The 70,262-nt window shown below is 42.3% G+C and overlaps 5 protein-coding genes across 8 annotated transcripts in view; 2 read left to right on the forward strand and 3 right to left on the reverse strand.

The window, feature by feature from the left end:
• Positions 1-957: 957 nt before the first annotated feature.
• Positions 958-12,605, reverse strand: LOC110078551 (sulfotransferase 1C2). 3 transcript variants are annotated; one of them, XM_073004526.2, is made up of 8 exons: positions 11,975-12,605; positions 8,537-8,711; positions 8,262-8,390; positions 8,061-8,158; positions 7,410-7,536; positions 4,369-4,463; positions 3,021-3,201; positions 958-1,155 (listed from the first exon to the last, which is right to left on the reverse strand). In XM_073004526.2, exons 1-8 carry the CDS (start codon positions 12,023-12,025, stop codon positions 1,037-1,039), a joined length of 975 nt encoding a protein of 324 aa, XP_072860627.2. In that variant the 5' UTR covers positions 12,026-12,605; the 3' UTR covers positions 958-1,036. The 3 variants fall into 3 exon arrangements, with proteins under 3 accessions (XP_072860627.2, XP_020648504.3, XP_020648505.3); XM_020792845.3 differs by lacking the exon at positions 11,975-12,605 and adding an exon at positions 11,611-11,695; XM_020792846.3 differs by lacking the exon at positions 11,975-12,605 and adding an exon at positions 9,736-9,902.
• A 2,688-nt stretch (positions 12,606-15,293) lies between these two features.
• LOC110078523 (sulfotransferase 1C1) lies at positions 15,294-23,241 on the reverse strand. Of its 2 annotated transcripts, XM_020792807.3 has the most exons (7): positions 22,402-23,241; positions 22,137-22,259; positions 21,841-21,938; positions 19,664-19,790; positions 19,309-19,403; positions 17,198-17,378; positions 15,294-16,359 (listed from the first exon to the last, which is right to left on the reverse strand). In XM_020792807.3, the coding sequence occupies exons 1-7, from the start codon at positions 22,529-22,531 to the stop codon at positions 16,247-16,249; spliced, it is 867 nt and encodes a 288-aa protein (XP_020648466.3). In that variant the 5' UTR covers positions 22,532-23,241; the 3' UTR covers positions 15,294-16,246. The 2 variants fall into 2 exon arrangements, with proteins under 2 accessions (XP_020648466.3, XP_020648467.3); XM_020792808.3 differs by lacking the exon at positions 22,137-22,259.
• Positions 23,242-23,319: 78 nt separating this feature from the next.
• LOC110078522 (sulfotransferase 1B1) lies at positions 23,320-34,973 on the reverse strand. The gene is made up of 7 exons (XM_020792806.3): positions 34,073-34,973; positions 32,854-32,982; positions 32,578-32,675; positions 32,348-32,474; positions 31,801-31,895; positions 25,542-25,722; positions 23,320-23,705 (listed from the first exon to the last, which is right to left on the reverse strand). The coding sequence occupies exons 1-7, from the start codon at positions 34,251-34,253 to the stop codon at positions 23,593-23,595; spliced, it is 924 nt and encodes a 307-aa protein (XP_020648465.2). The 5' UTR covers positions 34,254-34,973; the 3' UTR covers positions 23,320-23,592.
• A 4,106-nt stretch (positions 34,974-39,079) lies between these two features.
• Positions 39,080-55,923, forward strand: LOC110078543 (phosphatidylinositol transfer protein beta isoform). Its single transcript, XM_020792832.3, has 12 exons — positions 39,080-39,256; positions 41,547-41,577; positions 43,058-43,203; positions 43,281-43,372; positions 46,071-46,078; positions 47,108-47,182; positions 47,870-47,953; positions 49,761-49,838; positions 50,509-50,619; positions 51,371-51,493; positions 52,994-53,075; positions 54,847-55,923. The coding sequence occupies exons 1-11, from the start codon at positions 39,237-39,239 to the stop codon at positions 53,039-53,041; spliced, it is 816 nt and encodes a 271-aa protein (XP_020648491.1). The 5' UTR covers positions 39,080-39,236; the 3' UTR covers positions 53,042-53,075; positions 54,847-55,923.
• A 12,065-nt stretch (positions 55,924-67,988) lies between these two features.
• LOC110078554 (interleukin-27 subunit alpha) overlaps positions 67,989-70,262 on the forward strand; it is an 11,420-nt gene continuing 9,146 nt past the window's right edge. The window contains exon 1 of the mRNA XM_073004530.2: positions 67,989-68,119. The gene's annotated coding sequence lies outside the window, so the exon portion shown is untranslated. The remainder of the gene's footprint in view (positions 68,120-70,262) is intronic.

Genomic DNA, 70,262 nt, shown 5'->3' on the forward strand with positions numbered 1-70,262 from the left:
TAGATTTCAATGCATTCCAATGGGGAACTGTGTTTCACAAGAGGAAAGACAGTCCATTTCCACATTTCCATGGACGGGCACCACTTGTACCCAGAATGGAAAACTGCAATAAATTGTTCTCTTTTTGCATGGGACAGTAAAAAGTAGAAGGCTTGGATAAGTTACTTTTATCTTATTGAGCAATTACACTGTCTTTTTACATTTGTTGTATGTTTAACATCTAAAAGGGAGAAGACACTGGACATATGTTCACAGATGGACAAAGAAAGACAGGAGGGGGAAAAAACCTGTGGTGTTTTGCTGTTGTGCTAGAGACAAGATTTCTCACAGGGAAACAAGAATTCTAAACAGGCTGTCTTAGTGTGTATATGAAATGTAAATGGAATGCTGGTAAAATTTCTTCACATTCCCAGCAGGATACATACGCCTACTAGATTTACAATAATTTGCGAGTGTAAAATGTCTTCCCCCTTCCCATTGCTTCCTGTGGTTTCTAGACAGTATCGAAACTGAAGAGAGAAAAAGAGAGAGAAATTAAGGAGCATGTTATCTCAGTTGGCTGTTTCTGTATGACAAAACCATGGCTTAAACTTGTTTGGAAATAAATGTTTATTTATGTAGTGTTAGTGTATGACATCTACCACAAAATCTAGATTCCTACCTCTTATTCACTTTAACTCCTTAAATCATGTTCAGCTGTGGAGAAACCAGGTGTCCTGGCCACTGAAGCAGAAACATAAGGGGAACACATACACTCAGAAAGTAAATATCATAACGTTTATAATACAGATGTATAAATTTGTGCTTTTTGGACTATGGAATGCATGCGAAATTCTGGGAGTTGTAGTCCAAAAATGCCAATCTACACACCACTGTCTTATAAATCCATATGAATATTGGTGTCTATAAATGTGTAGTACAAAAAGAAAAATTTAAAAACCAACACACAAAATCCAGTTTCACTCATTTATAACTTTTATTAAAGTCAAAAACCTGTGTACATGTTGGTGAAGGTCTTGGTGAGAATTTTGCAGCATTATGCTTCTAACTGGTAGCGGAAATTTAGGCCGCTTTTCTGAAGTTTTGGGGCATACATATCATCCAGCCGTTCACTTTGAGCCACTGTGAATTGTTTCTTCCAATTTCCGACAGTGCCTGCAAGAAGAGAGCTTTTAATTCCCTTATTTCTACTCCCTATTATTGCAGTCTTCAATTATTGCGTCTCCAGACAAAAAGCAAAAGAAAAGTTGTGGCACATAATGCATCACATATTTTCATATCTGGTTTCATGGATATTTATGTCTATATCTGTTTGCACGGACTCACACAGTAATTTCTTTGAAAACTTACTGCTTTCCTACTATTAATGTTATTTACTAAAAAAGAGCAGAATTATTTTGCAATAAAGAAAAGATGAAAAGAAATGACAGAAGTGAAAGCTGCTTTGCCTAGAAAAAAAGGGAAACAGAATAATTTAATTAAGAGCTAACTGAATGGCAACTGATTAATGCCGTATGTCCACGAAGCAGGAAACAATTATAGGGTCAGAAGCCAGACCATAGTAATATCAAAAGAGAGACAGTCTGAAATTCTTTGTCTGAATAGTTCACATAGGTATCTAGCTCATCAAAATTTAACCCTCAGTCACTGAAAACAACAACCACTACCACCTTTACTTCATACCTAAAAATGTATTTAAGATTTTTTTTTACCTCACCTTTCATCTAAAAAACAACCCAAGGCAGCTTACATCTTAAGGCAGCTTAAAAACACTATATTAAAAGCTAGAAACAATAAATTATTCAAGTATTAAAGGAGAATTAATGATGTATTTAAAATGTTAGGTAAATGCATTATGAAAAAAAGATACAGAAGCAACAAAATATAAGCCACTCTGTTTGGGCGTCCAGTGTGGTGTAGTGGATCGAATGATGGACTAGCACTCAAGAACAGAGTTCGAATCCCCCACTCAGCCATGGAAACTGACTGGGGGAGTAGAAAGCCTGCCGGAAGAGAAAGGACTCTTCGCCTGCTTGTGGAAGAAGAGCAAAGATGAGGGCAATCTGGCCTCCTGTGGGAGTGAGTTCCAGAATTGGGGTGCAGCAGCAGAAAAAGTGTGAGGGTGGTTGGACTGAGGGAAAGGCGTCCCCTGATGACCTGGCAAGCTCTTTGAGCAAGATGCTGTTTTTTCAAAGAGTTTGGACCCAAGCCATTTAAGACTTTATAGATTAAAAATAGCACTTTGAATTGTGCCCGGAAACAGCAGTGGAGCCCCTGTAACCAATTATGTGTGTGATGTAATCCCAGCCCCAGTTAGCAATCTGGCTGTAGCGTTTTGGACCCGCCCATCCTGGAAGGATCATGAAGTCCAAATTGACCTGACATTACCTCATACTTATTAACCTTGGGAAAATAGGATACCCGTAGGGTGCTGCGTCATGCAATGACAACAAGTTATGGAGGCAATAAAATTGGAGCGGGAGGTTGAGAGGAAAGAGTCTTTTGGATGCTGGCTGGGAGTCTGGGAGATCCGATGCAGCTATGGTTGCCACCTGACCCAAAACAAGCAGGCAGCCAGGATCCTGTGTGTTTAACCACAGGCTATATACTCATTAACCAACACAGGTATTTACAGACGAGACTTTTGCTTTCCTGTATAATCACCCATATATAAAAAAGAGAGAGATTAGCCAGATGTATTCGCGAGAGTTACTTTTTTTTGAATTGTATTTTGAGGTGTTCTTGGAATTGACTGGGGTTTTCCAGTCTCCACCTCTGAGGGAAAAATAATAACACCTTATCCACATATAGAGCAGAAGCAGGGAGTTGGTAGGTGAATGGCATGCCGGCTTTTTAAGAATCACGCAATATTTTCCAAAAGCAATCCTGGCCCCAGACTTTCTGGAGAATGCTGTGATTCCACCTCCCTTCTCGCCTTTTCAGAGCTGCACCTGATAGTCTTATGTAGCTTCCCTCCTACCAACTCTAAGCGGCACTCAGCCTCTGCTTTGCTACCCCACCTGCTCTCATGAAGGGTGACACGGTTTGGTCCATGATGAAGGAGGGCAGGGTGCTGTAATTAGCCATCGGGTTGGTTCTCATGCTCTCAAACGACGTGTGCTGCACTATTTTATTCACAATTGATTCTGGGAGCTCTTGGCCCAGGAATTGGGCTACCTTCTGGATTTCCCGAGCTGGGTCCTAGAAAAAGAGAGAAAGAGTCTCTGCTTTCAAGAAGAAAAAGAGGAAAATAAATAGGACCAGGAGGCCTTACCATTTATTTTGCTAACTTTCATCAGTAGTTCTCCTTTAGATTTTGATGCCACCTATATTTTGGTGCTCTGGAGCAAAGCACCCCAGATCTAATTCCCAAGGGGGACATAAATATGGGGAAATTCAAGATAAAAGCCTTCTTTACTAATTAGCAAGCATCCTATTCCATAATTTATGCCGACATAAAGTAGATGATGTCATCAGACGTGGTGATTTTTTGAAAATCAGACATTTCTTGCTTCTGAGTAAAGTATTTAGATTACTTCTATGGATCTAGAAAACCCTGGAAGAGTCACCATAAATCAAAATTTACTTGATGGCATGTAATTGTCGTTATAATACTTCTCAATATCAGGAAGCCATGGGCACTGCAGGACAGAAGGAGGAAGTCTAATTGCTGAAAGTCACCACCATCCTTGATCAGGATTACACAAGACCCATGGGAGTCCCAGGACAGATGTAGGAAATGTATAATTTCTGAAAAATCACCCCAATGACATAATCCACTTTACACAAGGATAATTTATGGGCAGGATTTTAGCTATTTCTCAAATCAAATTAAACTTTCTTAGTAGAGGATAATATAAAGTTAATCCTGAAAAATCAGTGACAGAAAGTAAGGAAAAGCTTACAGCCTCACCCAGAACTACTCAAAGAAGAAAGAGAATCATGCATTTACAGAATTGGAGAATAAGATGGGACTTCAGTGAGAGCCTAGTTCAGCTTCCTGCTGATGCATGAGATGTAGCGCTATGACACTCCAGCTAGGTGGCTATACTGCTTCTCCTTAAAATCCTTTAGCAAAAGAGAATCAACCACCCTTCAAAGCAGTCTCTTCCCCGTCACCCAGTTAATATGATAAAGAGCGTCTCATGTCAAAATCCTGTTTCTTGTAATTTCAATGCATTAGTTCAGGCCCTAACCAATAATGCAACACAAAACATCTGTCATCTATGTGACAGAATTTCAGCTACTTGAAGATGGATATCTTGTCACCTCCCACTTGGCCCCCAGATCCTAATTAAAATGAATGTCCAGCACTACCAGATTTTTACTTGGATCTTGTGTGACGTTATGTGTATACAAATGGCTTACCTCCTTTATGTCTTCATAGAAGAGATAGAGAATTGGGTGTCGGTCCTTCGCTTCCCACCAGCCGCAAACATGGTGAAGCCAGGAGCCCCAAGCAACTGCAAAGAGGCACATGTGAAAGAAATGAACTGCAGCTACCTGATTTGTTCTCATCTATAATAATTGTGCCATATAGTTTTCTGAATTTGGGTGGAAAACAGTGAATGAGCTTCTCAAATTGCTTGTCTTCCTCCACATGAGACTTGGTTGACCTCTATCTTATGTTGCAGCCTTCCTCAGTTTGTTGCCTTTCAAATGTGTGAAGTACAATATCATACCGCTTTCCAGGGATAGAACTTGTAGCCAAACTAGTGCTTTGAAGTAATTGGTTACAGGCAATCTGCAACTATTTCCTATAACTAGTTACTTTTGGAGTAACAATAATGTAATGAATGGTTTAAAACTTACTTTATAGATAGAATGATAAGAGACAGTTTGACAAATAATGTTTCCAGTTTGTCATTCTCTTATTAATCCTAAACAGTAGGGGAAGTATTACTGTATTTGGTTTTATATACAGTGGTGCCTCGCATAACGATGTTAATTGGTTCCATTAAAAACATCGTTATGTGAAAACATCGTTAAGCGAAACACCATTTCCCATAGGAATGCATTGAAAACCGGTTAATCCGTTCCAATAGGAGCCTATTCAATACATTTCAATAGTGAAAAAAAAATCAACAAAAATTCAAAAAGACTCAGAATGAAGCCAAATTACTTTAACGAAGGTTTTATTAGGTGCACTAACAATTCCAAGCATTTTAAACATTTTTTGAACATTTTAAAATATTTTTAAAATAGAGAAAACAGGGCTATTAAAAAAAAAACGTTAAGCGAAACAGGGGACCTAAAACTGTCATCGTTAAGTGAAGCAAGGTCCCAAACATCATTATGCGAAAATCCCCCATAGGAAACATCGTTAGGTGAGGCGGCAAAATTTCCAGCAAAGGCCATCGTTATGCAAATTCATCGTTGAGCAAGGCACTCGTTAAGCGAGGCACCACTGTATTTGTTGTTGTTTACTCAATAAGTCGTGTCCGACTCTTCATGACCCCATGGACCAGAGCACGACAGGCCTTCCTGTCTTCCACTGCTTCCCAGAGTTTGGTCAAATTCATGTTGGTCGCTTCGTTGACACTGTCCAACTATCTCATCCTCTGTCGTCCCCTTCTCCTCTTGCCCTCACACTTTCCCAACATCAGGGTCTTTTCCAGGGAGTCTTCTCTTCTCATGAGATGGCCAAAGTATTGGAGCCTCAGCTTCAGGATCTATCCTTCCAGTGAACCCTCTGGGTTGATTTCCTTCAAAATGGATAGGTTTGTTCTCTTTGCAGTCCAGGGGACTCTCAAGAGTCTCCTCCAGCACCACAATTCAAAAGCATCAATTCTTCGGCAGTCAGCTTTCTTTATGGTCAAGCTCTAACTTCTGTACTTCGCTACTGGAAAAACCATAGCTTTGACTATGCGGACCTTAGTCGGCAAAGTGAGGTCTCTGCTTTTTAAGATGCTGTCTAGGTTTCTTGCTGCTTTCCTCCCAAGAAGCAAGGGTCTTTTAATGTACCAATCTGCAGTGATCAAAGGGCCTAAGAAAGTAACATCTATCACTGCCTCCATATCTTTCCATTCTATTTGCCAGGAGGTGATGGGACCAGTGGTCACGATTTTAGGTTTTTGTTTTTTGGTGTTTTTTATGTTGAGCTTCAGACTTCACTCTCATTAGAGGTTCTTTAATTCCTCCTCGCTTTCTGCCATCAAAGTGGTATCATCTGCATATCTGAGGTTGGTGATATTTCTTCCAGCAATCTTGATTCCGGTTTGGGATTCCTCCAATCCAGACTTTCGCATGATTTATTCTGCATATAAGTTGAATAAACAGGGGGACAATATACAGCCTTGTCGTACTCCTTTCCCAATTTTGAACCAATCAGTGGTTCCATATCCAGTTGTATCTGTTGCTTCCTGTTCCACATATAGATTTCTCAGGAGATAGATAACATGGTCAGGCACTCCCATTTCTTTAAGAACTTGCCATAGTTTGCTGTGGTCCACAGTGTCAAAGGCTTTTGCATAGTCAATGAAGGAGATTTAGATCTTTTTCTGGAACTCTCTTTTTCTCTATAATCCAGCACATATTAGCAATTTGCTCTCTAGTTCCTCTGCCTCTTTGGAATCCAGCTTGTACTTCTGGGAGTTCTCGGTCCACATACTGCTGAAGCCTACCTTGGAGGATTTTTTAGCATAACCTTGCTAGCGTGTGAAATGAGTGCAATTGTACGGTAGTTGGAGCATTCTTTGGGTCTGCCCTTCTTTGGGATTGGGATGTAGACTGATCTTTTCCAATCCTCTGGCCACTGCTGAGTTTTCCAGACTCGGTGGCATATTGAGTATAGCACCTTAACAGCACCATCTTTTAAGATTGTAAATAGTTCAACTGGAATGCCATCACCTCCACTGGCCTTCTTGTTAGACAAGCTTTCTAAGGCCCACTTGACTTCACTCTCCAGGATGTCTGGCTCAAGGTCAGCAACCGCACTATCTGGGTTGTCCGAGACATGTGTTTTATGTGTTACATTTTTATAATTTCCAAGGTGCAGTATCAAAATTAGCTACTAGGGGGAAGCAGACTGTATTTTCCCTGTCTGATAGTAATTGCTGCAGGTCTGTGCTTTTGGATACAACTCCCATAGATATATGGGGAATTAGAGGAGCTAAAATACAAATCTGCACACATCTAGTAAAGAAAATGCAATGAATTGATCACACACAGTTCAATGAATTACTTGAGCAAGCGGAACAGTGGTAGCAATAACAACCTAACTGTCCAAAAGCAATGAATAATAAAAGTTCCTTTTAAAATATAACCTTTCTGAGCTCTGACTCAACAGTTCAGAAGGGTATCAAGCTGAATCCTTCTCTATAAGGATGATTAGACACAATACCCTTCTCCCCTAGATGTTTTGGTCTTTCTTTTCTCCTGTTTTTCCTATTGATTTAGCTTCTTCTCACCCTTCCCAGTAAGGAAATTCTCCAGAAATTGGTCCCAGGTCCCTGGCTCTGGCATCCCATGGTTCATGCGGTGGAAATGAAAGTAGGAGACTGCATTGTCCTTAGCGTTCCTGGCGACATAAATGATCTGTAGAAGAAGCAGAAGATCCAACTACTCTTAACAGCATTATATGATTTTTTAGGAGGCAGTGTTCTGTGCCTCCAAGGGAAAAGGTATGTTCCAAACTATCTGAAAATTATAGAGTCTAACTTGGCAACCTCATTATATTGAGCACTTCATTCCATACAGACATTTTCAGTGGCACTGTCTCATTTCATCATTTCCCAGGTTCCAAGCATGATTCAGGAGAATAAGCACCTACACAGGCAAGGTGCTGATCCTGTAACTCCCTTGAGCAGCGGGAAAGGTGTGATTGTGAAAACATGTTGAAAACAGAGCTGCAAGTGTAATTGGATTGTAACTAACAGCTTCCTTAACAGGCCTACTTGCAAAGGCATGCATAACAATAACGATAATGTTGCCTGGAAGGAGATGTTGCAAGAGCAGAAAAATTGAGATCATATCTCATCTTGTGAAAGAGACTCTAAGATTAAAATCTTGACTGGCATTAATCCCTTGCTCATGATCAACTTTGCCCTCCTTGTTCTGACCTTGCAGTTCTGTTCCCAGAATGAAGGTGGCACTAGCTGGGCTGGCAGATGAGTTTTCATTGTGCGTGGAGAAGGCATCGACTCTACCATTTCTAGCCCTGAAATGTCAGAGGGGCCACATTCAGTCTCATCCTGAGAAAAACAACAACACTTCCCCCAACCCTCTCCCATCATCTCCCCAAAACAGGACATGTTACATACATGTTGGAAAGGGTTTTGGAAGGAAGAGGTCTATGAAAGGCATTCTGTCATAGATGGGGCCCCGAGCACATTTTTCTGAGTCACCTTCCTGCTGGATCATGTCCACAATTTCCTGAATCCAGGTGGTTCCTAGTGGGATAGATTTAGAAAAGTGATAGATTCCACCCTCTGGGCACCGGCCCTCCACCTCCCAAGCTCCATTTGGCCTCCAAAGCTTCATCCAAATTCCCACCTTCCCACCATGAGCCCAATGCCCTTCAATGCTCCGCAACTACCTGCTTTGGGATAAGTGGAAATGAGAAGGTCATCAGGCTGGGCTTTGAAGCCCCAGAGAGACTCCCAGTTCTCTGCTGTGCCATCAATTAAATGGACTCCATCAACCTCTACCAAATCTGCACGCTTGATCGACTTGAGGCTGTGAAAGTCAAACTTCTCTTCGGTACTCATTGCCTGACAGAGAAGGAAAGGTATTATAGGGGACAGGACCTGTAAACAGAGCTCACATTTTCAAAGGAACTCATTGCACAACTGTTACTTTTTTGACAGCCAAGTTGATGTTCTCTGCTGCACTGTATGTTACTCAATATGTTGTCATTGTCAGTCAGGAAGTCAGAAGAATACAGAGAAGTGCTCTTTGACATTGTACATTGTACCTTGAAAAGACTAGTAAAAGTCCAGACCATAAAACCAAAGAATACTTTCCTTGCTAATAAGGAAGGATCGGATAATGGCCCAAAACTTTAAAAATTCACATTAGATGCTTCTGAAAATGTCTTAAAATACACATTAAAAGTAACTTTTAAATGTTATTCATTTCAACTATACAGTTTAACTGTCTGTTGTTACACTTATAACTGTAAAATTATTAGTTATGTATACAGCTACCCAAGGTAACCAGTTATAGATAATTACATGATTTTAATTACTCCCAAACACTGCCTCTAAGGCAATAACAGAGCACTCCAAGCCTCGATCAAGGTTCTATCCTCTTCTGGAATGTTACATTTACTGCACTTCCTTAGACTGACTCCCACAGATACTCAGTGTTCTGTGGCCACAGAACTTGGAAAAGTTGCATTTTTTGAACAGCAACTCATGGAATTCCTAAGCCAGCATGGTCAGGAGGGTTGAGGAATTTTGAGAGCTGCTGTCCACTCCCCCACAAAATTTCTGGATCTCTAATGGTCTTCTCTCCAATTTTCTTGTATTTCTGCTAAATGTCAGTTTCCTCTAAGCTTTTCCATAAATTTCTTCTGTGCATGGAAGTTGCCCAGATAAGGAATAAGGAATTTTGCTGCGAATAAATCAGTTTGCTGTTATCGTACAGCAAAAGATGGGAATCTGTAGCCCTCAGGATGATGGACTTCACTTCCATTAACTTTACTGCCTCCCCTTACATAGGCTGTTAGGACCCCTGCCCCATAACCTCCAGGACCATTAGCTAAAACCCAAGTAAACCAGGATACCTGCTTACCTGTGAGCTCCCCTGCCTTCTACAGCTGTGAAAGCTTTTTTCTTGCCTTTGTTTGTCTCGCTTTCCAAGGTTTCTAAATGACCGGGAAACTTGGCAGGGTGTGTAGGTTCATGCCAGAGCAGTGGGTGTGTATTTCTGGTTGAGTTTGCCTGCACGCTAGAGCTGGGCATTTTGCCTGCACTTTTCCTGAGTTTACTGTATGACTTTCCTGAAGGCACGGAAAAATGTCCGCTTACACATACAGTAATATAGTGTGTCATCAGCTGACATAGAATATCAGTTTTCAATTCTAGGTTTAGTGCTCTGGCAAGTGGGCGTAGCTTCATTTGGAGGCTTCTGGGACCCCTGGACATTTGCCCCCACATCTGGCCCTGGTGGCCATCTCTCATTCTCCGTAAGGAAGGACAAAGTGAGTAAGACATTTTGAAGCAGTCCCTAAGGTTCAGTCCGGCGGTGTCAAGTGCAGTGCGAAATATTCTAGAAATGAAGTGTCTTGTGGCACCCTATCGGCATCAGCTTTCATGGACTTTAGCCCTCTTTACCAGGGGCACAGAAGGAAGACATTAAAAGCAAGTAGTGGACAGGCAGAGGAAGTGTAATAGAAATTAAAACAATAACAGCAGAGTGATGATGTTTGTGGTGGTTCTTAGGAGCAGTGCAACAGTCAGGTGAGAAGTACATCCAAGCACAGATAATCATATTGTGTATGAGGGGAAACATGTATTTGGCAAACCCAAATATAAATTTGACCTCTAAATCAGGCTTGGGGAAAGTGCATCCTGGGGCAATATGCGGCCCCCACAGCCCCCTCCCTCCCTCCCTTGTACCATTTACAGAAATAGCCAAAAATGGGGAGATAATTAAAATAGGAAGGAAATGGGTGCCCACTTCTAATGTTTATTTTTGGAAGAGGGAGGTTCTGGACATACAAAAACACCCTGCTGCTCCTGGAGACCTCCAGGAACAGAAAAAAAGCATTTTTCCATTTTTTAAAAAATAACTTTTTGTATCTGTGTAGGTCATGGAGGCTTTTTGGGATGAGATGCTAATCTATGTGGTTGAAGATGCATCTCATGTGTTCTGCTTCAAACCTCATTATCTTGCCGTTGCTAATACAACTAGGTTTTTTATTATGCTTCTGCACAAGTGAGTTAACTTTTTTTTGAAAATTCATATTAAAAGGTATTTATAGATCTAAGAAAAGTTCCTAGTATGCATGTTTTAGATTAGACCAAATTAACTGCAGTGCCTAAAGAAATTGTTAAGTCTACTTTTCAGGAAGGAGAAGTTCCCTTTCTACTTCTGCATCAGTAAAAATCCTTGTCACTCTTTTAAAAAAGGGGGTCCGCCATGGGGGTGTCTCTTTGTACCGATATAAGGGAAACCAAACAGAAAAGGGTTAATTCCACTTCAGATTGAAGTGGGACTGAGCAGGGGGAAGGCAAACAAAAGTCTACATCCTGTCCAGAGAGAGAGAGAGAGAGGACTCTTCCAATTACAGTTATTTGACTGCAGACTGCAATTTTATATGGGGGGTGGGGTCAGAAAGCATTTTCAGATAATTGCTTTGTGAAAGAACAGCAATATAGAACAGAAAACAGAAAATGAGTGTCCTTAACAGGAAGGCACTATGGAGTGTCAGTTAGATGCAATACTAAAAAACACCCTTCACAGCTGGTTATTTTCATATTTTAGTACAAGCGTGGTGCTATCTTTTCCATCTGGGCCACTGACCCTAACCCTTCACCTTAAAGTCTCAGTCAACGGAGGAATGGAGCAGACAGAAAAGGCAAACGTAATCCATCCAAAGGAGACTTCCCACAGAAGCAAATTTGACAATCTTGTAATTCCATTTAAAAAAAGTGAGGCACTGACCCGTTCAACAGCTGTTCCGAAGACTTCTGCTGCAGGAGCTGGGTTCCAAAATCCAGGGAGTTAGTTTCTATGACTTCTGCTGGCTACAAGGTAGCCAACTGTGGTTGAGGAAGTTGTCCGATATGTTCGTTTTTTCCCCAAATTGAGATCAGATTTCTACATTTTGCTTTAACACTCTAAATGCTAGCCAGAATTTACAGAGCCAAATCTCACCCAGTCAGTTCCTCTCCAAACAATAAAAGTGGTAGTCTCCCTCCACAAAACCTCTCATTTTCTCTCGCCACACCACTCCCTCCCCACAACCACACACTCACACACTTTGCAGCTGGCTTGTTCCATTTGAGTTGGTCTTCTCATGTTTTACCTGCTTTTTGTTCAAGTCAGGAAGGTCTGTGCAGGCTATGCTAATGTCCATGACTGTCCAGCTAGTTCTGCCTCTTGATTCTTATGAATGAAAGAATGTTGGGAAGTTCTTTGGAGGCAGCGTTTTGTGATTTCTGCAAGGTTTTTGGAAAGGTACCATACTTCCCCAAATTCCTATGGAAAAGCTCCTAATGCGTGGCACTAGACCAGTGGTTCTTAACCTTGGGTTACTCAGGTGTTTTTGGACTGCAACTCCCAGAAGCCTTCACCATCAGCTGTGCTGGCTGGGGTTTCTGGGAGTTGCAGTTCAAAAACACCTGAGTAACCAAGGTTAAGAACCACTGCACTAGAGAATGCTACAGTTCTGTTGATTTGTACCTGATTGATGGAACGTACCCCAGGAATGCTTACCAGTGGTTTCACGTTATCCTGGAGAGAAGTGAGATGCTGCAGGTAGAATCCTTGGCCTCATGATGTTGAACGTCATTATAAAAGACTTGGACGAGGGTGCAGACTGGATGCTCACCAAATCTGCAGATGACATGAGATGGAAAGAAGTAGCTTTGACCTCGGAGAACAGAATCCAAACTCTAGATCTGCCATTCTCAACCTTCTTATTTTATTTATTTATTTATTTGCTACAACCCTTTTAGGAGCTTTTTGTAGGTTCCAGGGTCCCCGTCAAACAAGGGTACAACCAGGGATGGGTACTTGAGTTACAGGACTCGCTGTCAAGTCAAACTTAACTTGACCAGTCATTTAACTTGGACTTTACTTGTCCCCCCCCCCCCCCCCCATGACTCGGATTCAACTTATGGCTTGGAACCCACCCACCCCTCCCCTTTTCTTAGGGAAAAAAAGCTTGATTTCAATAGGGACTCAGGACTTGGTCCCAACTACTCAAACTTGGAACACAAACAGATGAATAGAAAAATAAAATAAAAACATTTTCAGTCTGTGGCCTCCTTCAGGGGGCCATTTGGAGAGGACCACAAATTCTCCATACACCACCTCATAAGGTTTGTTATCCTGATTTGGCCTATCCTTCACATTTTGTTTATGGTCATCGTTTTTTGTTTTTTTTTAAGGTTGAGAATGGCTGCCCTAGAGGATTGGAGAATGGGGGCAACATAAGTTTCAGTGAGGGAAATGTGATGTTTTACAGCTCAGTGCAGAACTGGGGACAGGGAGGTGGATTCCCCACTATGCCTCCTGTGTTGCCCTGAGCAAGCGGCACAGTCCCAGGGCGCCTCCAGAAGAACGGGAAGGGTAAACCACTTCTGAGTATTCGCTACCTGGAAAACCTTGGAAAGGGTCCCCATAAGTCAGAATTGACTTGATGGCACACGAGTATCTATTATTATGAAAAATCAGAGGCATGTCTAGTACAGTTGAGACACCTGGCTTAGTAGTATTTTGAATGAAAAGGGTCTAGGGGTCTTAGCATAGCAAGTTCCACTAGAGTAGATCCACTAGAGTAGGGATTTAGTGAGTCACCTCCCCTGTAAACTCCATTAATTCAAATGGGCCTAATCTAGTTACAACTTAACTTTAGCACAGACATTGCAACTAGAGTAAGCCCACTGGAATCAGTTGGACTTACAGAGAAGTTGACTTTATTGAACATTTTAAAGATAATCCCTGTTTAATTCTTTTTTAATGTTTGTATTTTCACTGTTTTTAGCTTTTAGATACAGTACTGTATTGTCTTTTAATTGTTGTAAGCCACCTTGGGTCCTTTTAAAGAGAAAGGTGGGGTAAAAATATTGGAGGCTCTGACTAGGTGCCAACAAGCTCCCAGTATCTGGGAAGGGCAGAAAGCTTTTCTGCTCCCTTCAACTGAGATGCTAGAATATAACCTTTAGAGACTGTCAGTATTGTGAAAGGCATGTGATCAACTATCCAGCAAGCTATGGCAAATGTGAGGTAATGGCCCCATCGCCTGACCTAGGAAGAAACTGTGAAACCAGTACAAACTCTTAGGCTTCATTTAAAAGAAAACTGTATTAACTAAGTTCAATGGCCTTTGTTGATAACTCCTCTACTAGGCTGGTGGAAGCCATTTTGCTGTGTGAGGTGGAGGAGCAAGCAGTAACCCCACCCTGCAATTCAAGGTGCACAATATCCAAAGCAAACCAAGTTATTTTGGCATGAGAAATAAAACCGTACCAGCAGTTCTCCCTATCTCCACCAATACAAACATAATCTATATAAGGGTGTGGTCAGATAGCAATAAAGGATAAACCATTCAGTGCCTGCAGGAATCACCCCCACCCAGCTCCAAGAAAGAGTAGCTCTACTGCTGGATCAAAAATGTCCAGATTGGGCACAGAGTAGGGCTGAGAGTAGGGCTGGTTGGTGACCTCCTGTACATCGCCCGATTGCTGGAAAATATCTCACACCAGACTGTGCCAAAATACAAACTGTATCTCTGTCTGGCTGCACCCTACGTTTCTGTCTGTTGGTCCCTTTATAACAACATGATACAGAAACAGGCCGAAAGAGTTGTACCAAATTTGGAGGGCAAGTTTTGGATTATATGCTTTTAAAATAACCTTTGTGGTATGCCTGAAAATCATTTGGGGGATCCTTGGAAGCACCCCAATTATTTTGTCTTAAAAGGTTGGCTGGATTTTCACCAAATTTGAAGGGTATTTTCAATGTGCTATGACTTAAAATACTGTATAAGTCATGTGGGATAAATGCAAATTGCTTTGTGTGCCCTGGGGGTTACCCTGACTACTTGTGAACACATTTACAGGAAATGCTCCTGGATTAGGACAGGTTGAGTACCATTTCTTTTTTTGGTGATCACATGACATGAAAGGAAATGCAAATCAGCTCAGAGTTATTCTACCCAGATCCATTGTTTTTTGCCTCCACTTCTTCCGGCTTCTACTCTTTCACATTGCATCAGTTCAGGCAGTGTGGTTGCTTGAACCTATGTCTTCATTTCAGAATTGATCAAGGTGCTACTCAGAAGAAAAATTCATTAGAGTCAATGGTGCTTACTCCCAGCTAAGCGCATTACTCTCCATCACTCATCCACAGCTTGGCAGATGGAGAACTACTTCTTGACAAGTAGTCATGTGTTGTCCATAATTTGTGGTTGACCTCCTGCTTTTGGACTGGGGGGGTGAAGGACGGGGATGGGTGATTATTGGTAGGACAAAGAACTATGGGTCGAGCTACCAGGCCAGTAGGATAAAGTGTGTCCATTGGGATTTTTTTTTAAAAAAAATAAAAATAAAAGGAGGCCCAACCTATAGCCTGGGAGGGGCAAATTTCCTCTTCACACAAAGATACACCCAACTCCTGGACAGGATTTTATGTATTTTATTAGAAAGAAGAAACATGAAAAAGCATCAGGAAAAAATGAAATAATGATAAAAACAAAGTTGTTCAACCAAAAACTTGCAAATTTTGGTTTGTTCTAAAGAAGGTAGACACTTAGGAACATAAGAAGATCTTAGCTCACCTAGCCCTATTATTTATTGCTCACCCAAGAACAAGGTCTACTTTCATATGAGCAGACCCTGGAGAGATGAAAATGGAGCAAGCACACCCTAATTGTAAGGATGCTCCATTTCCCCACCATCACCATCTACCTGTTTCAGGCTTCTTTATAGAAAGCAAAAGCCTAAGGTTACAGACGTCTCAAGTACCTGCCCTCAGGGCTAATCCTTTTTAAGCATCAGGCAAATGGATTACCTCTTTAATGGGGTTTAATCCATTAGTAACAATTGGTATGTTGCACCAGGCAGATCAAAATCACTCTGAACCAGAGATGTACTTATTATACTGTACATATAAGAGGCTGTTTTGAAACAGCTCTCAAACAAAAAACCAGAAGAACCAAGAAATCATTTCCCTTTGAAATACAGTCTGACCATTGTTGGGACAAAGTCAGTTCAGATGTTTATCCCTCTTTGGTCTTTCTCCCAGCATCTCATGATTTTCCCCCCACCACATATTTTAATTTCCTGTAGCCCACCTTCAGTTCTTTTATCTCTTTACATTATCTCTTCATGCCTTGTTCTTGTCTTTGTCTTATTCCTCAGGGTTAGTGTGGGAACCATAAAGAGCCAACCCACTCATTTCATTTGAGAGCCATTCATTCCCAGATGACTTGCGACAAGGGAGAGGAACAATAACCATAGATTACATTTCAAAAGGCCACAGGCAAAATGCATGGCTTCCTGACTTATTTAAAGCAAGCAAATGATCCAGGCATATTTTAATTAAAATCATAGTGAGGAGCACAAAAATGTGGTTACAGATGAGTGCGGAAAGTCAGCCCAGTGCCTCCCAGTTTGTAGGCAGAGATGTCATCCAGTTTTTCACTTTGAGCCACAGTGAAGTATTCCTTCCAGTCTCCTACGATGCCTGCAGATGGGGGAGAAAAACCCTCAGGAATTCATGTTCCTCTCCTCTATTCTTACTCAGAGGCTTTCAAACTTTCTCCCTTTGCACAATCTTTTATGACACCCTTTTTTTCTGCCACTTCCTTGACATCTAGTCCTAATCAGTTGACAAAAGGTTCTGGGAAACATTCTAGCCAAGCACTCAAAATGTGATGTGTTAGGTTCTAGCAAACCATGTTTTTATAATGCAGTGGCTCTGCCTCATCCACAGAATTTTATAAGGCATCCAGCTGTCAAAATCTTCCACTAATATCTGCCACTGCCTCTTCTATTTCCTCCATCCCCACCTAGGAACCTGTTAAGAGGAACAAAATGGAACAATACAGAACAGTTACCTATCATAGGAAATCTCCACCTGGAAGCACCTTGGGATCAAGCCCCACAAAGACCACAAAAATAGGATCGAACTAGACAATAACTTTTTTGACCAAAATGTTTTCCCCAAGTGGTGATGGCATGTGATTTTTCTCACCTGCATATCTTGCATTGAATATGCTTTGTTTTGTGATTGCTCACTGGAAGGTAAACACGGGCTTAGTTTGCAAATCTGATTGCTGAGACGCGAATCTGTATGGGAAGCCCATTGTGGGAGGAGAAATCAGCAGGTGAACCCTTCCAAGGCCAGAAAATAGACAAAACCTGCTACTGTCTGCAAATGAAGCCTCAACTAAAGGGACAAGTCTTGGGGTGGGGTGGGGTGGGGGGGTGGAACCTTGTATTCATTCCTGTTGCTGCCGAAGGTATCCCACAAATGCCCTCTCATATCCACTATGGTTGGAAATTACCTTTCCAATCCCTACCTTTTCTCATGAAGGCTGACACAGTGTGATCCATAACAGAGGATGGCAAAGTGGTGTAATTTGTCATTGGGTTTGATTTCATATTGTCAAATGTAGTGTGCTGTATGATCCGATTCAATATTGATTCAGGGAGTTCTAGGCCGAGGAAGTTGGCTATTTTCTGGATTTCACAGGCTGGGTTCTAGAGAGGAAAATATAAGTTAATTGGTTAATTCTTGCTTCTCACAACAGACAGGTTGTCCTAAGCAAGATTGGTGCATTTATTTCATAGGATAACAGTATGGGACCTGAATAACTGGCAAAATGCCTTCTTCTGATGGGACCTGCCTATCCTACACATACATCCTATGCTGGGTGGTTGATGATGTTGATCCTTTATTATTTTGAAGTTTACATCAATATTTTGTAGTTGTTTACTCATTACGTCATGTCTGACTCTTCGTAACCCCATGGAGAAGAGCACGCTAGGCCCTCCTGTCTTGCACTGCCTCCCGGAGTTGGGTCAAATTTATGTTGGTAGCTTCAATGACACTGTCCAACCATCTCGTCCTCTGTCATCCCCTTCTCCTCTTGCCTTCACACTTTCCCAACATCAGAGTCTTTTCAAGGGAGTCTTCTCTTCTCATGTGATGGCCAAAGTATTGCAGCCTCAGCTTCAGGATCTGTCCTTCCAGTGAACACTCGGGGTTGATTTCCTTCAGAATTGATAGGTTTATTCTCCTGGCTTTCTTGGATTTCCTTTTCTTTGGGATGGTTTTTGTTGCTGCCTTCTCTACAATGTTACGAGCCTCCATCCATAGTTCTTCAGGCACTCTGTCCACCAAATCGAGTTCCTTAAATCTGTTCTTCACTTCCACTCTGTATTCATAAGGTATTTGATTTCCATTATACCTGACTAGCCTAGTGGTTTTTCCTACTTTCTTCAGTTTAAGCTTGAGTTTTGCTATGAGAAGCTGATGATCGGAGCCACAATCCGCTCCAGGTCTTGTTTTTGCTGACTGTATAGAGCTTCTCCATCTTTGGCTGCAGAGAATATAATCAATCTGATTTTGCTTTTGCCCATCTGGTGATGTCCATGTGTATAGTCACCTCTTGTGTGGTTGGAAAAGAGTGTTTGTGATGACCAGCTTGTTCTCTTGACAAAATTCTATTAGCCTTTGGCCTGCTTCATTTTGAACTCCAAGGCCAAACTTACCTGTTGTTCCTTTTATCTCTTGACTCCCTACTTTAGCATTTCAATCCCCTATAATGCCAGGAACATCTTTCTTTGGTGTCAGTTCTAGAAGGCGTTGTAAGTCTTCATAGAATTGGTCAATTTCAGCTTCTTCAGCATGGGTGGTTGGTGCATAAACTTGGATTACTGTGATGTTGAAAGATCTGTCTTGGATTCGTATTGAAATCATTCTATCATTTTTCAGACTGTATCTCAGTACAGCTTTTCCCACTCTTTTGTTAACTATGAGGGCTACTCCATTTCTTATACAGGATTCATGCCCACAGTAGTAGATATGATAATCATCTGAATTGAATTTGCCCATTCCCGTCCATTTTAGTTCACTGATGCCCAGGATGTCACTGTTTCTTCTTGCCATCTCCTGTTTGACCACATCCACCTTACTAAGGTTCATAGATCTTCTATTCCAGGTTTCTATGCAGTATTTTTCTTTGCAGCATTGGACTTTCCTTTCACTTCCAGGCACGTCCACAGCTGAGCGTCCTTTCGGCTTTGGCCCAACCACTTCATTAGCTCTGGAGCTACTTGTACTTGTCCTCCGCTCTTCTTCACTAGCATGTTGGACGCCTTCCGACCTGAGGGGCTCATCTTCCAGCGTCATATCTTTTAGCTTTTTGTTTTTGTCCATGGAGTTTTCTTGGCAAAGATACTGGAGTGGCTTGCCAGTTCAATGTTATTTTATTCTGCTTTAAAGCACCCAGAGTGGCCCTCAGCTAGATGGGCAGTAAATAAAATGAATAAATGAATGAAAGAATGAATAATGTTTGTAGGATCTCACAGTCACAACCATGGGGTGATCATTTAGAATCCTTCTTGATACAGTTCTCTCATAACTGAAAAGTGTTGCCTTGGCAGGATGTATTTGTCAAGTGCTCACCTCTTTCATGTCTTCATAAAAGAGGTAGAGAATTGGGTGACACTCCTTGGCCTCCCACCAACTACGGACATGGTCAAACCAAGAGCCCCAAACAACTGCAAGGAAGAACAAGAGTTCAGAAAGTAAACCACAACGTCTTCATCGCCTCACATGTACATGACCTGCAGCTCAAAGCGAAACTGGCAACTTTACAAAATAATGTCCCTGCTCTCCACTGGCAATATTTTTCTAAATGAGAACACCCATTCGTTTGGTACCCTGTAGGCTCCAGGTTTTTTGCCACATTTGGAACCCTGTGGACATTCAAATGTAATGTCCCCTTTTTGCCTGTCTTCTTTCTTTAGCCTTTACTCACCTTTTCCTGCAAGGAAATTCTCCAGAAACTGGTCCCAGGTTCCTGGATCTGGAAGGGTCTTATTCATGTCATGGAAATGGAAATAGGAGATGGCAGTGTCTTTAACATTCCTGGCTATGTAAATAATCTGCAGAAACAGAACAAGAGAGAGAGAGAGAGAGAGAGAGAGACTAGATCTCCTTGCTCCCACTGTTCTTTCACTACCCACTCCACCACTTCTTTCTTTCTTTCTTTCTTTCTTTCTTTCTTTCTTTCTTTCTTTCTTTCTTTCTTTCTTTCTTTCTTTCTTTCTTTCTTTCTTTCTTTCTTTCTTTCTTTGCTTACTTACTTACTTACTTACTTACTTACTTACTTTTTTATTTATTTATTTATTTATTTATTTATTTTTTCCATTTATGCCCCGCCTATCTGGTCATATTGACCACTCTAGGCGGCTTACAGCACAAAACACAAAATACAAAACCAATATATAATTAAAAGCAATTTGTACACGATTAAAATTCTATAAGATGGAAAGGGAAAACATAATAAAGAAAGCAAGAGAGAGGTCAGGGATTAACTGGAGGGGAGTCCCCTGGACTGCAAAGAGAACAAACCTATCAATTCTAAAGGAAATCAACCCCGAGTGCTCATTGGAAGGACAGATCCTGAAGCTGAGGCTCCAGTACTTTGGCCATCTCATGAGAAGAGAAGACTCCTTGGAAAAGACTTTGATGTTGGGAAAGTGTGAAGGCAAGAGGAGAAGGGGACGACCGAGGATGAGATGGTTGGACAGTGTCATCGAAGCAACCAACATGAATTTGACACAACTCCGGGAGGCGGTGAAAGATAGGAGGGCCTGGTGTGCTCTGGTCCATGGGGTCACGAAGAGTCGGACACGACTAAACGACTGAACAAACAAACAATTTTCAGAAGTAGAGATATTTATATTTGTCGCCAAAGGGAGACAAATGCAAATAGTGTATCGCCACCACAGGGGACCGGGCCAGTTGGAACCTTCCCTCCAAACTGGGTCATCTATCTACCACTCGCGGCATGGTTTGCGTTGCCGTAACCATTGTTCATGCCATTCCAATCACAGAAGAAGCCCAGCCAGAGCCTCCCTACCTCCCTGTGCTGCTGACCAATCTGGTGAGGAGATGGGATGGTAAGTCTCCCTGCTCAGTTGCTGAGTGGTCAGCAGTGCAGGGAGACAGCGAAGCCCTGGCCAGGTTACTTCCACGATTGGCACAGCGCAAACAGCGATGGGCCATGCACGCCATGCCACAAGCAGTAAATAGATGGCCTGATTCTGGGGGGAGGGTCCAATCGGCCCAGACACCTATGGTGGCGATATTCGTATGTGTCCCCCCCCCCAGACGAGATGAATACAAAGCTCCCATCTCTATTCAGAAGCAACCTCCCAGTATTCCTTTTATTGATCACTGAACAAAAGTCTGTCCACGCTGGCATATAGGTATAATATACAGCTTGCTGACAGCACAGTTTAGATCGAAAAACAAGGACCTTGTCTACTAATGTTTCTGGAACTACCCACCCTTCCCCTTTAAGAGCTGTCGTATACCGCTCTTGCCTCACAGTAGGGCATGCATTCTTTTTGGCTGTTCAGCTTATTTAGCTATGAGATAGCAGCCTTCGGCAGCTGCAGATACCGAGGGAGAATTTGAGAGAGAAGGGGGGGGGGAGAATAAGGGAAGGGAAACAGGGAGAGGGGAAGGGAGAAATCGGAATGGCACTCAGATAAAGTGTTTAATTGAAACTGATTGGGATACAAGGGGTTGTTTGCTGTTCTGACGGGAGGAGCACATCAAATGGCACATTGTTCCTCCCCCAGACCTCAACAGACCCTTTGAAGCCCAATCCACCCCACACTCAAAATGGTCAGTCTGGACAGGCAGAAAGTTCCAAGGCCAATTTCCAAGTCAACAAAAACATGTCGCTCTGTATATGTCCAGAGTCACCCTCCTTCTCCTCCTCCTTTTTTGTCAGTTTAATGATGTAGCAGGGCTGAAATGCCTTTTATCACCCCCTACAGATAACTTTTAATCAGAAAGAATCAGTCTCCTCTTTCATGTGACCTTATATATTTCCACAATGAGTGGCGTCAGACAATGAAAGCAAGCTCTCCCTTCTCCCATTAATCCTCCTCTCTCACCACCACTCCCAGAAGTTCTGACCTTGCATTTCTGCTCCCAGAAGGAAGCAGGCACAAGCTGGACTGAAAGATGAGTTTTGAGCCTCCGTGGAGAGGGTAGCGCATCTGCTTCTTCCACAGCTGCAAGACCAGAGGGAAAATTTCAGCCTTGAGTGGAGATAAACCCTTTGTCCCATCTTCAACCAGGGCTTGGAAATGCTGCTTTGTTTATTTATTTTTTCTACAACTTCTGGAAGTTTTATTCTAAAAAGCAAACTTTTTCCAAATTCTGAGTCCTCCGCCCATCATCACCCAAATGAAGCACCCCTTCCCACTCACAGGACACGATCATATGAGGCATCTCTAGGAACGGCATCCGCTTGTATATGGGGGCCTGACCACATTTCTCAGTGTCTCCTCTATACTGGATCATCTCTGTTATCTCCTGTACCCAGGTGGTCCCTAGTGGGAAGGGGTGGAAGAAGAACCCAAGTCGCAGAACTGTTCACAATTCAGCCGGTGTCCCTCAGCCTCACCACTTCTCCATCTCTCCATGGCTACCTCCCCACTACTTTGCTCCAGGCCCTCATTTATTCCCACTTACCGGATTTGGGGTAACTGCAGATGAGAAGGTCATCAGGCCGAGCTTTGAATTTCGATATGCGGCCCCACCTTTCTGCAGTGACCCTGTGCAGAAGGATGCCATAGACCTCCACCGGTTGTGGACGCTCCATACTCGTGACTCCGCAGCCTAGAACCTAATTCACAGGCCTATGCAGCCAACTCTACATACACAGGCCTTAATTATTTCCAAATTCAGGATCCAGTAGGGAACAGAAAAGGGTAATAGTACAGGAGGACTCAGTCCTACCCCAAGCAGATTATGGCCTTTCTTGGTATAGTTGGTGTCAATGCTTTGCTCTGCTCAGTGGCTTTTCTCTCCCCCACCAGATTGCTGGAGTTTCTTATACCCTAAGCAGGAACTAGGTCAAATGACTCTGAGAATTTGGAAAGAGCAGATTACAGCTTGTGCTTGGCTGAGATTTCCACATGCCCATTGCGGGGGTTTCTGCCAGTATCTCATGCTAAGGTCAGTCAGTATCTGGACAGGTTGATGGTTAAACCTCCCTAGATAAGTTTACTTTATTGGACAATGGCTGCCAAAAAAGCTCACCCCAGCAGCTGACCTTCAGTATTCAAGGAACTTTAGTTTACAAGCAGAACTTTTCTCTGAAAGCACTGAGTGACGTTGAGATGAGAGCAGTTGCTCTCAGAGAACCTTGATTTTAGCTCTAACACAACCTTCCCCAAGGGTCTACTTCAGGGTATTGGACTATACAGTATATGATCAATCATGCCCAGCCACTATGGCCATTTGCAATGACTGGGGTCTAAAAATACATTTTCCAAGCGCTGCAAAAGCTGGAAGATATAGGCAGCCTGTTCCAGGGATTTATTCAGAGATTTGTGTAAATAAAAATAAAATTAAAAAAACCAAATAAGTAAATAAACAAATTTATCCTTTGAGTGTTACAGACAATTTTTAATGTTATGTTTCTTTAAATTGCACCAACTTAGTATTAAAACATATGTTTAATTGCTCTGTGTTTAATCATTTGAAATAATGATTAAAAAGCCATTCTGGCTTGATATGATGCTTCTGATGGAATAATATCTTTTCAAGGCATTGTTCCATCAGAACATTTTTAAAATAATACCCACATACAGTGCATTATAACAAAACTACAGAGTAAGACATGATTTTTGCTCCTTTAAAGAAGGTACATTTCTCGGCCTATAATTCATCTCGGAACTGTAGATTTGTTCCTTCCATTTTTCTCTGGTAATCTGCATCAAACGCCTCCCTTTGAGCCACTGTGAAATAGTTCTTCCAATCACCAACTTCACCTAAGAAAAAAACAGGAATGGGTTAAGGGAAACAGCAGGCTTTCATATTACAGAAGACCCACATGCTCTAGCTGTGAATTTCACAGGGTGGACATATTTTCTACTTTTCAGAAGATCGTTCTCCATTTGAAGGGCTATCAGAGAACAATCTTCTGTTTCTAAGAGTGGCCCTTCAGATTTTATTGGTGCAGTCAACAGTAGTGAATGCTGAAAACTGCAGACCAACACCGTGGAAAGGGTCCCATTGGGCTCACCCATGCTTTGTTGTCTGGAATCAAACTGAAAAATGATACTGTAAAATTCAGCTCGGAATAACACCACGTTAAAAAGCCAGCCACAATCATTTGCTATTGCACACCATGTCATCCAGTTAGGATGCAACAGGGAATGCCTCCGCTGACTTCATAATTGTTGCAATTACCTTTGTTGCTTCTGATTACCTACACCATGAAAAAGTAATGAAATTGACACAGCTTTATCTAACTATAATGGTAAGGTTATCCTATTTCCCTGAGCAAAACAAAAATCCTCGAATGACTCCACTATATGTACCAAGGATGAGCAACTTTTGGACTTCCAAAAAGCTTGGTTTATAACTCCCGCTGTCCCTTACCATTATCTATGCTGGATAGAATTGATGAGAGATATCTGCAAGCCAAAGTCGCCCCATTCTTAATATGCTGCATGGTCACTAATGGTTCCATTATATAAGTATGTTTAGGCCTCACACATCATGCCTGCATCTTGCCTGAGTGTCAGGTAGTGAATACAATTTTGGACTAGGACTCAAGAGACCTGAGCTCAAATCTCCACTCAGTCATGGAAACTCATGTGGGATGGCAATGGTAAAACCATTTCATCTTCTACTGTTTCAAACTGTTCTGTAAGCTACTTTGGGTCTTTGTTCTGGGGGAAAGAAAGCATACCTACCTACCTACCACAGAATTCTCTGCTGTTGTTTAGTGAAGTACACTAGCACTATTTAGTAAAGTCTCTCACCAAACTAAAAGTCCCAGATTCCATAGGATGGAACCATGACAGTTAAAGTCATCCCAAACCATTATTACCCTCTAGTATATACACACACTCTCTTAGGAAGAAGAGCAGTGCTTGGTAATGCTAGAAATACTGGCTGAACTTCAGTTGTAAGTTGCAACTAGAGCAGGCCCACTGAATTGGTGGGGAACTTCCCTGTAAATCCCATTGATTCAACAGGCCTATTCTAGTTGTGACTTACTACTGAATTTCAGCCGCTGCATCTGAAAACACCATAAATAAAAGACTAGAAAGAAATACTTCCTTTCCTCTTTGTTTTTGATCCCTTACCCCTAGAGCCCACATTTTATTAACTCTGAGAGCAGGAACATTGTGACAGCCTCCTCACACGTCACAAAAGAGCTGCCACATCACACTCACACTCACTTTATTTCACGCTGCCACCAACCATTCCCTCATAAGACTCTTCAGACAAAAGTATGATTTTTAAAATAAAAACTTATGTTTATTGATAACATCAAAAGGAATGGTAAATCACTTTATCAACTAAAATAAAAGGCAATCAGTAATAATAAAGTACCCCACACACACACACTCTCTCAGACCTTCACTCAATATATATATAGCACAGTACTACACAACATGTACAAGCCCTAACTCCCTAAATCCCTAACCAGACCCTATCTGTCCCTATCTGACTCACACCTCATTCACTCCCCCTTAAATACCCTAGCTCCACCCTCTTATGTCCCACCTCCTGTCACGCCATTGGCAGATGACACACAACCATAGCAATGACGGGCAGATGACATCACCGTTACTGTAACAAACATCACTTACCTTTCCTCATAAAAGAACTTTTTGACTGGTCAAAGATAGTGCTAGGGAGAAGCTTGTAGTTTGTCATTGGATTCTCCTTCATGACCTGGAATGATGTATTACGGACAATCTTCTGCACAACATCTTCAGGCAGGTCAACCTCCAGGAAATCCATCAAGCGATGTATCTCTCGGGTCAAGTCCTAGTGAAGAAATACAAATGGGCGCTGACGGGAGTGAGAAGAGATTGGAGTTATGGGGGCTGACCCAGTACAATCATCATTGTGTTGAAGAGGATCCCAAGAGAATGTCGAAAGCTATCAGTGGATGGTTGTAGTTGAGAAAATGAAACTTGGTGGGCCTTTCAATCTGTTCTGTCTTCCTGGAAATGATGCCAAGTTTGTAAAAACTCTCTTCATATCTTAAACATTTCTGTTTTGGATATATATTTTTACACTTCATCCCACCTAAACTGGAGCTAGTAAGATGTAACGCAGGGTAGTGCAACCATTCCTGAGGGATCAGCAGTCTGCATATGATCAGAAATTCAATGAATATAAAGGAAAACAAGAAAATGGAAGGGAAACAGACATGTCAAGGGTTCCACCACCCCCATCTTGCATAGACCATCATATCTCTGTTTCTATTATTCCATAGAGCCAGAGCTCAATTACATGTGGAAAAGAAACTCTTTTTAAATCGGTTTTAGTGTGTTTGAAATAGATTTTTAAAATTATGACTATACAATGCACAGAGAAGTACAGATTTTTTCCCCTGGGAAACCCTTTTTTTTTTTTATTTGAAAGCAACATTTTACTCAGCAGTAGAGGGCCTTTTCTTTGAAATTACTTTTGAAATTGATTTGTTTTGAATCATTCTGGCATACATATTTGAACACTTCTGTGGGGTTTGCTCATCGCCGGTGTGCCTTCCATTTTGCCAGCCCTGGCTACCAGTTCCATGGCTTCAAGGAAACCTTCCCCCCCTCCCCCGTCTTTCATACTGAACTAGTACTATACCAGAAATTAAAAAAAAATTAAAATATTTTAAAAATACCAGCACAGCAACTGCAGCTAATGACTGTGAGAAGCTGCTAGTGTGAGGGTAGGCAGGCCTCACATGCAATTATTCTAAAAGCTTCCTTGACCAATATACAACACTGTTTAAAAATGGATTAAAAGTTTTCCTGAGGGGATACACACACCATCCCAAAACCCACAACTACCATGTAACTTTAAACCAATTTTTAAAACTCCTGATCTCTCTCCCAATTCATTTTCATAGTGGAAACCGTGCTCTGAGGCAATCCTGCCTTTTTCAATAGATTCTGAAACAACTGTGGTTGAGCCCTGGCTTATGTTAAACTCTGCCTTCTCTGTGCGAGACTAAAACTACAATTTCTAGGATTCCACAGGGGAAGGGAATTACTATGACAAGACAAATCCAAAATACCCTTCAAAATGCTGTGAATGTTGGAAGCACAGCCCATGTCTTTCGTATCTTTATTACATATGGAGGCATCTCTCTCATTACATGTATGTTTGGGTGAATAGCTTTATTCACACTTTTGAACACAGACTCTTCTGGAATAAGGACATCTTCTAGATGAAGGGTATGGTCCTCAAAGGTCTGGGGATGGGTGTGTGTCTCTTGAACTTCCAGAGATCCCCTCCACCCTAGATGTTGCCAACATGGGAAACCATTGTGCTAGAGGAAGGAGCAAATGGGCTGTAGGTATTAGCATTATGTGCAGTATTATGTATTGAGAGAAAGAGTAAAAAGGATGGCTCTCCAGATGTTGAAATGAAAGTGCCATCAGCCCTGGCATGAAAATGAGTGGTGGGTAATGGAAATCGCAGACCAATGCCTTCTGAAGGACCTTTGTCTAAAAGGATAAAGTGCAGTAAATTACTCAAAGCAATGATGAGACACTTAGATATACTGATAGCATGAAGAGGGAAAATATTTTCCTCTTTACCGGAAGTTTAGTGCCTAGTCATCTAGTGACAGTTTTTGCCACCATAGGTAAACAACCAATTACTTTAGTGGTCTTTTGCTTTGCTTTTTAAGTTTATCAAGACTTCAGGCACATAACAAGTGTTTCCTTCAATAGTATGGGGCATTCTGTTTGGGTGATTGTTCAGAGATTATTTAACTTGCGTCAAACCTACAGTTTGTAAAACCCCAAACATTCTGAGCTGCAGAGCCTCCAGAGTTTCAGAATGAAGCAGGTTTTTGCTTATAACACTAATAATCATCTTCTGATGAGCCATCATACCCCATGCTCAACACTGTTGTCCAGTGTACTCAAGTCAACCTATAGTATCCTATCCTGTGGTGGTCTGAAGGATATAGGCAGTGGTGTTTGTTGCTATAGGAATATAAGGAATACTGCTCTACAGTAGGTGAATAGTTGATAACATATCTCAAGAGCTGCAGTCCAAAGTAACAGGTTCAACTGAAGTATGCCTTTGTGATCACATGCATGAGTTTATACTCATGTGCCAATCAGATAAGTAGACCAGGGATGAACTATTGCACTATAAATCTTCCATTTACTGCACCAACCAGCCAGGCATATTTTAGATTCTTCCACGTAAAGCATTTGTACCCTTTTAAATTCCACTTCAGGCACAGATCACAATGGAAATTGCCCCAACATCCAGACAATGTCCCTCTTATCTCACTTAACACTGCTTCTTTTTTGTGGTTCTTTGGGCCTTCTTAGACCTCCTCAAAGCTCTGGCTTTTGCTGTTGTTGTTTTGTTGTTGTTCTGGGATCAAAGGTTAACTATGGGGCTTCCCTCTGCAGCAACCACAGCACAGCTAGAAACAATAGGCACTAGAAAGAGTCCCTTCCAAACAAAAGACAGCTGCAGGCACTTTGGATCCCTGCTGGGTCACAGAAAGAAAAAAGAATCCTAATAGTATTCAGCCTGCCATGGGAGAGGTAGTGCTTTCCTGCTTCCCCAACCAAATTTAAAAAGTGGGGAGAGATCAGAAGAGGGGATCAGAGGAAGAGGAAGAGACTCCAACATTGGCTCTGAATATTTGATTTCACGCCTCTACCCTGATTTGTCAGGAAACCTTCATAGTTCCGGCATGGGGGTAAAATTACAGCCTATGGATATAAATCCTTCCACCCCCCAAAAAAACCAAACACCAGGAAAAGTCCATGTTCATCCAGTACAAATGTTCCACCAGAGGACCCTTTATTCTTGGATGGCTCATTTTGCCCCCTGCTGCTAGTTGTCTGCTTTGATCTGCATTCTGTGAAGACTTGATCCTCTGCAATATAGTGAAATCTTCCTAGATTGGGTAAACTTGAGAAACTTCCTCACAAGAAGAGACATTTGACAGTGGAACACAGTGCCTGAGGAGGTGACAAGTATTCCTTTGGTGGAGGGACCAGCCAGTCAGGGATGCTGCAGCCTCATTCTGCATTACAGAATCCTGCACTGAACTTGGGGTTGGACTAGATCACCTCTAAGACCCCATTCAACACTTTGTTCTTATGGTTTTATGGAGACACCAAAATAGAAACTGTAGTGTCATGGGGGAAGATCCCACAGATAAGGGTTTGCCCTTGAGCAATAGGGACAGTTGAAATCCACAATGTTTTCCTCATCTCCGTAGCAGTATCTTAAATACACATTCATTATACATTAAGGGGTTTTTTTGCGCAATACAAAAACATAGACTATGTACCTGCATAGTGAGGGAAACACTAGATAAAGCTCCAGGAAGTGTTAAAAAGCACTAGATACGTTCCTCTCTTGCCCAGATAACCAGATAAGTCTGGACAGTGCAGAACATAAATATGTACATCCAAAACTATAACAGTCTTTAAGGTGACATGGTTTTGAATCATTCATTCATTCATTCATTCAGAGAGACAATGAACTCCACTCCCTAGCATGAAACATGACTGAAAATAAATCATGCCTTCAGAGGGAACAAAAAGTGTGGAAAGTTATGGAAAATGTTGCTATAACAACCAAGAAAAGGGAATGTCATAATGAATGATAAGAAAAAATATCAATAACCTCAGCACAATGTCAGGGACATTAAAGAGAACAAATGCTCCATCCAAACAACCTCAAAGTGTTTTACATGTTACTCGTACAATTATAATGTAGACGAAGGATGAAAGAAACAACTGTTGAAAGGGGGTTTAAATTCCTCATTCTCAATCATATTTCTATTTCATTTAGCACAATATGTTTACCCTCATCTTAGAAAAAACTTTCACACAGCAGCTAACAGTCTGTTTCAAAAATGATACATGAATGAACAAAAAGGAAAGAGTTTTCAAAAGCATCTACCTGAAACACAGATAGATCATTATCAGCCAAGGAGATCATCCTTCAAATAATGCACTATCCGGGCCTGTCTGCCTTCCCTCAGAAGGTACCTCACAGCTATAGTGATAGCACTACAACCCAAAACACCTTATCTTGAATATTGGCTTGCTGTACCTCAGGATAACAGAATTTGTTTCAGCGGGTTCTTCATTGTGAAGTCTCAAAAGCACAGATCATCTCCCCAATGCTCTTTAACATCTATATAAGACTATTGGGGGAGGTCACCTGGAGATTTGGAGTTGCCTGTTATCACTATGCTGATGGCACACAGCTTCATCTCTCCTTTTCAACTTCAGCAGTGGAAGCTGTGCAGATCCTGGATCAGTGATGGTGATGGACCGGCTGAGGGCTAACAAATTGAAATTGAATCCTGACAAGATGGAGATGTTGTTGGGTGGAAAGTCTGGTCACTTAGGAAGCATTTTGCCTGCTCTAGATGGGGCCACACTCCTTAAAAGGCCAGATCCATGACTTAGGTATGCTCCTGAATCCAACTTTCTCTATGGAGAAGCAAATTTCTGTTGTGACCAGATCTGCCTTTTTCCATCTTTGGCAGATTGCACAATTGCAACCCTTTCTGGACGGGAAATCCCCAATGATACTGGTCCACATGGTGGTAATCTCTAGGATCAACTACTGTACTGTAATGCTCTCTACACAGAGCTGCCTTTGAAAGCAACACAGAAGCTTCAACAAGTGCAAAATGTGGCGGCCAGGTTAGTATTGGGAACACAGAGCTACAATTACATCTCCCCTATCCCGGCACACCTGCACTGGCTTCCTTTCTGCTTCCATGACAGATTCAAAGGGCTGGTATTAACTTTGGAGCCCGGAGCATCTCTCCTTAAGATCATGTACCTGGGCTACCCATTCTAGCCAGGCTTTGCGGCTGCAGGTGGTTACCCAAGAGAAGCCCAAAAAACTACCACCAGGAACATGGCCTTCTTAACACTATGGAATGTGTTGCCTATCAATATACATCAGCCTCCCTCCCTTCTGACCTCAGAAAACATGTTAAATCAGTGCTTTGGGGAAAGGCATTTAGGAATATTCTCTCCCTTTGACATTTACCTGGATACAGGAGTCTGATGATAGATTTGGTTTGCCATTGCCTCTCAAGTGTCTTTTTCCCCTTCTTTTTTTGGGTGGGATTTTAGTGTCCATGTACTTATGGTGGTTGGTGAGTAGCTGTTTTCATTGCTGTTAGCCATCCAGGGTATACATTATATGACGTACGTCAGAACCAGCTTCTAAGTGGTCCTAACAAGGCTTTCAAAGTAAAGTGGGAGTGGTTTTATTAATTTGACTACCACCACCACCTGATGAGTTTCATGGTAGAGCAACAATTTGAATCAAAGTCACTTCAATCCTAGTCCATTACATTATCCACTACACTACACTGGGGTATTGTGTGTGTGTGTGTTTAGACAGACAGACAGACAAGCTCCTCTCCTCCCCAACCACATGCTTCTGCTATGTGTTTATATAGTTCAAGAACCCTGAAGGTAACGTGGATCTAAACTATTGAGCTAAAACCAATCATCCTGAACTTCAAAACATTTTAAACAGTTAAAAACCAGTAGAATTCACTTGGGCTCAGAAGCGAACTGGTAACAATGAAGGTAATATAGCACCGGAGTAATAAACTCCCTCCATCTTACCTCAGGTTAATACTATATTCCTTTTATTTATTAGATTTGTATAGCACCTTTCAACAAAATTGAAAAACAGAGAGAGAGAGAGACTAAGAGCTCAAGGATGAATTTTTCTATTAAATTAAGCCCTTCTGAAGTTAAAGCAATTTTGAATTTAACAGAAAGAGATTATGACAAACCTTTTGATGAAAAACCACTGCAATAATTCCCCCCCCCCCAAAATGAAAAGTAAATATACTCTCCCACATCACCTGCAACTCACCTCTTTCATGTCTTCGTAAAAGACATACAGGATACGGTGGTTTTGCTTCTCATCCCAGTAATGCCGGACATGGTCGTACCATGAACCCCAGGCAACTGGAGTGACGAATGAAATAAGATAAAAGGAGAATAGATGAAATACTATTAAACAGACTGATGAGTCAAAACAAGTTCACACTGCAAGCCTGTACATCTTTATGTACAAATAAATCCCCTATGATCTACGTAGGTAAGTTCTAGCTATATGAGCGCTTTTTAGAAATAATCAAATCAAACATTTCCCCCATTTTACTGCTTGTGTTTCAACACTTGTTCCAATTCATTAGAACCAATCTCACAAGGAGAGACAATACAGCCATCTTCTGTATTAGACTCTGGGAAATTCACCTTTTAGGACTATAACTCCCAGAATCCTGCTGGCTATGGATTCTGGGAGATATAGTGGAAAATGCCATTTTCTGAGGTTTCTCTTGCCTTCGGTTACTAAGGGGATGACAACCCAAGATGTTTGTGGATGACTTTTCCCCTCCATGAATTTTAAAGCTGACCTTGGCCTTCCATGAATTTCTTAATATATTCTTCCCATGGGCCCGGATCTGGCTGAGTCAAGTTCATCTGGTCAAAAAAGAAATAAGAGACCAGGTTGTCCTTGGCGTTACGACCCACGTAGATCACCTGAAAAGGTCCAAAAGTGAGAAAGTTAATACACGGGGGTGTGGATCAGAATTGCAGGTGCAGACGGCGTGGGAAAGGAGCAGGTGGGATAAGAATAATTTACCTTGCATTTCTTTTCCCAAAAGCTCTTAGGGACGAGATGGAAGGGGAGGTGGGTTTTGATCACACGAGGAGATGGAGCATTCTGCAGCTGACTAACCCCTGAAAAAGAACCAGAGAAGAGTTAATCAAGTACTGCTGAGTTTAAAGCAGATTATGGAAAAATCTGGTCATGTTGGCTTCGGGATTCTGGAATGCTGTAGCCCCAGACAGTTACTTTTTCATGGTCTAGGTTAAAGACAGGGCTAGGCTTCGCAGTGCCTTGGGCCTCCAGGCTCACCTGAAGGCAGAGGGGGTGGAGAGCAGATCTCGAGGAATGGGATCCGGACATATGTGGGGGCCCGTCGGGCTTTTTCCACATCGCCACCATTAAGGATCAGATCCACGACCTCTTGCATCCATGTGGTTCCTGAAGTACCCAGAGGAAGAAATTGAGAGAGAGAGAAAAGAGTGGTAAAAAATCATAAAGTGCTAATACCTATAATCACAAATTACAAAATAAAATACAATTAAAACATGCATTCCCACTCATCCACGAGCTTCTGTGAGGATTGTGACTATATTGACAGTAAAGAGAGAAGCCTCAATGGGCAGACGTTGTGACTGTTGAATCAAAATATTCTGATGCTTCAACACTCCACTCAACTCTTTTTGCTCCATGACACTGTTGTGCTGTGACTATTACAGAAGTCTCTGACTAAACTTTATTGAGCATTAATGATGAAGGATACCATTATCATTCCCATCACCAAAAAAAGAAGACAACTATAGTGTATTTTTAGCATGTTGTCTGTAACTCTTTCTCACTATGGCTAAATGCTTGCTGGCTATGTTCCTCTCATGCCCAGATAACATTTATACCTACATTATATTGATAAGTCACTAAATTCTTCAACCAATCCATTCTGTGAAGAAGGAATGAAACAGGAGCACAGCACACTTTCATGTTTCAACTGTAACCACCATCGCAGAGATACACAATGCAAAAGATTAATATCTAATGATTATGTGAACCCCTTATCAACTTACACATTTCTTTCAGTCATTGGTGCTATTTGGTGCCTTCCTCTGCCAAAATATACAATTTAAAACGCAATTACAGGAAGGTTAGATGCATTTCATGCATATAGATCTGCACCATGCAGTGGTATCTTGCAACCAAGGTTCCCTGTAAGCTGAGCGTGCATGTCCCTCTGCCTCCCTCCGCGCAGCTGTCTTCCTCCTCTGCGCAGCGATCACATTAGGTTCCAGTTGCGTCAGAATCCTGCGTTGGGGGTGGGCTGCATGTGCATGAGAGGTGGAGCAAGTTAAGAGGGTACGTTTCGTGCAACCCTAAATAAAAGAGGGAGCCCTTTGAAAGCTGCTTTCTTTTTTTAATGTGCATGTGTCAAATTGGTTCTACCTGCTGTTCCTCACCCCCCTACCTGCTGTTCCTCACATATACACACCCCATTTTCTCCTGCAGCGCTTTTCCCTGTACATAGTTGCTTGCATCTCACCTGCTTTGGGATAAGTTGCAATGAGCAGGTCATCCGGTCGTGCTTGGAAATTTTCAATGGGAGCCCACTGTTGAGCAATGGGAGCCATCAGAGGGACGCCATGGACTAGCTTCAGTGGGTACCGATAGAAGACCTCAGGATGTTCATTTAGAGCTCTGGTGTAGTCCACATCATCAGCCATAGTGCCTCCTCAAGCCTTACTGTGAAAGTCTTCGTGTGATCCTTCTCATAGAAAACAGAAGCTTCCTGGAGTTATTCCTTTAAGTTTTTTTTCTCCTGGATTTCTTCTGGGTTTCTTTTCTGAACGTAAGATGCAGGGCTTTATGTTACCAAGCACCAGTTATTTCACCCTTTTTATTTCACCTAACTTGCCCTTATGTAACATAATGATTGCCTCACTGAGAAAATTTCAACACCAGGAATCAGCATTGATTTGGTCCTTTCTCCAGCACACAGTTTATTTGCCAACCAGAGTGAAGTTTTACATATATAAAAGCACAGTCAGAGAAAAAAAAATTATCTCACTGGACACGCCCATGTTTACTTTTTGTTTGCAGCTTGACATTTTATCCAGGCTCTCTCTTAAGACGCTTTCCACATACCAGCAGCTTGAAAATATCTAAAGTCTCCTCACAGGAAGTCTAGAACTCATCATGTTTTTTTGCCAAATGACTAAAAATCTTCCCTTCCTCTCGAGGAACTGAAAGAGCACTGCCAAGGAAATATAGACTGTATTATAGTTTGCCAGCATTCAGGTCTCACCTTGGCTCACTCCATTAAGAAAACATGAAATAATAACAGAAACAATAATAAGTGCCTTGGAGTATGGTGCCCCCCACGGGGACAGGAGGCAGAGGGCAACGGGGATGGGAGACAGAGGACAGCAGAAGGGGTTTGGATGCCCGGGAAGCCAAAAGCCGGCAGTGGGCACAGAGGTCGGGGTGGCTTTCGGCTTCCTGGGCTTCCAAATCTGCACCCGCTGCCCTCTGCTTCCTGTCCCCGTGGGGACGGGAGGCAGAGGGCACCGGAGGCAGGAGGCAGAGGGCAGCGGGTGCAGCTTTGGAAGCCCGGAATTTTTTTCCCTTTGGCTGGAACAGATTAAATGTTTTTCACTGCATTTCTATGGGAAGTGGTGCTTCGACTTATGAAATTTTTGAGTTATGGCCACCGGTCCAATATGGATTAATTTTGTAAGTTGAGGCACCACTGTATATAGAGTTCATTTTCAGGGCTGTTTCCTTGTGTAAGTGGATCATGAACAGTGCTTGAAAAAGTTACTATGTGGTGCCCAGGCAGACTGGAAGATTCTGAGAGCTGCAGCTTCAAAATGTAACTTTTCCAAGTTCTGGCCTTGAGTAATGGACTTCACTTACATCAGTGGTCCGTGAGGGCTGACCTTAGTGGTGGCACTAGATAATGGCGTAAGTGGTGCTATGCCGCTGGGTCACACTGCCCTTTTAATTTCTCACATTACCCCAATGGAGTACCTCTAAAAATGGTGCCCTGGTTTCACACATAATTCAAGAACAACTCAGGGTTTTTTTTAGCTCCACTCAACATGAAAAGCTGTTGTTCAAAGAGTACTTTGGAGAAAATGTCTTTCTGTTCTCCAATCTCTTTGCGGGACATGGGTGGGGAAAAAAACTCCCAGAACTGCTCAGCAAAAAACTCAAACTCTTACGGCACAAACAAAGCTGTCAAAAGAAGAAAACAAGATACTAATGCTGAAGCAGCCACCACAGAAGCAGATTATCCTGCTGGAAGAGGAAATGCAGAACTGAGGACGGCTCTAGCCAAGCACAGACAGTTCTTGGCCGCAAAGTGCAGGTGGAAAACGTTAATCCCAAAGTGGAGAAACAGGAAGAGAAACGTGAGACAATATTGTTATCATGGATATTATGAAGTAACACAGAAGAAGGGTGTGTGGTGGATCCTATAAAAGGTTACGAAATTAACTTACTGGGGCAACAATTTCCAGAATCTCCTAGTTGCCAGGGCTGTGAAGTCCTCATGTGTTGATTGTCACAACAGGAGTGTAATTTGCAGATTCGGTTGCTTTGGGGTTGGTTTTTCAGCCATAAGCATGTTCTTCCTCCAGGATGTTTGATCTCTCAGTCACTAAAGACAGCCTCAGTCACCCTTTCTTGAACATTAACATGATTCCTGTTCTAATGAGGGGTTATGATGAGCTGTGTACCTTTTGGCTTTGCAAAAGCAATGCCAATATACTCCTGGTTTCGTACAATGGATCAAGATACCAGACCAGTGATGGAGAACATGTGGCCTTCTAGGTGTTGCCAGACTACACCTGCCAGGAGCCCGCTGTGCCTCTGCACATGCCAGCTCCAGAAAACATGGCCACTATTTTGTGCATGCACAGAGGCAGCCGTTTCAGTTTCCCTTCACGGAGCCTGGCACTCCCTCTGAGATCGCACCGGCAGCCCTTGGTGGCGGCAGGAGGTGGAGGTGGCAAGACCAGGCGGCAGGAAGGCCATCTCATTTTGCCAAAGCAAAATGAAGCAATACAGTGGGGTCTTGACTTAAGAACAGCTTGAGTTAAGAACATTTTGACTTAAGAACTGCTCTCATAGGAAAATATTGACTTGACTTACATACTTAGATTTGAGTTAAGAACTGAAAAAAACCCACGTGGGAGGCAGGGAAAGTGCAAAATTTGAACTTTCAGTTAACTGTTGGCCAGTGAAAAGGGTGCCTGTCTGCTTCCTCACTCCTCCCAGCGTTTAGAGAGTGGATTGGGAGACAGTCTTCGGACTGCCTGGTACTGGACTGCCTGGACTGTATTTTCCCTGCCTTCCCTGAACCTTTCTTGACCTAAGAAAAAAAAAGAAACAAAATATCCCCCTCTAGTGGTCGAAGGCGGAATAGCAGCTTCCCATTAGTTTCTATGGACGGAAAAGAGCAGATACGGATCAAATGGTTTTCAATGCATTCCTATGGGAAATGCAGATTTGACCTGAGAACTTTTTGACTTGAGAACCGCCTTCCAATACGGAATAAGTTCTCAAGTCAAGACCCCACTGTAATTGGAAAAAGGTTCAGCACTTTGCTTTTCTTCAGAAAAATGGGATCTCCAAACCGGGTCACAAACCAAACCACAAACCAGCCCACCTCATCAGTTTTTCTAGTTCCTGATTCAGTTCTTATCCATCCCATCACTATAAAAGAGATCACTCCTGGCACTCTCTGATGTGATCAGACATGCGCCTTTCTTGCTTTCTCATTGCATCCGCTGTCTCCCTGATGCATGGACATAAGTACCCCTCGCTTAAGAAAAAGGGCCAGAAACGTGTGGTGATCTCAAAACAAAAAAACAATCATTTTTTTAAAAAAGAAAGTGAATGGGTCCAGATGTTGCTGTTCAATTTCCTAATATTTATCAACAGATTCACCAATTTCTGTGCTCTGAGGCAAGGCTTCAGTTGCTCCACTCTAGGTAGATCCCTGACCTTTAATAGGCAATTTAGACCTATTGGCTTTACAAACAAGCAAATAAACAGGATCAGATGAAAACTGGTATGACAATATTAGGGATCAACATAGTTTCCTGTGGTTTTAATCTTTTCTTGGGCAATGAGATGGCGCACTGGGCTGAAAACAACAGAATGCAATTCAACAGGGATAAGTGCAAAGTACTGCACCTCGGAAAAACAATTGCACAGTTACAAGATGGGGGATACCTGGCTCAGCAAAACTACCAGCAAGAAGGTTCTTGGAATTGTCGTCGATCACAAGCTAAATATAAGCCAACAGTGTGATGTGGCTACAAAAAAGGCTAATGCGATTTTAGGCTGCATTAATAGAAGTACTGTATAGTTTCCAAATCCTACAAGGTGCTAGTCCCTCTGTATTCAGCACTGGTTAGGCCTCACCTTCAGTATTGTGTCCAGTTCTGGACACCACACTCCAAGAAGGATGCCGATAAATTGGAACAAGTTCAGAGGAGGGCGACAAGGGTGATCAGGGCCCCTGAAACCAAGCCTTTTGAGGAAAGACTGAAAGAATTGGGCACATTTAGCTTTGAGAAGCATGGGATGTGGTGGGGCTGCGGGCTAAACCGCAGAAGCCTGTGCTGCAGGGTCAGAAGACCAAGCAGTCATAAGATCGAATCCACGTGACGGAGTGAGCACCCGTCGCTTGTCCCAGCTCCTGCCAACCTAGCAGTTCGAAAGCATGCAAATGCAAGTACTGTAGATAAATAGGGACCACCTCGGTGGGAAGGTAACAGCGTTCCGTGTCTAAGTCACACTGGCCGTGTGACCACGGAAGATTGTCTTCAGACAAAACGCTGGCTCTATGGCTTGGAAACGGGGATGAACACCGCCCCCTAGAGTCAAACACGACTGGACAAAAATTGTCAAGGGGAACCTTTACCTTTACCTTAGTTTTGAGAAAAGAAGACTGAGGGGTGATATGATAGCACTTTTCAAATATTTGAAAGGCTGTCATACAGAAGAGGGACAGGATCTGTTCTGCATCGTCCCGGAATGCAGGACACGCAACAATGGGCTCAAGCTAAAGGAAGCCAGATTGTGGTTGAACATCAAGAAAAACTTCCCGTTAGAGCAGTACAACAGTGGAACCCATTATCTCTGGAATTGATGTGTGCTCCAACCCTGGAGGCATTCAAGCAAAACTTGGATAACCACCTGGCAGATATGCTTTGATTGTATTGCTGCATTGAGCAGGGGGTTGGACTTGATGACCTTGTCAGCCCCTTCCAATTTCACTTTTCTATGATTCTATGAGATCTAATAAGGATCCTCCACACTCTTCAGGCACCTTCGAAATCTCTCGCCTGGCCACTGCAGAAAGCCAGCTTTCCCAAAGCGCCCCCTAGCGGCGCCCTTGCTTCCGCCGCAATCCTTTGTGTTCAATCTGGGGAATCGTTTCCAGGACTTTACAAGGCTGTCAATCAAAAGCTAGTCTTCGGGTTGTGCTCCACCCCCACCGGTGACAGACCATTCATCGCTCCGCCCGGCAGAGCCTGAGTTGAGGGCGGAAGTGGTATCGCCGGGGACAGGTCCGGCCGAGCGGAGGCTAGAGTGAGGGCGGAAGTGGCGTCAATGGCCGCGGTTTTGGGGGGAAGACGAGGAAGAGAGGGGTTCGGGGCTTCTGGCGTGCGGGGCACTGGAGGGACGGGAGGATGGTGCTGATCAAAGAATTGTGAGTACGAGAGGGGCTTGTGAATGAGAGGTTGCAGGGCGTTGGGAAGCTTAATTCAAAGATGGGGGCGTGGGGAGGGGGCTCTCCGAGGAAGGGGTGGCTGGCAGAGTCCACCACATATGGGCAGCTTCCAGCCATTGCTCTCCCCCTTGCAGTTTTCTTTAGTACCTAACGGTGAGTGCTGGGCGCTGTACATAGATGGTTTCTGTCATTTTTCGCTTCGGGGTGGAGGTAGTTTCTCTGTCACTAAGGGCAGCACTTTTCTGTTGCTTATCTAAAGGGCACAATTGGGGTGTAGGGTCGTGTGCATGGCCCATCGAGTGTATCCCGCCTGAAGCTTTTTCTCACGCCCACTCCTGACATTCAGCTGGGATCTCAGGTCCTACACGCTTTTTCCAAAAGAATGCAAGCTGGTCTCTTTTGGAAGTGCCTTGTTTGTATTGTTCACCTCTGTTCTGATGGGAGGGGGGTAGGGGTGGGTGCTTTGGAAAGGTGGTGTTCGTGTATCAAAGACCAGCAAACATTTTTTATTTCATTCTCTGAATGAATAATAAGAGGTTTCACTTTCAAATCCCAAGTCTTTCATCTTTCTTTTACTTAAAGCCCTTGCTATGGTTACAGGCCTGTTCAACTTGGTGGAGCTTATTTCTGAGTAAACAGGGGTATTTGTGGTGTAAGAATATTAATTATACCCCGGCACTGGTTTGGGGAAAGTTTGCAACAGATTTATCCTCAGGAAGCAGGCCTGGACATGTGGTGGGAGAGAATCGGAAGAGCAAGAATAAAGCATCTGGGACGGGTGTGTGGGTTTCAGTGACAGCCCAGCTTCCTTTTTCATTTGGCCCTGATAAATTAGCCACAAGTTATTCATTAAACCTGCACTCTCTGGGAGCAACACCCTGTTAGTTTAGTGGGATTTACTTTTGAGTAGACATGAAGTATGTAAATAGAGGAATTGCCAACATCCCTGTCATCATCAAATATTGTCCATGCTGCGGGCATCTTATGGACAAGGGTGGGGGAAAGCCTCCCCCCAAAGTTTCACAAGAGCCGCCCCTTCTGGCCCAGGCACAAACCATCAATGGTCGACACTAACTTGGGCTGAAGGAGCAGGAAGGAATCGAGCAACATGTAGAGATGATCACAGATTCCCCAATTCTATTTCTAACAAGCCATTTGTCTGTTAAAAATGCCACACTCTTGCCATCCGGAGCAAATCTGTGATGTGTTTTCCTTGACAAATCAACCTGAAATTCTGGAAGATACAGCAGATATGGAAACTGACATGAATTTCTTTTTACATACTACTCCACTTCTTAGCTTCAGATTGGTTTATTGTACAGTAGTTTTTAAAAATCCAAATAATTCTTCATTAACCAGTTGGTAAAGCCATGTTTGGTAATATCAAACCTTGATGCATGTGGTGTGTTGGTACAGATGCCATAGTGGTAGATATGATGATATACTAGTGTCAACTTTGCAAAGAAATCTGCACAGGTTTCTGGCCCACATATGTCTGCTCACCTGCTTATGCTAGGTCATTTGCAATACTTGCCTGAACAAAAAGGTTCTCCTGTGCTTTCAAAAAAACTTTCCAATTCAGATTTTCCTAAGAGCAACTCTTGCCACAGTGGAGCAGAGAAGTAGCTATATACCAGCTTGATTTGTGGTTTCCGGCAACTCTTCTCTCTCCCCATAAAAGGTTAACTTCCTTTATAAATAATCACAGTCAGTTTGAAGGCTGAATTTTCTTCAGTACATCTAGCTGGGGGGGGGGGGGTAGGGCATGATTTATCCATTTAATGCATTTCATTCAGATATTGGTGTGTTTTTAAGACAGATAAAGGCAATAGGAAGGCTTCATTAGAAGACAAGGTGGTGAGGACTCTGAAGCAGCCTTTTTAGGGAGGGTCTGTGCCTTAGTAAGTATTGTGAAACTTTACTGTCATGGGAAGAGATCATTTTAAGCAACAAAAAACATGAGAAATTATCCCTTGCAGGTATTTGTCTTGCTGAATCTACTATAAATCTAATCTGAATCTGGTATCAGCTTGATCTGGTAAACATAAAAGTGTAGAAAGGGATTGTCCTTAGTTCAGATAGCAGAGTAGTGCTTGATAGATGATACCAGTGGTTGCGATGTCAGTGACATACATTTTGGCATGAATGTTGTGTTTCTGTGCGCAAACTAGCACATGCTGTGGTGTGCATAGAAAAGTTTGATCCTCTGTCTAAAATTTGTTTTTCCCTTCTCTCTCTTTTTCTGCCTTGCGCTTCTCCTAAAAACCAGCCGAGTAGTGCTGCCTTGCTCTGTGGAGGAGGTAAGTAGCTTTATAAATATACTGCTATTCTGAGGTTGACTACCTTGGTAAAGAACTATGGGTAACCCTAGGCATAAATCACCAAAAAAGTGGAGGCAGTCACAGACCAGAGCTTTTTCAACCAGAACAGCAAAAAATCTTGTAGCACTTCAAAGAATAGTCCGTTTTATTTGCCATCACCTTTTGTGAACTATAACCCATGATGCATGGTTATTCTGTGGTCCATGGATGTTTTTGTCATAGCCCAATGACTTAAATATGTGGCTGCAGAGCTAGATGTTGGAAATTTGGTTCCCTCCTGTCCCTCCTGGGAGAAGAGCCAGCCTGTGTTGCCTTAGGCAACGTATGCAGCCCAAACAGTGCTTCCAGAAGAAGAGAATGGTAAACCACTTCTGAGTACTCTCTACATAGAAAAACCTAGAAATTAATATTATGTACCTTCAAGTCGATTCCAATTTGTGGTGATCCTTTACAGGGTTTTATAGGTAGAGAGCACTCAGAAGTGTTTACCTTTCTCTTCTCCTTGGGGCTAGGGTGCTTTGGGACTGTGAAGCTTGCCAGAGGCTACACAGGTTGGTTCTTCTCCTGGGAGACTCACTAGGAATCAAAGTCCCAATTGGCCTTACAGCCAGATACCTAATCCACTGAACTATCCAGCCAACAAGGGTCACTGTAAGTGAGAATTGACTTACCGTATTTTTCCATGTATGAGATGCTACTTTTTCCTAAAATCATTACACTAAAAATTGAGGGGCGTCTTTTACACGGAAGTAAGCTGAGAACACGGAGATAACAAAATGGGCCGTACCTTGCCTCTGTAAATAGGCTTCCTTCAATCATGAGGCTTAGCTTCCTACAGTCAGGAGACTTAGCTTCCTCCAACCACGAGCCTTATGGAACTGATGTCAGCTGATGCTGTCATTTGGAACACATCTCGTTGGAGGCGGATCCTGTAGGATCAGATGCAACAGGGACTCCTAATGTCTGAGTGTTCTGAGCCCAGAGGCTGAGTACTCAAAGCTATGTTTTCTTAATTTTGGGGTTAGAAAAGTGAGAGGGGGTTGTCTTATAAACGGGGGCGTCTTATAAATGGAAAAATACAGTAATGGCATATAATTATTATAGTTCTGCCAAATAAAACTCATTGATCGCTATGGTTAAGTTGTATTTTAATTGGATTTTTTTCTACCAATATAAGCCACCCTAGATTCCTATACTGGGAGAAAGACAACAAACAAGTAAAACGAAAACAAATAGTAAATTATAATAATAATAAGCCAAAAACCCCTCCCCCCCATTGTTTTTGCAACAACAGATTAATGTGGCTATAATCCAGGTACAGTAATGAATTCCCTGTCTGAAAGATAGTTTCTTCAAGCTATGTCTGAGACTTCTTTCTGTGCCTTGCCTCTTTCCCAAGGCTGGGCCCTCTTTGGAAGGACGGGTGGAGTGTTCACCCCCTCTCTCTTCTTCCTCTCAGTATCAAGTAGGGCAGTTATTCTCAGTGGCCGAAGCCAGCAAGAACAACACTGGTGGCGGTGAAGGAATTGAGGTGCTCAAAAATGAACCCTATGAACGTGAAGGGGAGCGAGGGCAGTTCACCCACAAGATTTACCATCTCCAGAGGTAAGAATTGTCTTGGATAAGGGTGTCCAAAGAGTCAGACTTTCACTGATACCATCCCTTCTTTCTTTTTCTTGCAGCAAAGTTCCTGGGTTCATTAAAATGTTTGCCCCTGAGGGGTCTCTAGTTGTCCATGAAAGAGCCTGGAATGCTTATCCCTATTGTCGAACAGGTGAGCCTGAGCAAGCGAGAGATCGAGAGTGTTGTGCCAGGGATAATAGATGTCCAGAGCGTTGGTTTTGTGTACTCTTTACTTTCAGAGAACATTTTGCACATCAGCTTGTCAGCTAAGCAAGCTTGACTTTTCTGCTCCAGAATCCCCTTCCCCTTCAAGTTATACCCTTCAAGTTGGAAATGTTCTTCTGAATACAACTCCCAAGATGTGTAGCTGGTTGCAGGATTCTGGGAGTTTTCCTCTAAAAAGGCAGCTTTCTCAGGCTCTAAGAAAGATTCACAAGATCTGTGGAGTAGGGTTTGGAGAGCATTTTACCTTCCATGCAGTATTGTCATGCAGGAATTTAATCTAGAGTCAGAGCTGGAAAAAGTTAGCTTTTTTGGACTACAAATCCCACAATCCCACAGGCACCATGGCCATTAAGGATTCTGGGAGTAAGGGTTCAAGAATGGAATGTTGACAGGTATGTTTCCTTGTAGGGACTGGTCAGACGCCGTGCTTCTTCTGAAAATTCTATTTTTCCATCTGTTTTTTTTCAAAACCTGAAAAAAAACCTGGAGTTCATATCCAATTTGGAATAAAACAGCATAAAATGTTCCCAACTTACCTCCCCTTTAAGAAGCAATAATTGCCCATTTTCAGCTAGGGAGATAATTACCAGGAGGGGGTCAAAGGCTGCTAAAATACACTTGGATTTGCATCTAGCTTGCTCTTGGTTCCCAGCTTGGATCCCCCGTTGTTCTTGGACCGCAAGTCCCAGAAGCCTTCACCCCTAGATGTGCTGGCCAGGATTTCTGGGAGTTGCAGTCTAGAAACATCTGGGGACCCATGTTTGGGAACATACCAACAGTTTCTTGGAAGAGTTGCTGAGCAGGTTTGGTATAGCTTGCTAGCAGTTCATTATTTATTTTATTTTATTTATTATTGGATTTTTATCCCGCCCTTCTAGACAAACGTTGATTTAACCTACACCTCCCACTAGTCTCAGCCTTGATCTGTGACAAGGCATTGTGTGAAATCCATCCAGATACACCTGAAAAGCCAAAGGGACCCCACCCCTGCACTGAAGATGGTGGTTTCTCCACAAACACAAGCCTTATGCTGGATTTTTCCCTCTGCTTGAGGGAGGCTACCTCATCACTGTGATCTCCTCATTGCCTGTCCCTTTAATCCTCCAGATGTCAGGAAGGGAACTTCAGCTGCAGGAAGCTGTTTGGACAGAGTTCTTGTACAACTTTGAAGCCTAGTTCTTCAGAATTTTCAGAGCCTGCCCTTACCATTAGGTAGAGTGAAGTGGCTTTCTCATACAGCAGATTCTGGCTGTCATGGAAGGGCAGTAAATTATTGGTTATTTGAGTTCTTAATACATTTATACTTTCAGGGACAGGGAAGGAAATTGCCTTCTGTGCCAAAATAACATCTAAGGTGTTTGACTAGATAGGCGGGGTATAGATAGATAGATAGACAGATAGACAGATAGACAGATAGATAGATACAGTGGGGTCTCTACTTAAGAACTTAATCCGTATTGGAAGGTGGTTCTCAAGTGGAAAAGTTCTTATGTAGAATCTGCATTTCCCATAGGAATGCATTGAAAACCATTTAATCCGTATCTGCTCTTTTCCGTCCATAGAAACTAATGGGAAGCTGCTATTCCGCCTTCTACCACTAGAGGGGGAAAATTTTTCTTTTTTTTCCCCCTTAGGTCAGGGAACAGTGTTAAAAGCACTTCTGACGAAGCTAATTTTGAAGCAATGGACTGAAAACCAATTAATCCGTTCTGGCTGTTTTTTTGTTATGTAGAGGTGCGTTTGTACTGTACGTTGAAGCATTAGTTCCCATAGGAACTAATGCAAAGCTGGTTAATACGTACTCTACCACTAGGGGGAGAATTTTTTTTAAACCTAAGATGACCTAAGGTTAAAAAAAGAGTAAGAAAGGTTTTTTTTCCTGTTCTTATCTTGGATTTTTGTTCTCAAGTAGAAGCAAAATTTAGCAAACGGAGCTGTTCTTAAGTGGAATTGTTCTTAAATAGGGACGTTCTTAAGTAGAGACCCCACTGTAGAAAGAAAGAAAGAAAGAAAGAAAGAAAGAAAGAAAAAGAAAGAAAGAAAGAAAGAAAGAAAAAGCATGCATGCATGCATGCATGCATGCAACATTTGCTGTTCCGTTCCAGGTAGCAAAACATCTTGTCCTGGCTCAGAGATTCTGAGTTGCTTTGGGAGCTTACAAATTCAGTCTCGAGTTCATAGAAAGCTGTGGAGATGGAGGCGGTCATAACACAATAGGCAGGGTGAGGCCAGAGGGATTAGCTGTCCCTCATGTGATACCAATCATTTTGTGGGTGAATTTCTGAACAAGGCTGTTATCTAACCAAGCAGTTCCCAAACATGGGAGTCCAGATGCTCTTGAACTGCAACTTTTCAAAAGCCCTAGCCAGCACCTCAAAGTCCCTAATTAGGACTTTGGAAATTATAGTCTAAGATCACCTGGGGGCCTAGGTTTGGGAATCAGTAGTCTAGCCTTTTGAATATATTGTTAGGTTGTGAAATAGTGTATGTTTCGTTGTGCCTAAAGAACTCTGTTTGCTTGGGGGGGGGAATTGTTTGAGGCTAATTAGGGAAAATGTCTTTTTTGTTCTACTTTACTAAATCCTTTTTTGTCTCTCTCTCATTTTTTCCCCCATCTACTGCAGTTATTACGGTGAGTAAACTCATGGGAAAGACAACCCCTTACCCAGAATTTCTCTGATCTTTTGATACAGCTGTGTCTTCACTTATTTACACTGAAATCTGATGTATCCACTACATGAAGTTCACGTGTCACCTGTAGGAACTTACCTTTACCCAGACCATTTTGGGTAACCTGTTGGTATAAATCATCTGTGGCAGAGCTGGCAAGTGACAAATACAAAGTTACTGTTGTGGCTTAATTGTTCGTAATTAGGTCAGGATAAGATGCATTACCAATGAAATACCATGAGTAGGAACAAGGTTAAATGTGAAATTGCTTGTTACACACACAAAAAAAATCTAATGATCTTTTTGAAATTACTTTTGGAGGAATTTTGGTATGTACATTGGGGGTTTTCCCAGAAGAAGTAACAAAGAACAAGTAAGATAATGGCTGAAATCCTGTTGGCTAAAAGATATGACACATAAGCCAGATGATGTCATCACCCAGCTTCAGAAATCTTTAATTAAATTTAAAACATCCTATCCCCCTTCAGTTTCTGAAGCTCCCTATGGATTCCTTTTGCCTTTGGGGAGACCTTTGGTAGTCCTTGGACAGCAGGAGAAACCTATACTCCTGAAAAGTTGCCAGCAATGCTCCTGCCAGTGGATTGGGACCACCAGTGGTAATATCAAAGGCCCCCATACCAAGGCTCTGAAATGTTTTCCAAGGGCAAAAGAGATCCCTGGAGAGCTTTCAAACCTGAAGCAGAGGGCAGGAAGCTTTATATTTAATTAAAGATTTCTATTGCAGGCTGATGAGGTCATCTGGCTTTTGTGGAATAAATTTATGCCGACAGGATTTCAGGCACTGAATAATACAGCAAAATTAATTTTAAAAAAAGACTCTGTAATGTTAACTGGAACAGATTACTTATTTGTAACATGCTACAGAATGAATGACTTGGCAAAATTAGCTTTCTGGGTTCCGCAGTGGCATTGAGGTTTGTGGGTCTTATCATAATTCTGGGTAATAGTTTCCCTCCTTTGTTTTGGGCAGAATGAATACATGAAGGAAGATTTCTTCATCAAAATTGAAACGTGGCACAAACCAGATTTTGGTGACCAAGACAATGTAAGTGGCCAAATGAAGTTTCCAGGTTTCGGTACTTCCTACCAAGGGAGGCAAGGCTGACATTTGCCTTGTTGTCCTTCAGTGGGTGGTCAAATACTTAGTTCTTTAGATATCAAGACACATTTTTTAACTGCTGGCTTACTAAAATATAGTTTGAAATACTATTTGTTTCTTTTTTTAAAAAAAAGTCTTAGTTGGCTTGATTTTCTGTTTTAACTAGAAACTTGCACGTCACTTTGTATTTTATTTTTAGCTATTGTGTTATTCATAGAGGAAAAGAGGGGTATAGGTTTAATAAAGGGAAATGAGAAAAGTCAGCATGGAAATGGAAAACCCTAAGTTCCCAGGCACCATCCCAAATTGAGCAAAGAGTTCAGACATACTTGTATTTTCAAAACCATAACTTTAGTTTTGCGATCATTTTATGCTGCTGGTGGTAAAAGTGAGCATATGCATTTTGTTTTAGAACAAATGTTCTAAAATGTTCTAAGCTCTGGTCATCATCTTAACACGTGTGCAGGTTAATGCACAACCGTTTATACAGTATACTGTTTTATTTGTAAAGGTGTTTAAAACAAACTAGTGGTGCAGTGAGATCAAATGCTTCATAAGAGTGAGTTGGTCTAAATTTTTTGGCCTGAATTTCATGCATTTCATACTAAATCTTACCCCTTTTTTTGTCTGCAGGTCCACGGGCTTGATGCTGAAACATGGAAAGATGTTGAGGTTGTTCACATAGACATTGGTGACCGGACGCAGGTGTCGGATGATGTAAGGGGTAGTTTTCATTCTCACTTGGCAGTCATGAGAACAATCAGCTTAACATAGAAATATTGATCTAATAGAGAACGCAGGCAGATTTTGGGAAGGGGGTTTGCTCTTGCATCTTTGAGGACATCTGGCTTGTGTGGGGTATTTATACCAATAGGATTGGTTGGGAAGAAGGCTCTCTTTGGATTTCCCAAGGATGGAGAGCACCAGATGATAACCTCCACCAAAAACTTTTTAATTCCCTTCCCTTTTGCAAATTTAAATCCATTCCAGACTGAGAGCCGTCAGAAGAATAGAACCAGACAGCAATACTCTGCTGTGTGAGGCAAGAGAACATATAGGGCCCCGTAAAGAGCTGTATGAGGCAAAGGAAGCAACTGAGGTAATTCCCTCAGTTGCTTCCTTGTACCAAAGTACCTGGATCTGAGCAGGTTTTTCCTCAAAGCCAAGTATTGCAGAAGAGGTCACCCATGTCCCAGTTAAGTTACCTATGATGTGGGAGATCTCTCCAGATACTTTTGCTGTTATGTCAGGCTTTGAGGAAGGACCTCACCTCACAGCAACAGGTTTTTGGCTTGTCAAGTGTTGCTACAGTTTCTCCCCTTCCCTTTGCTCCGAGTTATAACAGGGGAAAGAAAGATGGCCTCAGTCTGTCCAGACTTCCTGTATCTGATCTAGCATTATGTTCCCTTAGATGTTTACAGGGAACTCACAAGCAGAACATGAGGACAATAGACCTCTCCCACTGTTGTTCCTCAGGAAATACTGCTGAGGAACATACTGCCTGTGACCCTGGAAGTTGACACTGATAGTCTTATTCTCCGTGAATTGGCCTTATCCCCTTTTAAGATCACTCCAAATTGTAGCCATTGCTACATCTTGTGACAGTAAGTTCCATAGTTTTATTATGCCCTGAGTGAAGAAATTCTCCCTTTTATTTCCCTTGAATCTTCCACCATTTTATTATTATGAGAAAGAAGGAAAAAAATACTTGTTTTTCCTTTTTTGCATCACACATCATTCTGTATATATGTCAGCCTGCTCTTCGTTTTTCTAAACTAACCTCTCTCCTGTCCCTACGCACACCAGAGGAATTGCTTGCTAGCCTTAGAAAAGATATAATTTGGAGCTTGTAGCCCTTCCGTTCCTTATCCCAGAATCACAGAATTTTAGAGTTAGATGGGACTCCAAAGATCAACTAGTCCAAGCTCTTAGAGGTGTGTGGATTTGTAGTTTTGGATTGCAACTCCCAGAATCCCCGTCAGGCAGCATAGCTGAGGGGGATTCTGGGAGCTGTAACCTGAAACTACAAATCTGAACACCTCTAGTTAGGAAAACCACAACTTTTTTTCTTGCCCATTTTTAACTTGAAAAGTAAAAACTTCCCAAATAGCAGGGGATGCTTTATCTCACCTAGGGCTTCACTGATGCTGGGACATACTGTAGTTGAGAACTCCTGTTTTCATTGTTAAAACAGCTTTAGCAGTGTTTTTAAATATGCCAGTGATATTCAGGACTAGAAAATATCCCTTTGTTTTTCTGCACATTGTTACGTTTTAAACAAGGATAGCATTCGTCCCGCCACTGTGATATCAGAGCAGTTATTTTCTGCTCGAAGATATATCAGGAGACTTAGCAATTTGATTACGCTTTCCTTTTTGATTGAGGAGTATGCTTTTCCAGCTGCTTTTTTCCCCTGGCTATAAAGAGAGAGAAATCTTCATTATATGCATCCTTCTGGTTTTTCTGCCCGTCTGCTTGTTTCTTGCTCCAGCCTTCGCCATCTCTTTTGTCTCTTGTTTCACAGGATTACAAGCCAGATGAAGACCCAGCTCTTTTCAAGTCACAGAAGACAGGCAGAGGCCCTCTTGGTCCTGACTGGAAGGTATGTCTGCTCAACAAAACCTCACAAATGGAGCAGAGTCAAACCTGATCATTCTGTTTTTTGCATGCTGGACGCAAATTCTGCCCATACTCCATTGAAGTTTTATTGCTTGGTAGAACCAGCTAGACATAATGCTCCATTAAAATTACCTCCAAGCATCTAGCATCACCTCTCCACTACAACACGACAGTCGTCCTACAGTAAGGTGGCATAATACGACTTCATGTGGGAGGAATTAAGTGAATATAACAAACCCAAAAAAGGTATTCTTTTTTTTAAAAAAAAAACAAAATCATTGAAATCCCACCTGCTACAGGCTTACCACTCAAGATGCTTTGTTGTGGCTCAGTGAGTTCTTTAGAAGAAGTTTCATGTATGGGTTTTATACAAGTTTTGTGCACAGTGCATGTTAAAAAGCACTGGAGTTGGGTTAAATTGTGAGTTATAAGACTCTGGCATTCTCTGGAGATCACAGGAAAGTAAAAGCAGCAGTGAATAAAACCCATGTGAGAAATTTGGGATGATGGTGACCTTAAATCATGTCTCTTCTCACTTCCCTCAGAATCCCATCAAATGTTTTGCCTGAATGGAACTCCTGTATTTCTGCTTTGACATTTTGGCAGCAATTCTAGGATTAACGCTTCTGTTCTTTTCCCCCCTTTACTGCTAGCGAGAGCTGGCCAATAACGAAGATTGTCCCCATATGTGTGCCTACAAACTTGTGACCATCAAGTTCCGTTGGTGGGGCCTTCAGGGTCGAGTGGAAAAATTTATTCAGAAGGTGAGTCTCGCCTGGGAATCGCTCATGCTGAGCTGGGTTTGGACATGAGTCATTGGTGGTGCAATAAGAGGAGATGGGATTTGGGGTTTTAATTGGCAACTAAAGCACAAAGCATAGGGACGTGGTGGTGCTGCGGGTTAAACCACAGAAGCCTCTGTGCTGCATGGTCAGAAGACCAGCTGTCGTAAGATCGAATCCACATGACGGAGTGAGCTCCTATCGCTTTTCCCAGCTCCTGCCAACCTAGCAGTTCGACAGCATGTAAAAATGCGAGTAGATAAATAGGTACCACCATGTCTAGTCGCACTGGCCATGTGACCACGGAAACTGTCTTCAGACAAATGCTGGCTCCATGGCTTGGAAACGGGGATGAGTAGCGCCCCCTAAGAGTCAAACACGGCTGGACTAAATGTCAAGGGGAACGGCTGTTGTGGGTTTTTCGGGCTCTTTGGCCGTGTTCTGAAGGTTGTTCTCCCTAACATTTTGCCAGTCTCTGTGGCCGGCATCTTCAAAGGACAGCCCCAGAGCACAGCCTCAGAACCATTAGATCCCGGCCGTGAAAGCGTTCACGAATACATGTCAAGGGGAACCTTTACCTTTACCTAAAGCACAAGGCCTAACTTGTTCAGCAGACTTTGCTCATGGTGGCCTGGTACACCCTTCCTTCCAGAATGCAGGCTAGGATTTGGTGCTTTGGGGCATCTTATATTAATAGCATCCCATTTTTGAAGCCTTTCTTCTCCTGTTACAGCAAGAAAGACGCCTTTTTACGAACTTCCACAGGCAGCTGTTCTGTTGGTTGGATAAATGGGTGGATTTAACCATGGCTGACATCCGGAGGATGGAGGAAGAGACACAGAGGGAGCTGGATGAGGTATTCTGGGGTGGGGAGGTGGATTGAGCATGTTGGAAGGGCACACATAAGAAATAAGGTTGTTGCCTCTCTGTATGTGTGTGTACATTGAGACATCCGTGTCTTCCACACCTGCATGGCACCTTTTTGGAAATGCACTTTTCCCTGTTGCTGCATCTCAGAGAATGCCTTTGCCCATACAAGATAACTTGCAAAGATCATTTTTTTCATTTTCATTTTGTACTGAAATGCAACAGAGAAAGTTAAAGCACAACAGAGACAGTGTCAAGAATTCCAACTGACAGACTTACTGTTGTTAAAGCAAATGTGTAGATCTGCCTGAAATGTGGACAGTGTGTATTGATTGTTGTTCAAATTTGCATAGTCTATATAGAGAGACCTACTTTGAAGAAATTCAAATACCCTCTGTTTGCCCATTAGTGCCATTTGGGCATGCACACAGGCAGACCTCATCTGAGGGCAACACAGATTGTGTGCCACCATTATGAGGCACCTAAGACTGATGGCAGCAAGTTTCAGGGCTTTGTGGTGGCCTTCTGAGCTCCTGAAGATCACTGCGATGTATTGGCAAGACTGTTGAGTGGGACTTAGGAAATTCCGGGTTTTGTTTTATTGAGCTACAAAATTCATTGGATGATTCATTCTATCTCACACAGTTGATTTGATGGGATACAAAACTTGCAGTTAAAAATGGATCTTCTCACTAGGAAAAGCCACACCTGCAAGGCCACAACTCTTACCTAGTTGCAAAATTAGCCAGTGCCATTTTTGAGCCAGTTAATTCTGCCTTTCTCAACATCAGTCTGTCCTCTAGAAGTTAGGCCTGCAGATCTCATCATCCTTGTCTCCCTACCGTGGAGCTGGTGTGAATTGCAATCCCAAACATCTGGAGGTTCTCTGGTTATGGAAACTGCTTTAACAGATACACAAACTAATTTAACTAATCAGAAAGCATTTCTGATCTACTAGAAAGGTAATTCTTTGTTTAATTGACTAATGCATGGGTATAGATACACAGGGGCATAAGCATATGTAGAAAAACACAGAATTGAGGGGAATATACATATCTACAGACACTGTGTTGTTTGACTGAAGTTGGATACCATTGTGGTAGATTAGAAAAACCTCAAAATCAATTTTATCTGTTAAAGCAGCTTTCCATAACCTGGCTTTCTTTCCAGATGTTGCACTCATCATTTTTACTTCGTGAGGAATGGACTGAAACTTATAAATTTGCGTACATTACACAACAAGATTTCAGCCACTGAAATAAATCTATTAGTCTTAAAGGTGCACAATAATTGGCTTTCAGTGGGATTCTTTCATTTGTCTTTGTTTTTCAATGTTATTTTGTTTTTGTTAGACACACTAGCTTAATAGGTACCAGCTATTATTATCTTGAAGATTGAGAGGTGTATTAGTTGATTAATAGTGAGGGCAGGAGGCAGCCACTGGACTTCAAAGATACCATATGCTGAGAGGGCTGTTGTTACATTACAGATACGCCAGAAGGGCACTGTGAGAGGAATGACTGCTGGGGATGAATGAGCGCCTCCTGCTGCCTGGGCTGAGAAATGACATGGTAGGAGGAACTGGGGCAGAGAAATGGGAGCTTCACAGTAGAAACAGTCAGCAACTTAGAAGATAAGAACAATATTATGTATTCAGACCCTTTGGTTCTCTTGCTGCACTACGAGCAAGCTAACCAAGAAGATTTTAATTAACTGTGGTTTCCTGTTTTGTCCAGACCAGAAAACTATGGCTAACACATATAGCAAGTTGACGTTTTACAATTTGCTACCATGCAGTTTATCAAAAAGGTGTAAACTTTGTCTTCCCCTCAAACTTTGTCTCTATAGCTACTTTGTTTTCCGTAAATATAAACCAAAGCCACTCACAAAAGGCAAGACAAACGAATTTTACAGCACAACATCAAGCTTTATAGACAGACCTGGGCCCTGAATAGGTTTGATTTGAAATTTAATAAAGGAAACCAAAGCAAAACTTCAAGCCACATCCTGTGGGGTAACAAAATTAACAACTGCCCTTTCTCCCCCTCCCCCCAAGATGACACCTAGCGTTAATTTGAGCAGATCTATTGAAATTAATGGCATTTAACTTAGAGACAGTCCCAGCATTTCCACAAGTTACTTGATCTGGATGTCACTGGCTGAATCTCTGTCCCACTCCATTTCAGTCCTTTAGGCCAAGAAGTCTTTAAAATGGGGGTCAGAGGAACAGGATCTATAATTTAAAATAAAAGGTCAGTGCTTCAAAACCTTACTCAGTTGTTTGCCTTGCACACTGCCAAAATGTGTGTGGATGTATGTGTGTGGAGGAATGGGACTCCACACTTGAGCCCAGAGCTTGTTGCTGTTCCATTTTATGGACTACAGTCTCCGGAATCCTCCAGCCACCAGGGTTGTGTGGAAGGTGGAGTCCAAAGAAACACCTTTGCTCTGCTTTTGCCTTCATAGGCCTCCTTACTGCTACCTGAAGCCCCAGGCAGTGGCAAGGAGAAGAGAGAAATCCCTTGTGAGTTTGGCTGAATGCCACTTAGATCCATTTGGGCAAAGAATTAACTTCTCCAGTCGCAGACTACAAGTTATGTCAGCCTCAGCCAGGATTGCGTTTGGGGAGGAACATTAAGAGTTGCCATCCAGCATCGGCAAAGGGAGAGCCACACACGGCCTGCACTTGCTCTGAGGCGATTAGGAGCCATTTCTTAATGGGCTGGGTTTAGGAGGCTTGGTCGGGCTCCTCATATGCATTGAACTGGTGGCCAGAATGCCAGGCATAACTTCCCCATCTCTCGCTTCATCCAGGAACAAGGCTTCACTCCTCCTCTGCTCTCTTCCCCACATGGGGAAAGGAAAGGAGGAGGAAACTGCCCCTATCCAGTGCTTGCAGGAGCCCCTAGCGGTGCCAGCTGAAAGTCAGAAAGGGTATCCCCTTGTCTTTGATCATTGATCAGAGGATTCCCTGGGATCTCTGTTCATTGATCAGAGATGACAGGGAATCCTCTTCTAGCTGAAAGAGATGGACACAGAACGTCTACTGCCCAGATCAGGCCCAGAGATAGGAGGTCCTTCATGCCAATAAATACCACTTTGTGACTGGGAATACAGACTTCAGAGGGTCCCTGGTTACATGGAAGAGTCAGAGTTTATTCAATAAAACCAGCAGAAGACAGAAGCTTCAGCCGAGTGGTCTAGATATGCCATGGGCCCACCCAGTACACAGAGCCACCCTGTCAATGCAGTGGGGCCAAATCTTGGACAAAGGTTTGCTTGGGTCTTAGGGTTCAGTGCCACTGTTGCTTACCTCCTCTCTTTGTCTCTCTTCTCCACCAGATGTGGTTCCCGTTCTGACCCGAGACCAGACCTAACTTCGTGGGACTCCTCTTTCTCTCTCACCTGCTCTTTTATCTTCTCCTGCCACCTTGGGATGGGAAGATGGGTTCCTTTCCGTCCTGCTGGTCTAAATATATTCCAAACTGCCCCTGCTTCTCCCAGCATGGGGAATCCCATGAAACTGGCATTGATTTCTTAACTGATAATGGATTAATAGATGCTCCCACTGTATGTCAAGGGGGGTATGAAGGGCCGAGGCAAGGACCTTTCAGGGCTATAGGGGATGTCTCTTTCTCCTTTTCACCCTGCAGAGGTTGGGGTGCATGATTATTAATAACATTAATATTAATATTCCTCAGAATCATATTTTGATTGGGGTGGGGGGCTTTCTGTAGGGAGGGGGAAGGAAGATCAGAAGCGTCTCAACAAGGGATGAGGAAAAGAACATGAGCAAGATGTTTAACTTAGAGTACAGTTTTTTTACCTTTCCTGCGGAGAATTTAATTTTTTTTCTCTTTCTAAGGAGTGCAGGAAAGCTTTCTTTCTCTCTAAACACCAAATTCATATTCTGGTATTGTGAAAACTCAGGATTTCTCTCACACACCCCGCCCCGGCGCTTCTGGTGCCAAATGGTACAGTTAAAATGTGCCACTAAGCTTCTTCCAATCTATTTAGCAAAATGTCCCTTTACCTGAGTACCCCCCTTGAGAGAGGTGACACATACTGTATGTGGCTAAAACATTCAGACCCAGTTCCTTCACCCTCTTTATCTGCTTTAAAGTGTCACTGGGTTTATTCTTGAGGTTTAAAAGAAGAATAGTTTCCTTGCCCCTCCTCTCCTTATCCCCGTTTGAGGAAGAGAGCGTGTACGTGTTTCCCCATTTGGAAGTAGCACTCTAAAGCATTTCAGCCATCCATCCTCTGGGACTGAAGCAAGGGGATGTTGGGGGATTTTAAAGGCCCAGTGCTACGGTTCTAAGGATTTGAACAGTATTTTTTTTAAAAAAAGAAAACACTGAAAAATTCTCTTTTTTTAATTATTATTAAGTAAAACAATAAATAAAATTGAAGCTGAAATCTTGCATGATTTCCTGTTTAGAGATGGGGAGGGTCAGTGGCTGCTAAACTTAATTTGAACCTTTTATGCATTTCATCCATTCTGACTGCAGTGAGAGTTTTCTCCATGGTGGAAAACAGGATGTAGAGACAGGATTTTGATTCCCCCCTCTGTCTCCCAGGAGAAGTGCCAACCGGTATAGCCTTGAGCAAGCTACACAGTCCTAGAGCACCCCGGAAGAAGAAGCTAGTAAATTCCTTCTGAGAACCCTGGCAAGCGTTGCTATAAGTTGGAATCGACTTGATGGCCCATATAATTATTAAGGGGCCTTCTCAACACCTGCACATTTCTTGTTGTTTAGTCGTTAAGTCGTGTCCGACTCTTTGTGACCCCCTGGACCAGAGCACGCCATGCCCTCCTGTCTTCCACTGCCTCCCGGAGTTGGGTCAAATTCATGTTGGTAGCTTCGATGACACTGTCCAGCCATCTCGTCCTCTGTCGTCCCCTTCTCCTCTTGCCTTTACACTTACCAGATCTTACATACTTGCAAATAAAAAAACACACTAAATTGCCACTAGAGGGCTGAAGGTGCCATTTTCAAGCCCCCTCCATTTAAAAAAATAATAATGGGGGGCTGGAAAAAAAAGAATAGCCATCCAAGGATGAGCAGTATTTCGACTCCAGACCTCTGGAGTTTGCAGATCTCAGAGGTACTTGAAACGGAAGCATCAAGAACAACCATATGTACAAATCTGTTCAGCCTCCTATTATCGCACACTGTTCTGGAGCCTAGAAGCAGTACGTTAAAAAAAAATTGTTAAAAAAATTTTTTTTGGAATAACATGAGGCAATATTACAGTTGAGCATTTCACTGAGAACAAGGTGAACCTTAATTAGACTTTGGGGTTTTCAACATAAACTGCAATGTTTACTTGTTACTTTTGCAGGAGTCATTTGGTGAGATTCCTGGTTTTTGTCATTTGAAAAGGTACATCTTTAGAAGAAATTCAACATCTGTTTGTGAGAGTACCTCCTTTCACAAACGGGCAGTAAAAGACATCGCTTTGTTACAACACATGATTTTGATAGTGTATCTTGCTTTTAGTGTCTCTTGTGATTGGTTGGTGGGAGGTAAACATGAACTTAATGGGCAAGTCTGATTGCCTGGGCATGACCTCTAAAGAAATCCAGATATAGCAGGACCAGCTTAGTGAGCAGAAATGGCCTTTAATGACATTTTGACAACATGGTGTGCAGTGAGGTATACTAATGAGACTGGGCTACACTAATGGTGTAGGTACTGCAAAACTACAATTTGTGGCAGCATCTAGGAGTGGTAAATTACATTTTTTTGACTAAATGGGGTGGGGGGAGAAGAAACCTTATGGGTAGCATTAAGGGAGTCCAGGAACAGCCTGGAAAACAATCTTGGTGCTGTTGCTCAGCACTGCTAAGGGTTTTTTTTTCTGGCATATTTTAACCTTGAAAGTAAGGTTTGTTTCAGTACTCAGAAAATTAGAGGGACACTGCTCTTCATATTTATTTTGTCCTGATTTCCCAGATGACAACTACTCTCAAGCCCTCAGTGCTAATTATCAAATGTCTATAATGTAGTCACTTTGACATGTTGCTGACAACGTAATTATGCAAACAGCGCGTTGCCTTTCAGCGAGCTGGTTGCTCATTTTACCAACGGAAGGAGGGAGGACTGAGTCAGTCTTGAGCCAGCTACCTGAAATGTGTTTATTCAGAACTAAATTTGAGCTGAAACCTGGGAATATGGACTTGCATGTTCTGCCCATTGTGATTACCAGGCCACAAGCAGAACATGAGTCAGCTGTGTGATGTGTTGGCTATTAAAAGAAAAAGAAATCCAAATGCAATACAGTACTGTACTTAATTCCATCAATGGAAATATGGTGTCCCAATCAAGGGAAGTAATATTCTAGGGCTCACCTAGAATACTCTGTTCATTTCTCAGCAGCACGGCTTAAGAAGGATATCAGTAAGGTAGCACATGTCCAGAAGAGGTTACCTGGATGGTAAAAAAAATCCAGAAACTAAGTCTTATGAGAAATTATTGGTAGGTTTAAGCAGGAAAAGAAAAGATTGAGAGGAAATATGGTTGTTGTTTAGTCATTAAGTCGTATTCGACTCTTCGTGACCCCATGGACCAGAGCATGCCAGGCCCTCCTGTCTTCCACTGCCTCCCGGAGTTGGGTCAAATTCATGTTGGTAGATGTCTTGGTAGGAAATATGGTAGGTGTCTTCAAATATTTGAAAGGCCATTATGTGAAAGATAGAGGAATTTTGTTTCTGTAGCTTCAGAGAATAGGAACTGAAGTAATTACAAAAAAGGAGATTTCACCTAAACATTAGGAGGAACTTGACAGTAAGAGCTGTTCAACAGTTGACTGGACTCGCCTTCATTCCAGCTGTACAGTTCTAAGTCTCAACTTTCAATTGCCAGCATCATAAAAGGCTTAAAGCAGACGATAAGACATTTTTCCCACTTATGCCACAAAGGGTTCTTTATCTCTCTTGTTATGCTATCCATTCTCCTTTTCAGCAGGAATGTGCCAATATGCTTTTTCTAAATAAGGAAAGACAAAAAGAACGGTATGCCCTTCACTTGCCCTGGGTAATGATGGATTCAAACCTAGGGGGTTTATAACATACTTTATTCTGTTTGAAGACAAAATGTTCATCCAGGGTGATACTTCGGCATCAGCCCAGATAAACTGCTTCTTTTAGTATGTGTTCGCATGAACAACATTACTCCATCCAATGGTATTGTGAGATTTGTAGTTTGATAAGGCAGTTAGAATTATCTGCTGTCGTTCAAGGGTGTACTGTATATTGGAGTTTTGTGGCCTTCAGTTCCAAGCCTCTTGTCAAACTACAAATCCCAGGATTCCCTAAGATGGAATCATGGCAATTAAAGTGCTATCAAACTGACCTAGAGTAACACTCAATTAATTTTGTCACAGTGATGAGCTAGACAGCAGTAATCAAGAGACATAATGCTTTCATTTCAACCCCGTGCCCTGGCACAGTATCTTGCCTCTGGTTATGCCAAATCTTGTGTCCACAATAGCTGGAAAAGCTATTGTGGACACATATCCTCATCACTGGTTGCTTAACTCAACAGGACTGTCACCTCTGCTATTGTTGTTTTTTCTTTTTTAAATTCTTGCGTTGAATAATCAAATCTTTAACCGCCTTAGCGTCCTATTTGAAGTCTGCACAAATGTGTATCTGACCAGACAATTGTTTTGGAGGAATAGTGTATTTCTCTTATTATGGGATGCCACATATATATTATTCAGTGGTTGCCATCCTAGCAGAGGCATTCATTCTTGGGTGCCAAATGAAAGGGATATGCCTCTTAAAAGATGACACCTGTAGATTGCAATTAAATGTATTTACTGTATATAACATTAAATTGTGTTGCCCGATATCCTGTAAGAGGACATCTAATGGACTTAACTAGCAGGGCTAGTCCTCTAATTAAGTGGAACAAGGGTTGTCTAAATAAACTGCTAAATGCCACTCCACTGCCAAAGGTGAACAATTCATAGCAGTATCCCCCCATTCTGTTTTTTAAATGTGCAACAGGCAGATATTTCACTGTGGTTTGCAAGGAGCTTGATAAATTACCCCATGTTGAAATCCAGTTGTGACTTTCAGATAGAACAGAAACAGTGAATCAATGAGTCATACAAGGTTGGACTTAATGACATTCCATTTGTTCAGTGGGTTTGCTCGTGCTGGGTCTAAGAGCCAGCTGGATTTAACCCCTGAGCTCTTTTGTTTACTTGGTGATGATTTGTTGTTTGTCATTGTTACACATTGATTTGTATCAGCCACTTGCCAGACCAAAGATGTTTCCATGCACCTGTCAGGCCAGTTGCCCATGATCAGCCACAATCCTGCGTTCAGTCCCCTTTGTGGCTAAATCTGGCAGGGAAGAACCCAGGAGCCTAGTTTCCCACTCAAGCAATGGTAAATTCTCTGGCTGGAGTCCAAGGGACTCTTTACTGCTCAGAAACGGCAGTTGCTCTAGGAAACCAGGGCATGACCATAGTAGATCTTGCTTTCAGTTTCTCTGCGGCTGAAAAGAAATACAGAGACTCTCACAAGATTTTTAATGGAAAAGAATCCTCATGATACTGAGGGCTTAAGCAATCCCCCCAAAGCACTTGCAGTTACAGAGAAAAATGAGTGCCTGTTCCCTTCCAGACATTGGAATATATGTTAAAGCTTAACTCAAAAAGTTAACACATTAACATTAATTTAATGGCTATATTAAAATATTGTCGTTAATAAAAATATTCATTAATATTTTATTTAAAATTAGTTTAAAATATATTAATGTATTTGAAAAATAAATGTTCTTAACTTGTGGCAATTCACCACTAAGTTATGCCTTTTCAGCCACCGTATACTGTACAGTTCTGATAGCAGTGCCTTTTTAAAAAAGAATAGGGTTTGGCCATGTTGCCTGGGGAGATTCTTGAAATTGTAGCACAACACACAAATATCCAAACCTTTAGAGACGGTAGAGCTGGAAAAGAGCAACCAGAATTATCAAATGACGGTAGCAATACCCTTACGTGGAAAGATTTACAGCCTAGAAAAAGAGGTGAGTAAGGCAAAAGCATGCCAGAGGGCTATAGAATTAGTCCCACTGAACCATGAAACTCAGTGTGACTGTGTCCACACCAGCATATAGATCAATATATGGATCACTGATAGCACAGTTTAGATTGAAAAAAGTGATCGTAAGCCAGTGACTTTTTCACTGGGCCCTAAAGAACAGGGGCATTTTAAGGATAATGTGGGGGGAAGAGAGCCACATGTGCCACCTTAAGCTCAGTAGAGGAAAGTAGGATGTAAATGTAACAAATGGTTTATTGTTGTAAAACTAGTTTTGGACATCACACTTTAAGAAGGATCCTAACAAACTGGAACAAGTCCAGAGGAGGGCAACAAGGGGTGATCAGGGAACTGGAAACCAAGCCATAAGAGGAAAGTTTGAAAGTCTACAGGCATGTTTAGCTTTGAGAAAAGAAAGACTGAGGAGAGATACGGAAACATTTGTCAAATATCTGAAAAGTTGTCATGGATCTGTTCTCAGTCACTCCAGTATGCAGGATGCATAATAAAGGGGTCAAGTTACAGGAAACCAGATTTTGGTTGAATATCAGGAAAAACGTCCTAAGTGTTAGAGCAGTACAAGAATGAAACCAGTTACCTTGCGATAGGGTGAGAACTCCAGTGCTGAAAGGCATTCAAGAGAAAGCCAGCCAGCCGTCAGATAAACTTTGATTTGGATTCTTGCATTAAGCAGGGGTTGGACTTGATGGCTTTTTACAGGACCCTTCCAATTCAATTATGCCAAGATTCTACAAAATCTTTTATTCTCATAAAGAGCATTCTTGGAATTGAAAAAGGGGAAAGAGACATCACAGAGATTACCACTATCTTCCAGGTGAAAGTGACTCTGATTTTAAAAATGCGCTGAACCTGCTCTTCATGACACAGCCACACTGGAAGCAGCAACAGCTGGTGCTGTTTTAACTGCCAGGTTTCTCTCATCAGTGTCAGGGATTTTCCATTGGCATTACTTATTTAAAATCCCCTTAGTTTTCCCCCATGCTGAGATATATATTGATATATATTGATATATATATTTCATCCTGTACTTCCCAGTCTCTATTTCAGAATATTATTTTATCTGTTAGAAGTATTTTTTTAAATATTTTGTTAAAATATATATTTTTTTATTTTTTTATTTCAATGTTTCTACTGTGGAACACCTGCTAGGCCGAAGGCCAAACTGGCATGACCTGCCAAACTGGCAGTTTATGTTCATCTCTATATGGAATATACGTTTTATGTGTGTTTTACTACAACAGACTGAAAAGTACTAAATGATTAGGTATTTTGTCAAATCTTTATTGTCCCCATAAAGATTTGGGGAAATAACAGATTAAGCACAAAGCTGGTGATATGAATATGGGAGCTCATATTTCACAACACTATTTCTATACTGTCCTCCTCTGGGGGAGGGGCTGAATTACAGGCCTGAATGAACCCCTGCCCAGATGCTAGTGGACTGAAACTCCCAAAATCTCTCACCGCTGGGTATGCTGGCTAAGGCTGATGGTACATCTAAAAGGCCACAAGCTGATTTGGAGCAGAAAATTATTAGAAATTTATTAGAAAGCACCGCCTTCAAAGATCAATATCCACCCACCCCCACTTGGAATCATGCATGGTCTGAAGTACTGGGAGACTGGTGGTTGTTGTGGGTTTTTCGGGCTCTTTGGCCGTGTTCTGAAGGTTGTTCTTCCTGACGTTTTGCCAGTCTCTGTGGTCGGCATCTTCAGAGGACTGGAGTAGGAACTCTGTCCATGCTCTGTTGCTGTTTGTTGGATAGTTGAGTATTTGTAGCTGTGGGGACAGTTTTTGTCCTTTTCAGGAGAATACTGCCTTCGAGAATACTGTACTGGGAGACTTTTCTTCTTTCTGGAGAAATATGATGAAAGGCTGCAAACATGGTGGAGAATTTAGAAAGGCTATTTGTTCACCCCTGCATTGAATACTTTTCAGCAGTGAACAAGTGGTTATGTCTTGCCTCTATACTATGGGAAGATTTTTGCCTGTTTTTCCACATCAGTTTAAGGGGATTTGTTAGGGTTTCCCTCCAGGTCGATTGGTAGGCCTGGCCCTAAACTATTGAAGATTTGGATTATTGACGTTGCAAGGCTAGGCACTCTTAAGGTTTTTCAGTATTTTTAGCGTCAGAAGATAGGGAAGGATTCTCCTCCAGAAGATAGGGAAAGATTCTCCTCCTTCAGAGGAGGAGATATGAAGCCAGATGCCTCCTCTGAATCCCTAAGAAAACTTGTATAGCCTCTGCTTCTACAACACTGGAACTCCCAAGATCATTGCAGAGCGAAGGAAACGTGTTGCTAAATGCTGTGAATGCGGGGGGGGGGGGGGGAAGAGAACAGAGTTAGCTAACTTGTCTTTAAAGACAAATTCAACCTGTTTGAACATTTCCCATCCTCTTCTCAAACTATTTCTCCCCACCCCAGTACTTTTAAATGGTGGCAACCCATGTCCACCCCACCCCAGAACTAAAAGGGCAGAGGATTGAGTTAACACAGAGGGGGCAAAGTAGCAGCCAGAGCAATTTTTTAAATTTATGGCTGCCGGCAGCAACCCCATTACAGAGCTATTACATTAATAACAGAGCCCACTGGGGAAATGTTTAAAGTATTATGTCTCAGTCATGGCAGCCTGCCACCCCCTTTCACTGGTAAATGAGAGAAAGGGAAGGATTAGCAAATAAAAGAACCACACAGAGAGGGTTATTACTCTGTTTTAAAGTGAAGAGGCACCGTGAGGGATGAGCTGGTTGGAAAATAAATAGCCTGAACTTTGAATAGGCAGTGCCTCATGTGGGCTAACAGATCAGCCTCTTTCCTTGTGCCTCCCTAGGAGAAGAGTGAGGGCATCCAGCCTACCTTTACACCTTTGTGAAACCTCAAAGAGTTGCCCCCACGCAGTGCAGCTCTCTCTTAATTTTTCTCTGCCCCAAATATTTATGGCGGCCGGCATCATTTACAAAAGTGATGTTTGTCCAGAATTCCAGCTAGTTGTTCCCTCCTGACAGGAAAAGTATTTCCTCACAGTGGGATTTCAGAATCGTTGCCAGCTGTAAACCTGATAGATTCCCAAGGGGAACAAATAATATCACCGCATAGGCTTCTCAGACTATTACTACTGTGTTAACCTGGGTACAAAATGAAGTTTCCTTTCAAGAACAAAACACAGTTGGATGAATGCTGTCATGATTATATGGAGAAACACAAGGATGAAATCAGCATACTTTGGGGATTCCAACCTCAAATGGAACCAAAACCAGCTCAAACAGAGTCCAATGAAAACTAAGCATGTTCAGTGGCTCCTAAGAGCTATGAAATGTTGAACATCAGAAAAGAGGGAAATGTGGGAAAGGGTATTAGCATGTTTCAAGTCCCTCTCAGGCTATCTGATAAACTCATTGGGTTGAAAATAAAGACACTATAGCACTTCAGTAATATAATGCCAAAACCGGCCAGTGGTGCATAGACATTGGGCAAGATGAGTTTCCTTGTATTAGGGCAGAAATTATGATTGGGAAGCAATGAGACTGTGTCTTCCATATTAATTTCAAGTAAATCCAGAAAACACTTCAAAACACATGCATCTGAGTTTCCACTGTTTTTCATCATCTGCTACATTAGCTAAGAGTGGTCGGATTTGCCGTAAAGAACCATGAGTTAGTCACTCTAACCCTATCAAGTGCAGGATGCTCATTACTAGTGGTCACCACCAGCCATCCAAAGAAGAGATAGGAGGATTGAGTCTTGGACATCACAGCTACCCGGATTCAACTCATGACTTGGTCACAAGAGCTGCAGTCTTGTCATTGCCCATAGCATGAAAGAAAGGTCCTCATTCCCTCTACCTCACACACACCCTTTCTCATGTTTCTCAGGGTCTGGACTATTTATTCTCCATGTGTGGGAATTCATGTTTTAAGTCGCACAAGTAGCCTCTATAAACAAGGGTTCCCATGACGGATGTCATCTCCAGTACAGAGACAGAGACACTGTTGTATAGTGGTTGGAGTGTAACATAAGGAATAAGGATACCCAATTTTACTTCAGTCACGTGCCCACTATGATCATAGGCCACTCATTTCTGAGACTGCTCTAGCTTTTAGAATAGTTGTGTCATCTACACACCACCTTGAACTTTTAGAAAATATAAATGTAATTACAGTGGACCCTCAACTTAGAGACGGCTTGACTTACAGACTTTTCAAGTTACAGACTACTCTGGCCGCAAAATTTAGGTTCGACTTGCAGCCGGAGAATTGACCTACAGACCAGAAAAAAAAACACAAAATGGAACAAAAATGGAACAAAAACGGTCGGTTACGGGATTGATTGGTTTTCAATGCATTGTAGGTCAATGGAGACTCGACGTACAGACTTTTTGACCTGCAGCCACCGTTCCAATATGGATTAATTCCATAACTAGAGGGTCCACTGTAATGATACAGAAATAATAACCATTCAAGAGTAGCAAGACCAAGTTGTTACAATGCCAACTGAGGGTAGGGTTGGCATGTACACCTTTGCTTACCCATGGCACTGACATGTGAGGGGGTACAAGATTTTGGAAAGGTTACTGTGTTGGACTACAGCAACCAGAATCCCCCCAGCCAGCATGATTTCATAGCAGTTATGAACAGAAGAGGAAGAATCATGCTAGATAGAGCAAATACCTACTTTGCCCAGTTTTCTGTTCCCACAGTGAGGGGCAGCTCCTAAGCAATACATGTTTTTCATACTCGGGTTAAAGTATGGCCAGAGCCTGCCACAAGGTAGGCCAGGAGGGCCATTTAGCCCAGGCCTCACACTCAAAAGGCCCCAAATTTAAAATATACCACCACTTGGTAGCCCTGTTTTGATAGTTCTTCATTTTTAATGTAACAGGAGTGCCAAAATATGGAAGGGGTCCAGGCATTTCTCCACCTCTGGGGGGTCTTGCACATAGGAAAAAACAACATTTTGTTGTTGTTATGTGTCATCAGGTTGCCTCCTGCTTATGGCAACCCCTATGAATGAACAATCTCCCAAATGTCCTGACTTCAGTTACTCAGCTCTTATAGACACAAGTCTGTGGTTTCCTTTAGTCAGTCCATCTCATATTTGGTCTTCCTCTTTTCCTGCTGCCTTCCACCTTTCCCAGCATTATTGTCTTTTCTGGAGAATCCTGCAGTCTCATGATGTGCCCGAGTTGGGATAGTTCTATAGTTTAACTTTGCTTTTTCTAAGTCAAGAAGCACTTTTCTTTATTGTTCCTGAATAACTCACCACTCAGTTTCATGCCTGAAGTTCTAGTAGTATGAGAGTAGAAGTTCTTCTCTCTACACAGTTTCCTGGGAACATAAACAACTCTATTATGTCCACATTTGTCTTTCTTCTATATTTAAGTGAAACAATAGCTACTTGCACTATGTCAAAACCCAGAAATAATTTACATAGTCACACAGAGCACATCAGTTGACTCAGCAACCTCCTACACAATGCAAGAACCAGAAACTGGGTTTCCCCCATACTGAAGGAAAAGGTTTAGTCAATGTAGTACGGAAGCTCTATAAGTAACCACAAATTTACATGCTTGGGCCACTGTGCTTCTTCTTAGGAAACCATATTTATCAGCATGGCTTAAAGCCAGTGATTTCCAAGCTGTGACATGATGTGATATTATGAGAAAAATAATTTGTTGTTGTTTAGTAGTTATGTCGTGTCCGACTCTTCGTGACCCTATGTACCAGAGCACGCCAGGCCCTCCTGTCTTCCACTGCCTCCCAGAGTTTGGTCACATTCATGTTGGTTGCTTCGATGACACTGCCCAGCCATCTTGTCCTCTGTTGTTCCCTTCTCCTCTTGCCATCACCCCCACCAAACCTACGATTACCTTTTATCCTCTTTGAGGCCCTCCAGTATCATAGTTCAGGAAAAATGGAAGGGGACTGTCTTGTGTGTCTGTGTGTGTGTTTGTGTGTGTGCGTGAGAGAGAGAGAGAGAAATAATACTGACTGTGAGCGAAAAGTAGTAACTTTTTTAAATGCAATGGATTTTTAAGGATAATTTTTGTCTTCTATTTTTGTTTTATTTTGTTTTTCCTTTTTAAAATGCACATATAAAGTGTTTGGCACTTGCCAACATTAGTTTGTCATGTTGTGATATGCCTACTTTATAGTTCTAGTTCTCTGTGAATTCTGCAACAGACAGGGACTCTGAGGTATTAAAAAGTCCCATCTGCCTGGATGAATCTTAATTAAAAAACTGATGCATAAATCTCTCCCTCTATCCCCCTCCTTGCCCTGAGAAACAAGAGCCTCTTTACTGCATATTCACTCAGGTTAAAGTGCTGGTGGATTTAGCATTTCTTACTGTAAGGTCAATATTCATAAGATGGAAGCTGAATTATGTATTCTCATTAAAAAAGTAAACAAGGTTAGTATAACACAGCATATTAAGCAACACCACATTCAGTATGTGAGATCCTACAATGACTAACAACATAGACTCGTTTGATATGTGCGGTTTTTTTTTAGAAAAGAGAGAAATTAAAGCACAAAAAATTACACACATGGTTATTATGTTTAAAAAACAACAGAATTCCAGATAACACTTTCTACAACTAGGCCCCCTAGCAATTTGACTACATCTCCCATCAACCCCAACCAGCAGAACCAATGACCTGGATTGTGGGGGTAATGGGAGTTGGGATCCACCATACAGTGAGTGCATCTGGGTAGGAAAGGGTGAAATGAGCAGCCTAAGATGGGCAGGAGAAAAGCAATGACAGGGATCAGGGATTTGAAGGCCAGGGGAAGGAATGGGAAAATACAGGACACCCCCTTCCCTGTTTTGGGGGAAGAAAAAGGGGGAAAGGATTTTTCCCCCCTAGATGTTCACATCTTTGATGAGGATAGGTAGAGAGGATGAGGAGGGGGTGGAGTTATGAGAGAGAAACGTTTTAATTCATCTGTATTCCTAGAAGAGACCTTTTTAACACTCAGAATGTTTTTCAGCTGTGGCCACTTCACTCATGTACACACAGCATGTGGATTCCTGTATTTGCAATGCATTTTTGGATGTCTACATTTGTAACAGCTTTTGCTTTTGGGGAAATGCATTGCAAAACTTGTCTAGCAATGAGACTGCATCAGATGCTTTGCTGCTTTTTTACACAGAAGGTCCCAGGCTTAATTTCTGTTTTTTTTTTCCCCCAGTTAAACCTATTCAATTAGGTTGCTAACTTGACATTGATTCCCATGCATTCATTCTGTTTATTTATAGTCTACCTTTCTCAACAGAGAGACTCAAGACACTCCTCTATCCAGGACAGCATCTACAAGAGGAACAGTGTGATGATGCAATCTTTTTCTTGCCGGTAGCAAGTTAACAAGACAATTCACATCGGCTCTTACAGCCCTTTTTTCCACGCTGAAATAATCTGGTTCTTTTTGGTAGCTCATTTCAACGCTCCTTTCCTGATCTTTTCTGTGTTTGTCCACAAATTACAGCTACCACCATTCCACGCCATATCCGCTCATCCTTTTTTCTTCTCATAGAGGTAGGTCCCAGTCTCATTGCCCACATGATTTCCCTGCCTTCCTCCTGACAGGCATTTTAGTCATTGTGTTTGTGAACTGCAGGAGAGAGACAGAGAGCAAGTCAGGAGGGGAAACAGCAACGGAAACACAAACATATGCCTACAGAGAGACCTTAAATTTGACTACATAGGGTCATACTAACAGATTTTGGTTATATCCTGAAATCAGTAGCTCCTGATAGTTTACATGTGCTGGACTATTTTGATTACCTGAAATTAAACAGAAGGCCAGTGTGAAAAGAGAGATCTGACCCTAGGGGATTCATCCCGGAGCCTGGACACCCAGGTCTCTGCAGTGTCCAGGAGCACATCTGCACAATTAAAACTAGTGCACCAGCTACATCCATTTCTGGAGAGATCTGATCTAGCCACTGTGACACACACCCTAGTTACTTCCCAGCTGGATTACTGTTACGTGCTCTAGGTGGGGTTGCCAATGGAAAGTGTCAGGAAACCTCAGTGGGTCCAAAATGCTGCAGCCAGATTGCTGACTGGGGCTGGTTGCAGAAATCACATGATCCCCTTGTTACAGCAGCACCACTGGCTGCCAATCAGTTAACGAGCACAATTTAAAGTGCCTGGTTATAACTTATAAAGCCCCAAATGGCCTGGGTCCAAGCTATCTCAAAGACTGTATCTCCCATTATGAGCTGGCTCAGGTGTTAAGGTCATCAGGAGAGGCTTTTCTCTCAGTCCAGCCATCTTCTCAGGTGTGTCTGATGAGGACACAGGAAAGAGCCTTCTCTGTTGCTGCTCCCAGACTTTGGAACTCCCTCCCACTGGAGGCCAGACTGGCGCCATCTTTGCTATTCTTCCACAAGCAGACAAAGACCTTTCTCTTCAGGCAAGCCTTCCCTCAGTAACCATCTACCTGTGTGTGATTTTTAGATAGATTGTTATGCGTTACTGCTTTGACTGGACTGTTAGTACTACTTGTGTTTTCCATTTTCTCTATTTCTCAGAGCGACATTTTTAAAATTTTTGTATACTTATTGATTTTTGCCTTAATATTGCCTGTTAATTGATGTAAGATGCCTCCTTATTAATTGTTAATAATTTTTAAATATTGTCTTGTAATGGTGTTAACCACCCATTATGTACTCACTGTTTTCAACTTTAAATATTAGCTTTCATTCTTGTAAGCCACCTTGGGTCCTTTTAAAGGAGGAAAGCAGGGTAAAAATATTTTAAATAAATAAATAGGGTTGAGTCCCATCAGCAAGGCAAAAGAGGTCAAGAAGATAAGAGAAAAAGGACATGGGGCAATGATGTGGCTCATGAGATTTTTAACCTGGGCAAAACCAGGAGTATTGGCTTGTCTTAGAAATATTTTCTTGGGGGGGGGGCAAAGATCTTCAAAGGAGTAAGAGCCAGAAACTTGAAACCTTGTGTATACACTGCTGATTTCCAAAGTTAAATTATTGGGTTTGGTCCAGTATCAATATCAGTGCCCATTTCTGCTTGTTAGCAGTGAGTAGTACCTGTTCATGGGCATTTGCTTGACTCGTCTATAAGGTGTGTCACCCTGTGATTCTTCTCAGGCCTTATTTTGCTTCCAGCAACTGTCCAGTTGGATGATCAAGCCCTGCCTGAGGCAGTAGAGACAACCCTACTCTAGTGGGTCATCCCCATAGGCAATATGAGTGGCTTCAGACAAAGTCACAAAGAACACCAACTGCTGTGAGGTGATATAACAGGAAGTTTGATCCATACCAGGTTGTGCTTAGTCTAGGCAATTGGTGAGTGAGTAGCAGCTCTGAACTTCCATCAGGGACCCCATTATACAACCTTCCTTAGCAGTCTGCCCTCTTTCCACAGATTTCTACAAACTTCCACAAAACTTTTTACAATGACCATTTCTTCTTCTTTCTGGATTACAGCGGTTGGGACCTTCCACTTACTTAACTGTTGTAACATTTCAGGCCTATGTTGTAAATTGTCGTCTTTTGCCCTAGACTAGTGGTTCCCAACCCAGGTGTTCTTGGACTACAAGTCCCAGAAACTCTAGCCAGCACAGCTAGCAGTGAAGGCTTCTGGGAGTGGCAGATGACTGCAACTAGACTTGTGACCCTGATATCGCTAGAACTGTTTTGAGGAGGCATCT

This window comes from Pogona vitticeps, chromosome 6, assembly GCF_051106095.1.
Source record: "Pogona vitticeps strain Pit_001003342236 chromosome 6, PviZW2.1, whole genome shotgun sequence".
Lineage (NCBI taxonomy): Eukaryota > Metazoa > Chordata > Lepidosauria > Squamata > Agamidae > Pogona > Pogona vitticeps.

Bases quoted from the DNA above. Each gene is read 5' to 3' on its own strand.
- LOC110078551 (XM_073004526.2), bottom strand. From the start codon at position 12,025: ATGGACATTAGCATAGCCTGCACAGACCTTCCTGACTTGAACAAAAAG. The intron at 8,712-11,974 runs GTAAAACATGAG...CTTCTCTGTCAG, and splicing joins CTGACTTGAACAAAAAGCAG to GCAATGAGTACCGAAGAGAA. The intron at 8,391-8,536 runs GTAGTTGCGGAG...CTATCCCACTAG, and splicing joins TTCCACTTATCCCAAAGCAG to GAACCACCTGGATTCAGGAA.
- LOC110078523 (XM_020792807.3), bottom strand. From the start codon at position 22,531: ATGGAGCGTCCACAACCGGTGGAGGTCTATGGCATCCTTCTGCACAGG. The intron at 21,939-22,136 runs GTGAGTGGGAAG...CTGGTCTTGCAG, and splicing joins GCCTCATATGATCGTGTCCT to CTGTGGAAGAAGCAGATGCG. The intron at 19,791-21,840 runs GTCAGAACTTCT...CTGTTTCTGCAG, and splicing joins TCTGGGAGCAGAAATGCAAG to ATTATTTACATAGCCAGGAA.
- LOC110078522 (XM_020792806.3), bottom strand. From the start codon at position 34,253: ATGGCTGATGATGTGGACTACACCAGAGCTCTAAATGAACATCCTGAG. The intron at 31,896-32,347 runs GTCAGCTTTAAA...TCGTCACTCCAG, and splicing joins GAAATTCATGGAAGGCCAAG to TTGCCTGGGGTTCATGGTAC. The intron at 23,706-25,541 runs GTAAGTGATGTT...TTTTTTTCTTAG, and splicing joins AAGTTCTTTTATGAGGAAAG to GTGAAGTTGGTGATTGGAAG.
- LOC110078543 (XM_020792832.3), top strand. From the start codon at position 39,237: ATGGTGCTGATCAAAGAATT. The intron at 39,257-41,546 runs GTGAGTACGAGA...CCTAAAAACCAG, and splicing joins ATGGTGCTGATCAAAGAATT to CCGAGTAGTGCTGCCTTGCT. The intron at 43,204-43,280 runs GTAAGAATTGTC...TTTTTCTTGCAG, and splicing joins AAGATTTACCATCTCCAGAG to CAAAGTTCCTGGGTTCATTA.